The sequence below is a fragment of the Pinus tabuliformis genome, chromosome 4_2, assembly GCF_031772625.1.
Source record: "Pinus tabuliformis cultivar Carrire ecotype Pingquan chromosome 4_2, CPIR1, whole genome shotgun sequence".
NCBI lineage: Eukaryota > Viridiplantae > Streptophyta > Pinopsida > Pinales > Pinaceae > Pinus > Pinus tabuliformis.
This window is the reverse complement of record NC_142304.1, coordinates 479,092,944-479,165,032: the sequence shown is the minus strand read 5'-3', so window position 1 is coordinate 479,165,032 and position 72,089 is coordinate 479,092,944. Positions and strand designations below refer to the sequence as shown.

The 72,089-nt window shown below is 42.2% G+C and overlaps 1 protein-coding gene across 1 annotated transcript; it reads left to right on the top strand.

Annotated features, from left to right (window-relative positions):
• The first annotated feature begins 25,119 nt into the window (after positions 1–25,119).
• On the top strand, positions 25,120–54,671 carry LOC149170031 (uncharacterized). Its single transcript, XM_089425431.1, has 3 exons — positions 25,120–25,972; positions 26,078–26,361; positions 54,666–54,671. The coding sequence occupies exons 1-3, from the start codon at positions 25,120–25,122 to the stop codon at positions 54,669–54,671; spliced, it is 1,143 nt and encodes a 380-aa protein (XP_089281557.1).
• The last annotated feature ends 17,418 nt before the right edge of the window (positions 54,672–72,089 follow it).

Below are 72,089 nucleotides of genomic sequence, written 5' to 3'. Positions count from 1 at the left end.
ATCTCCCTTTAAGCGATCAAGCTTCTTCCAAGGGACCTTCTTTGATACCAATTGTTAGGAAAAATATTGAGGGGGGATGAATCAGTATTCTTAATTCACTTTAACTTCCAATTTCTCATTCAGAATTTTGTATGCTATTGTTATTCATGTAACCCTTGTGTGTACACGAATTTAGTGAATGCAAACCGTGTATGTTCAGATTAATTTTTTTTTTTGAACTTCCATCAAATGTTTAACTTAATCATTTCATTATTATTTAATTATCCATCCAGTATGTAATAAATAATAGATTAATCACAACACATCAACACATATGAACACCGAGAGTTTAGGTGGAAAACCATTGTTGTTGTCATATTTGTCTTATTTCTTATTATATAAAGAAATTATTCATTACATCTTGTACTGGCATAGACTCTTACCAGCACACAGGCACCTACTTGTAGGAGGCTACAACCTCCACTTGTTCTCCAACACCTACTAGAAGAGAGCTACAACCCCCTAATCTTGTTTACCGGCTCCTGCAGAAAGGGACCTCTTACCCCATCACTGAAGGCTACAACCCTCAACAACTTGTGGACTACGTTTTATAATGTTTCACACTGGATCCACCTATCAATCAATCATCTAAACATGTATGTCACCTTTCATCAAAATTCCAATAATAAGCCCAAACCAATATGCCAAGCTGAAATATTGAATCTCGAAATTTGAATCACTAAATCACTAAAACATCAAGCCACTGAATACTGAACCAAACCAATCATTGAACTGAATCTCAACCATTGCAATCAGATCAAATCAATGCAATATCAAATAATACTATCACACATCAACCGTTCAACCATTCACTAATTAATCACAATATTAGATACTAGACAATCATCACATAAACAATGTGCAATCACTGCAAACTATGATCAGTATTAACTTCAGGATATGTACATGACTACTCTGAAGTATACCTATGTATATACACACTTCCTGTGCATAACACGTGCATACAGATCTCAATTCACTAAATGTTGAAACTGAATAACTGCATCACCCACTAAGTTATTGATGTATCGAGTCACAGTAAAAACTAATCACAGATCAACAATTTGTAGCATCATCACTAACCAATATTCCAATCCCCAACCAAATCAACCCAATCAATACTGTCAGACACAGATCATCATGATCAAGACATCATTGAAACATTGGAACAACTGTGTAATCTTGTTTTTTTAATAATATAAAGTATCAATTTACAACAAACAAAAAAAGAATATTACATATGTGAATATTTATTCTTATTCATATAATTTATTTTAATAAAATATAATATAAATTTACATAATATTTATTTTTTATAAATTAATATATCAAATTTGTAAACTTAATATAATAAAGTAATATAGTAAAAGTAAAATAATGGTAAAGAGTTTATATTTTAAAATTTAATGGCTCTATTAATATGTATAAAACACTTTGAAAACATTACTAACCTAAACAAAACAATATTATAAAATCTTATTTGCATTAATAATTAAGAAAATGATTTTCTCACTCTTGAATTTTACATTTAATTTATAAAAATTTAATTTATAAATTTTTTTGCAGGTATAGTGTAGCCAACAAAATTGACTCAATTAGAAAAACATATAAAAAAGATAAAAATGTTTAGCCTTAAATTTTCTTTACATATTGATAGCATTCTTCATATATCAAGCAACACTACATAATCGTTATCACATTGAATGCAAACACATAAACCACATTGAATGCAAACACATAAACCATTGATTCAAAACGTGATTATGAGTGTAGATGCATGGTCCAAAAAATTAAATAACCATTGCTTATGATGCATTGCTAGTCGATCTATTTTGTTTTTGGGAAAAATGAAACAACACACACAAAATAAACCCAAAAAACCATTCCACAAATATACTCAAAACTAAACTGTAAATTATATTCCAAATATGCCCAAAAATCTGGGAGAAGAAGTTTAAAAGGAGAGTAAAAAACATGGTGAAAAAGTGAAATAATGTGGTAAAGAGTATATATCTTAAATTTTAATGACTCTATTAATATCTATAAAACTCATTAGAAACATTAATAGCTTAAACAAAATAATATTATAAAATTTTTATTTACATTAATAACTAAAAAACACAATTCTCTACTGCTGCGAGCTCGCGCTGGCTCGACCTAGCCGCCCCCATCCCCTGCGCTGCATCCTGCGGCCTCCCCGCCTGGCAGCCTCCTGCTGCTGGGCTCTCCCAACCTTGCTCCGACCCCTCTGGGTCGCCTCCTCTTCCATCTCTCGGCAACCCTCTTCAGTTCAGTGGATCGAGCGTTTGCGCTAAGGGTTGGCCCAGGCACCAGCTCTGCTGCGCCCTGCCATGCCGTCTTCTGGGGGCCCAGATCTCATGGACCCTCCCCTGCCAACTCCACCGGAGGCTACAGCTTTCAAAGCCATGATTGCCTCTGGCAGTAAGCGCCCGCCTTTAGCCAGTCAACAGAAGTTCGTTAAGAAGCTGGAAACCATTCCCTCGATAGCCCTTCCTGAAGAAGAAACATGTAAAGCAGCATTGAATCTAGCTGAGAGAGGTCTCATAGGCCAGTTCACGGGCCTCTGGACCTCTCCCAAGTCGGTGGAGGACTGGACTCAGAGGAACTGGAAGTCGTTAATCAAAGAAGGTAGGCAAAGGTTTTTTTGTCTTCGTCTTCGAAAGTTCAGAGGGTAGAAGCCTAATCTTCAGAAACAGACCTTATTTCATGGGCCCCCAAGGTCTATACCTCAACAAATGGTCGCCAAACTTTGACCCATCTCAGGATGTCCCATCTACTGTACCAGTGTGGGTGCAGCTCCCCCACCTCCCACTCCATTACTGGAATCAAAAGTCCCTCCAGATCATTGGCAATGGATTAGGAAAATACATAGATCAAGCTGCAAGAAAAGATCAATACTCATGTGCCCGCATCTATGTCGAAGTAGATCTGGAGGAGGGTCTGTCGTAAGCCATCAAACTTATAGTCGCAGGATGGACGCATGTCCAAGAGTTGGACTATGAACAACTCCCCTTTAAATGAAGACACTGCCATGGCTACGGACACTTCGCCAAACACTGCAAGAAAAAGGCGGAAGAACAACCAGACCAACAAAATGGTGAGCAATGGACTCTAATCCAAAAAACCACCAACCATAAAAAAGGCAACAGGAAAGGCACTCCGAAAGAGGCACCAAACAACTCCAACCCCATCCAAGAAAAGAACTTAAAGGGCAAAGAAAGCAGACAGAGCAACCCAGCTACAATAGTCTCTGAAGATTTGGAACAGACAGTTCCTCCCATCACTAACAAAGAAGACGGGGAAATGGCACATCTGGAAGCCTCCCAAGGAAGTCCTTCCAACCCCTCATACGTAGATGTCACAAGGAAAAAACCAGTGGACAGCTCTGGCTCTTCGGAGGATGAAACCTACGAGCAGCCCACAAGAAAAGTTGGCAGGAAATCTCGCAGAGAAGTAAGGGAAGAGGAGGCGGAAAGGCTTAAAACTCAAGGAAGCCAGCCCACAATAGAGATGTCTATTGGGAGAAATTCCAGGAACATGCCCCCTAAGGGAGGCTCCCACCCCACCCCTGGTAAATAATGCGCCTCGTCTCTTGGAACTGTAGAGGTCTGGGTAACCCCTCGAAAGTAGAAGCGGTCAAGGATCTTCTCAAAATAGAACCCTCAGACATCCTCATGCTCCAAGAGACCAAGATAGAGGGGAAAGCCCTTCTAGATATCAGCAAGAAGAAATGGAAGAAAAGCACAGGAAGAGCAGTCAGCTCAAGAGGCACATCCGGAGGGCTCGCAACTCTTTGGACAAAAGATCTCTTCCTGCTGAACAAATCCCACGAGACTCAGCACTGGATCTACACGGAACTAACGCACTGTACAAGTAAGTTGACCATCTCCCTCTTCAATCTTTATGTACCTGTCCTGTATTCTGAAAAGAGAGACTGCTGGAACTCCCTCTTTGAATTTTTAGAGCAGCGATCCCCAAATAACATCATCCTTGCTAGGGATCTAAACATTGTCTTAAAACCCAAAGAAAAAAGGGGAGGAATCAACAACAGAGATCCCATGCTCCCCCTGGTGGAAGACCTCATACAGCAGTGGGATCTTCTTGATTTCATACCGATCAAAGGGCACTATACATGGTCCAACAACAGAGTGGGAGAGGATCACATTTCTACCCGCCTGGACCGATTCCTAGTCCAAGGCGCTCTGATGATGAATAAGAAGATTATCACCACCAAAATCCTACCCAAACTGACCTTAGACCGTAAACCAGTTTAGCTCATTCTGGAAGATGAAGAAGACCTGGGCCCAATCCCCTTCCGATTCAACCCTCTCTGGATAGAAAGGGATGGATTCATAGATACAGTGAAAACAGCATGGGCCAAATCTGTCACAGGGTCCTCTAGTTATGTGTGGGAACAAAAGCTCAAAGCTACAAAGTTAGCCCTGAAGGAATGAATAAGGAAACCTGCCCCAAACCTTCCAGCCAAAGAAAAGAAATAGTGCAGTCATTAGAGGCATTGCAAGTCGAAATGGAAAGCAGAGATATCACCCCAACGCTGCTCGACAAAGAAGTAAAAATTCAATGCTCAGCTTTTCGATCTTTCAAAACGGAGGAAGAGCACTGGGGAATAAAATCCCGAAGTCAGTGGCTGAAGGATGGCGACCGGAACACCTTCTTCCACCGCCAATATCAAGCAAGACTCTCCAGGAATCACATCTCTGAAATTACAACAGTAGAGGGGCAGATTTGTAAAGGCTTCAGTCAGATAAAAGAGGTAGCTGAAAGTCATTTCAGAAGTTTGTACACCGCAGGTAATCAAGGCAACGAGGAAGAAACTGCTGATCTCCTCTCAAACATTCCTCTCTTGGTCAGCCCTGAAGACAATTCCGCTCTCACTCAATCCATCACTGAAGAAGAAATCATTAAAGTTATCTGGTCTATGGATTCGGACAAGGCCCCTGGGCCCAATGGATTTACCATACATTTTTATAAGACTTGCTGGGACATCATCAAAGTTGATCTATTAAAGATGATAAAAGGCTTCATGAAAAAAGCCAAGGTAGGAGGAGGAACTAATTCCACCTACCTCGCCCTTATTCCTAAAGAAACCAATCCTGAAACCTTCGCAAGATTCAGGCCTATATCGCTTTGTAACGCATCATACAAAATTCTGGCAAAGCTTCTAGCAAACAAGATTAAACCCCTGCTAAACAGGCTGATCTCAAGCAATCAAGGTGGCTTTGTAGAAGGAAGGCACATCCTGGATAATGTCATCCAAGTCCAGGAGACAATTCACTCAAGCAATCAGCGAAAAGAAAAAGGAATGCTAATAAAACTTGACATGGCCAATGCGTTTGACCGAGTCAATCGCTCCTTCCTTTACAAAGTCCTCCACTCCTTTGGCTTCTCCTCCCATTTTGTCAACCTCATCATTGCCTGCACTAACAATCCCTGGATCACCCCCCTTGTTAACGGTCGCCCTACCCCCTTTTTCCAAGCTCAGAGAGGCCTCAGGCAGGGATGCCCGCTCTCTCCCTTCCTATACATCCTGATGGCAGATTCCCTTAGTAGAAAGCTATCCTACGAAAAATCTTCAGGCTCCCTTCCAGGCCTCAAACCTTCCAATATCTCTCCAGCTCTGAACCACGCTCTATTTTCGGACGACTCTCTCCTTCTTGGAGGGGCCTCTGTTAGAATAGCCAAAGCCTTTGATTCTGTTCTAAAATGCTACTGCAGGGTTTCGGGAGCTTCAATCAACGAAAGGAAAAGTGAAGTCTACGGCTGGAATATTGGGCAGCAAGAGCTCACATGCATCTCTAACATCCTGGGCTTCAACGGCCATGCCCATTGGGAGATGATAAAATATCTCGGCCTCCCCATCACAATTGGGTTCAATAAGAGGTCGTTGTGGATTGAAATCATCGGCAAAATTAAATCAAAAATCGCATCCTGGGGAGGACACTGGCTCACAAAAGGAGGCAAGGTAATTCTGATTAAATCTGTGTTATCGGCTCTCCCAATTTATCAAGCAGCCTTCCTATTTGCCCCAAAAAAAGTGACGGATCAAATCTCCAGAATTCTCTGTGACTTCCTCTGGCAAGGGGGGAAGGGAAACCATCACAAAATTCATCTAGTCAAATGGGATCTGGTTAAACGATCAATTTCGGAGGGAGGTCTGCAAATCCGCGACCCAGCTCTAGTCAATTTGGCGATGGGAGGTAAAATTCTGTGGAAACTTTTTAAAGACCCCAAGCATCCTATCAGTGAAACGTTGAAGTCGAAATATGCCCATAATGTGCCACTCAGGAATCTACTGGCAAGCCAAACACCCAACAGCACTCAGGTCTGGAAACTTTGCAGCAGAAGTCTAAATCTTCTCAAAGGAAAGGCGTATAAGATACCAGGTAATGGCAAACATACAAACCTGTGGCTCGACCGAATAATGGACTGAGATCCGCTCACGGAAGTAGAAGAAATTGCAGAGATAAAAAATTGGCTAGAACGCGCAGGGATCAAAAGCGTGTATGACTTATCCAAATGGGACAGTCATGGAGATTGGCAAGGATGGGACTTTTTCGAAGTCCCTGACCGTTTACACCAGCAGAAGCACATCCTTGAAGAAATGCTGGAAGAAGCGACCCCAGTAAATAGAAAAACGAAAGACAGCTAGGGATGGGGGCATTCTGGAAGCTACACAACAGCAACAGCTTACAACGCCCTTCAACCTAATAGGAACAACAGCAAAACACCGGATTTCTGGAAGAAAGTATGGGAACCGCTCACCCTTCCTAAGGTAAATTTCTTCTTCTGGATGCTGGCCCACGATAAGCTTCTAACTAGAGACAATCTGATGAAAAATAACATAGCCGGGCCGCATAGATGTGAGCTGTACAGAAGCAGCTTAGAAATTGCCAAGCACCTCTTCATGGAATGTAAGTTTGCAAAAGAGGTGTGGGGACTCATTCTCCATGAGCTACAAATCATAGTTCCTCCTTTCAACTCAATAGCTGATCTATTCGATTCATGGAATCAATGTTACCCCAATAAAATTCCCACCAAATCCTTTTGGAGGAAAGTCTGGAACGCCATCCCCAAATTTGTGTGCTAGCAGATTTGGCTGACCGGAATGATCTGATATTTAATGAAAAGGTGCAAACTCCCTTCTCCACAGTGGTAAAGGCTAATATTTCCTCCTAGAAGTAGCCCAACAACAATACTTTACAAATGATCCATTGCTTCTCCCTGAAGAAGAGAGGTGGTTGGGCCCCCTCTACTCCCACCCACAGAAGCAGCTATCAGTCCCTCATGCAGTAAATCCAGTTTGGCGCAAAAGAGACTCCGAAGAAACCTTTCAATAATAGTGGAGAAATCAAAAAATTACAACGATATTCTTCGACAGAGCCTCCAAAGGAAATCTTGGGGCAGCAGCAGCCGAAGGGGTCATCTATGCCCCGGATGGAACAAGAAGGGACAGCTTTTGTTGGGGCATCGGGCAGAAAACCAACAATCAAGCAGAGATCCTAGGCCTCCTCAATTCGACCAAGCAGAGATCCTAGGCCTCCTCATCCTTGGTCGAATCTCAGTGCTGCAAACAGTTGAAAGAGAGCGCGGGACTATAAAAGAGTCTATATGGGAGCTGCGCGATAAGGAGGTTGTGCGCAGGATCGGTATGTCACAAGCATCATGGTCGTGCATAGGGAGCTGCACTGTTGCGTGGGTAGGCTGGGAGGTGACCATTGGTATCACTGTTCATGACAAGAGGTCCAATTTAAGGCAAAAAGGAGCGGGTGGTGGGCAATTAAAACACAAATTAAGAGCTAGATTTGTGATGATCTGTCGCCAAAAAGACATTAATGACTTAGAAGTGGGGGGAAGGGTTGAATTCAAATTCAAAATATGTTATAAAACCACCAGGGCTAACCATAGGGAAACACTTGGTTGTTTGATAATTGAGCAAGTACAGAGCACTGAGTGCCGCGTACTCTTACCACCCTCAACTGAAGACATGATGACGGCTGATGAGCCCCAAAAATGGATAATTATTTGGGCTCATTCAACCTCCTAATTCGACTTAATCCACCATTCTCATTAGTTTATTGCATGTTTTTTATTATATTTATGCTAATAGAGTGAATTGGGTTAGTCATTGTGCCAACAAGTCTAATGTGTGCTTTGTGTAGCCTTTTTGGTCAATTTGGAGACAAAATCAATGGTTGAAATGAGCACTTGGCAACCAAATTCGTGGAGAGTATTTTTAGGAAGGTGTTCCCTTCATTTATGGGCCCTTACCTCGAATTCTCCACCATCAGCTCGGAGTTCAAGGGCCACCAAATCAATCAGCACAAGGGCAGCCAAGCAAGTCAAGTAGGACTGCTGTTAACTACAAGTCTTGGGCAGCCGAGTCCCTAAAGTTTAGGAGGACTGTTGGGGTCCTCAATTTGTATAAATAAGAAGGCTTAGGGCCTCATTTGGGGGTTAGCTAGTGGTTAGTCATTTTGTAGCCAATGGTTAGTCATTTTGTAGGCAGAAGTTAGCTAGTTTGTATTTCGATTTTTAGACAATAGATTAGCTTTGCTTTCAGCTCATTTTCAAGTTCTCCTTGTGGACAGTTTTGATGTAACTCTTCTTTTCTTGCTCAATAAAGATGAATCCACCTTTGCACCAGCTCTAAATCTCTCTTAGGAGGCTATAGCTCTTGGGGTTGGGCCCATCTCAAGCGCTCAATACCTCCTTTGATTATCTTTATGTGTTTTTGCTTCATTCTTAGAATAAAATCTGCTATTTAGATATAAATCTTGTTTTGTTATTTAGTTTGTTTTTTGGTAACTTTTCATGCTCAGATTTAGTTGATATGTTGTAACAGAAAAAGCTTCAAGAAAAGGGCCAACAAACATCTGTGGTTTCACCTCTCCCTCAGTGGGATCAGGAGCTGTGACTAGGATGACTTTGTTGCCCACAAAAACACTGACTTTGCTTTGCCATGCAATCATTAGTGTTTGGTTTTCATTTGCAGAAGTTGGTTACATGTTCAGATCTTTGAATGCTTCATTGCATAGTTAATATACATGGTTTCCTTGCAAATAAAGCTGCTGTCCATTCTTGTTACTGTTAGCTAGATCATATTAGGGTAGCATAACTAGATCTTTGTTTTCTTGCATGTCTTTGTTGGTTCAGTTGGAAACACAAATTGCAGAGCACCTGTACCACTTCTCTGTCTACCCAGACTCCCTCAAACCCATCTTCTCCATCTCCTAACTTGGTTTCTTGCCTCACGTTGCCATACTGCCCTCATAACCCTACCTTTTGTGCAGCATTACTTCAGTCTTCTTGGAACAAGTCCAGCCATCTACACCTTCCCCTCAACTCTATCCATCAGTCCTTGGGTCATTTCAGGCCCCTACCCTACCTCCCTATCCATTCATGCACCTTACCTCACTCACCCATCCTCCAAAATCCAATTTTTAAACATCCTGTAGAAAAATTACAGAACATCCTGTAGAAATCCCAGAACATCCTGTAGAACCCCTACAGACTTCCTGTAGAAGCTCACGAATGAGGTTTCTTGATAGCCAAACTTTGTGAAACTCTCAGGAAGGGTGCTAGGGACCCCTTAGGACCTCTTCTAACCTTCCCAACCTCCTGCAAGCATTTTCTCCCACCGATCCACCTCTGCACAGTCAAAAGCCAGTTAAAAATCACATGCATGATAATTCTAATAACTTATTCAAAAATACAAAAAGATGTTTTCTTCAGATAGAGGTAGTCTAGACACATGTATTTTACCTTCATAGAAGTAATGGCATCTCTGTCACTAGTTTGCATGCTCTCCTTTGCGTCAATAGGGCTAGTTGGTAAAATTAGGGTTTGCTAGGGTTTGCATTTCCTTTCCACTTTCCAGTTTCTTTCCACAAGTAAATTAGCCCCTTTGAGTTAGCTTTCATTCATCAGTTAAAAAGCTTCTTCTAAGAGCTCATAGAAGTTGGCTTAAGCTCCTAGCGGACTTGTGCCAGCTGACCAAGTGACAGCTGCGGCAAGAGCTAGTACTTGTGTATACAGCACCGTCGCTTCCAAGTTTGTTACGAACTACCGGGTTGATAAAATTAAAGAAGGGAGTTCCAGGAGTTGTAGCATTATTGCTACAATACTGGAGCCCACCATCTTTTTGGCGCCGTTGCCGGGGAAGCGTCAGAGTATTGGTGATTGCCGCTTTTCTTCTATTTTCTACTACAACCTTCTGCTAAGTAGTTTATTTCATTTCCATTATGCAATTTCGTTTCTGCAAAAGTAGATTAGTATTTCCCGCTTTCGTAGATTAGCATTTCCCGCTTTCATAGATTAGCATTTCAATTCCACAATTTCATTTCTACAAGCATAGATTAGCATTTCAATTCCGCAAGCGTAGACTAGCATTTCATTCCTGCAATTTCATTTGAGCAAAATAGATTAGTCCTTTCCTGCTTTCATTTCAATTCCGCATTTTCATTTTAGCAAGATAGTTAGTTGCAGTTCAATCTATTTCAGTTTTGCAGGTAGAAGTAGAAAAAAACAAAAATCAACCAAAAAGATTTCGTTTCATGCCTTGTAGGAGTAGAGATAAGTTAGAAAAATGATTGCACAACCCCCCCACTGCTTCACACAGCCAACATTCTCTCTTCTTCGATGGCTGTGATTAAAGAACCCTTAGGTGGACAGCAAGACATATTTGAAGAACCTCAAGGGAAGAAGAAGAAGAAACCATTCCTCTGGAGCAAATGGCTACAAGCAGAAATGTTGGGAGCAGCACCTTGTCCAAAGACGAATTTGAAAATCAGATCGAAGATTTCAAGAGTGATATGAGGCAGTTTCTTGCCATGCAACTGGATACCTTGCGGATCCAAAAGAAGCAAGAAGAAGCCAGGAGGGCTTTGGCCATTTTTTGTCCTAGGTGCACTAGAAAGCATCCTAGGAACGAATGTCCATTGTACTCCATAGAAGTGTGTTTTGTATGTGAAGAATACCATCCTACATATCAGTGCCCCTCCTTACCCAGAATCAAAGCTGCATATCAGAGAGCCAAAGGAGCCACTGAATCACTCTATTATATGAACCAAAGGAGGCCACATGGACCTAGATCTTACCAGCAGGAACTGCAAGGGACATCCGAGACCTATTATGACCCCTATCAAGCCACTTTCATGCCTTCTTGGGGTCCCCCTGCTCATCCTTCCTGGTTCACACCTCCTCCTTGTTCCTTCACAGATCCATATTATGCCCAACCAGTTGCTCATTCGTTTCACTCTTATGCTCAGCCACAGCCTCAGTGGAATGCACCTCATCAGGGGTGGAGGCCCCAGTACAACACTCCTCCCACTTCTTTTCCTCCACCACCTGCTCAACCGCAACCATCGCCTCCTGCTCCACCAAGGCAACCCCAAATGCCTGCCCAACCACAACCCCATCCACATCCATCTCAAATATACACCCCCACTCAGCTACCCGTACCACCATTTCCAAAACCATACAATGAAGTAGCTCAACCCAAGTGCAAAGTTGAGGCACAACATGTCCAAATGACTCCTCTTGAGCTCAATAGCTCAGGAAAAGCATTGCAAAAAAGAGATCATCTTGAAAGCATTGAAGGATCACATCCAGCAAAAGAAGATTCAAGAGAGGAGATCAAAGAACCATGGATTGCACTTGATGAAGAGAAGAGATCAAAATCAGAGATCGAGGGAGTTCCCTCATGGTTACCATCAAATCTTCTATGTATTCAAGAGAAAGATCAGCAAAAAGAGGAAGATGAGAAAGTCGTGATAGAAGGTGACATGAAGAATGATCCAGATCAGCAAAAGGACCAAGGATATCAGAGCTATATTGAGATATGGTTTCAGACGGTCACTAAGTTGCAGCGGTACTCTCTTCCTCAGCTATGTTTGATCCCTTCAAAGTTAGATCATTTGGTCTCTAAAATCCGGATAGCTATCCAAGCATGCATTTCGAGCCTCCACATCATTTTGTCTCTAATCTCGATGTGCACATGGCTCCATTGGAAGTATTCTTATACTTGAGAACGATTTTGTTTTTCAAGTAGGGTAGGGTAGAAAAAAAAAAAAAAAGAGAATAAATGAAAATAAGAAGAGAATAAAAATCTAAGGTGAAAACCTCCTTGGAGGCGCCTTAGGTTGGCTCATTGATTGAAAACCTTCATGAGGTGGTCAATGGGTTGGGAAAAAAAGAGAAAAGAGAATAAGATCCCTGGGTGAAAACCTCCCTTGGAGGCGCCCAGGGCAGGCAATTAGGGTGAAAACCTCCATGAGGCGCCCTAGTTGTTTTCAAAAAAAAAAGAGAAAAAGAAAAAGAAAAATAAATCTAATTTCCATTGAATAATTTCATGTTGCAGCAATGACATTGCAGGTCAGGAGGATCACTCAAAACAAAGACAAAGGAGTTTTTGTGCCTTCTACAGGAAGTTCTATATTTCTACATGAAACATCCTATAGAACCTTCAAGCGAGCCAGATTCGATTTTGGGAGGGGATCTAAAGCTTGGAATCCATTGGTTATGCCTGCAAGCATCCATGTTCCCATTCCTCACCCATTTCCATCATCTTTTCCACCTCATTGTGCTTCTTCATTGTGCTTCTACAGGAAGTTCCTGTAGAAATTGTAGGAAGCTAGAAATGGATTTCAAAAAGGTGGTTTGGCGAACATGGTAGCTTCCTCAAGGGTTCATAAGTCCTCCTGCACTTTTCAACCTCCTCCTTCATCATCTCCATGCCTGCATCACAACCCAAGCTCAATTTTTCATACCATGCAACAAAACTGCAAAATGCCTTGAAGCAAAAATACCTAGAACAGAATTTGTTTCTTCCATAACTTGAAAACCATGCATCCATTTGAAAAACCATTTTACGGGGAATTGTACCGGGGTGATGGCAACATGCGTGAGCAGTTTCAGCCAATTCCAGTGCACGGTTTCCAAGAAATCGGCCTCCATCACCATCAGCCATTTTTGCATTTTCTCCATATCCATGCATCCGTTTTAAAACCTGTTTCATGGGGAGATGCAAATAGGTGGTAGTAACCTACCCAAGTAGTTTCAGCCAATTCCGATGCACGGTTTCCGAGAAATTGATCTCTGAAATATTCAGCCATTTTCCATTTTTATCGAAATCTATGCATCCATTGATCGCGATTTTGCTATGGGAGATGCATAATGATGATAGGAATGTGCTCAGCAAGTTTCAGATCAATCTGGTTTACCATTTGGGAGCAATGGCGAAAACAAGTTTCTGTCCGGTGAAAATTCAACAGCAACAGCTTGAGGGTGCAGATCTGAGCGTGGAAATGAACTCCTGCAGCATGCATCCGGCTAGAGGACACCTGCACAAGGAAAACAACCAAAAATTAGCAGCCAAGCCACATGCAACCACAAAAACCATTGCATGCAGCAAATGACACCTCACAGCAGCCATTGGACTTCAAGTACGTGACTAAAACCTGTTCCTCTATTGCATGAATCTAATTAAAGAAATGCATGAACGAATGGAATGGTGAAATTAAGCCACGAATATAGCAAGGTTAACTTGACATCCAGTTCTCTAGCGCTCAAGGAAAAATCACGCAGCATACGTGTATGGTCATTCATGAGAAATTTGAAAAACACAGTTAGTGGTAGATCTGTTGAACTCCAGTGCACAGGACGTCAAATAATTAACAGATAGAGGAGAACATACAGTTTATAACATCACTGTAGTTCAAATGAAGACAGCACACGTTTTTTCCACCTCACCACAAATCACGCAGTAATTAAAGGAATGCTCGGCTGAAGACTCACGTTAACTGTTGTTCATTTACACTTGCAAACCTCTTTGGCTGAATCCTCTGCCTCTGAATTCTGTTAAACTAACGTCCTTCGCCAAGTTTTTCGGCTTGTTCAAAATTCTCCCGCATACCAGTATCGTTCAGAGGCGCAAGGACACTCTACAGGCGTTTCTACAGGAAGCTGCGCTACAGGAGACCCAACATACAATGAAGCTTGGACTGTTCACATCGAGGGTGGCAATTCTCAGTGAGATTTTATTATCACTAGCACATATCAAGAGATTGTTGGGAGCAAGGATACTGTTGGCCAGTATGACAAGAACCGCTTTCACCTGTGCTGGTCTTTATCGTGTGGTTCATGGAATTGATGTTTTTTATCCCAAGTTCAACATTGTTTCTCCTGGAGCAGACATGCAGAGTTATTTCCCTTATACAGGGAAGCAGCATCGTCTTACTGCTTTACATGGTTCAATTGAAAAACTCTTGTTCAATCCCGAACAGATAGCTGAACACATGTGTATTTTGAATGACCATAAAAAGCCCATTATCTTTTCTATGGCAAGACTCAATAGAGTGAAAAACATGACAGTGCTGGTTGAATGTTTTGCAAAGAAAAAAACACTTGAGGGATATTGTCCTCCACATTCTGGGGAGGAAACCATATATAGAATTCCCATTCTGATCAGTGCACAAGCCAAAACAGAGCGTGAGGAAGCAAGATATTGAGGCAGAGAAGAAAACTAAGGGTAAGGAAGCTAAGGGAAAGAAAACCTAGGGTAAACCATCACAGTGAAACCATCACAAGGAAAGCAAGAGGAAAAGCAAGAAAGAAAAAGAAGGAAGAAACAGAGAGGAAAAGGAGAAATGGGCCAAATTGCTAAGCCTAAAATTGTGGGAGGAACAATGGCACAAACACCTCGAAAAAAAGATTGCAGAAGAGAGCAGAGAAGATTGAAAAAGGCCAAACAAGTAGGGACACACCCAAGGCAACCACAGCACAGGTCAAGGAGAAGGCACCCCCAGCCAAGCAAGCCAAATCAGAGAAAACTGGTTCTACAGGAAGTTAGCAGACTGTTTCTTCAGGAAGCCAGAAAACGGCCACTACAGGACTTTCTACAGGAACTTTGGGGAGAGGGCAGCAGAAGGAGAAATTGGCCGAGATTTTAGCTAGGGAGGCAGCACCTGTACTAGCCACCCTAATCACATCCATCCCCTCCATGAACACTCATTTTTTTCAGGGTTCGGACACAATTTAGTCATGGTTCAACCTTCTACAGGAAGCTACAGGACTTTCTACAGGAAGTTCTGTATTTTTACCAGAAACATCCTGTAGAAGCCTTTGGGCAGGCCAGAATCAATTATGGAGAGGGATTTGAAGCTTGAAGTCTATTGAGAGGCATGCAACCACTCTTTTCTTCCATCCTCCACTGGTTTCATCTCCTTTCACCACCATTTCCGCCATCAGATTGAATATACTTGCACAATCATACCAAAGCTGAGAATTCTCTAGGAAAAGGAGCAAGTAGTAGGAAGAAGCAAAGAGAAAAGCATGGTTTCATGACAGAGAAGAGACATCACTTCAGAAGCTTGGCATGACAGGGAGGCCACCAGGGCCATCAAAGATGAGGAGATAGATTGGTTGCTCAGAGGATGAGCAACACTTTCAGTAGGGGGGTGATGATGAGCCCCAAAAATGGATAATTATTTGGGCTCATTCAACCTCCTAATTTGACTTAATCCACCATTCTCATTAGTTTATTGCATGTTTTTTATTATATTTATGCTAATAGAGTGAATTGGGTTAGTCATTGTGCCAACAAGTCTAATGTGTGCTTTGTGTAGCCTTTTTGATCAATTTGGAGACAAAATCAATGGTTGAAATGAGCACTTGGCAGCCAAATTCGTGGACAGTATTTTTAGGAAGGTGTTCCCTTCATTTATGGGTTACCTCGAATTCTCCACCATCAGCTCGGAGTTCAAGGGCCACCAAATCAATCAGCACAAGGGCAGCCAAGCAAGTCAAGTAGGACTGCTGTTAACTACAAGTCTTGGGCAGCCGAGTCCCTAAAGTTTAGGAGGACTGTTGGGGTCCTCAATTTGTATAAATAAGAAGGCTTAGGGCCTCATTTGGGGGTTAGCTAGTGGTTAGTCATTTTGTAGCCAATGGTTAGTCATTTTGTAGGCAGAAGTTAGCTAGTTTGTATTTCGAGTTTTAGGCAATAGATTAGCTTTGCTTTCAGCTCATTTTCAAGTTCTCCTTGTGGACAGTTTTGATGTAACTCTTCTTTTCTTGCTCAATAAAGATGAATCCACCTTTGCACCAGCTCTAAATCTCTCTTAGGAGGCTATAGCTCTTGGGGTTGGGCCCATCTCAAGCGCCCAATACCTCCTTTGATTATCTTTATGTGCTTTTGCTTCATTCTTAGAATAAAATCTGCCATTTAGATCTAAATCTTGTAATTTGTTATTTAGTTTGTTTTTTGGTAACTTTCCATGCTCAGATTTAGTTGATAGGTTGTAACAGAAAAAGCTTCAAGAAAAGGGCCAACAAACATCTGTGGTTTCACCTCTCCCTCAGTGGGATCAGGAGCTGTGACTAGGATGACTTTGTTCCCCACAAAAACGCTGACTTTGCTTTGCCATGCAATCATTAGTGTTTGGTTTTCATTTGCAGAAGTTGGTTACATGTTCAGATCTTTGAATGCTTCATTGCATAGTTAATATACATGGTTTCCTTGCAAATAAAGCTGCTTTCCATTCTTGTTACTGTTAGCTAGATCATATTAGGGTAGCATATCTAGATCTTTGTTTTCTTGCATGTCTTTGTTGGTTCAGTTGGAAACACAAATTGCAGAGCACCTTTACCACTTCTCTGTCTACCCAGACTCCCTCAAACCCATCTTCTCCATCTCCTAACTTGGTTTCTTGCCTCACATTGCCATACTGCCCTCATAACCCTACCTTTTGTGCAGCATTACGTCAGTCTTCTTGGAACAAGTCCAGCCATCTACACCTTCCCCTCAACTCTATCCATCAGTCCTTGGGTCATTTTAGGCCCCTACCCTACCTCCCTATCCATTCATACACCTTACCTCACTCACCCATCCTCCAAAATCCAATTTTTAAACATCCTGTAGAAAAATTACAGAACATCCTGTAGAAATCCCAGAACATCCTGTAGAACCCCTGCAGACTTCCTGTAGAAGCTCACGAATGAGGTTTCTTGATAGCCAAACTTTGTGAAACTCTCAGGAAGGGTGCTAGGGACCCCTTAGGACCTCTTCTAACCTTCCCAACCTCCTGCAAACATTTTCTCCCACCGATCCACCTGTGCACAGTCAAAAGCCAGTTAAAAAGCACATGCATGATAATTCTAATAACTTATTCAAAAATACAAAAAGATGTTTTCTTCAGATAGAGGTAGTCTAGACACATGTATTTTACCTTCATAGAAGTAATGGCATATCTTTCACTAGTTTGCATGCTCTCCTTTACGTCAATAGGGCTAGCTGGTAAAATTAGGGTTTTCTAGGGTTTGCATTTCCTTTCCGCTTTCCAGTTTCTTTCTGCAAGTAAATTAGCCCCTTTGAGTTAGCTTTCATTCATCAGTTAAAAAGCTTCTTCTAAGAGCTCATAGAAGTTGGCTTAAGCTCCTAGCGGACTTGTGCCAGCTGACCAAGTGACAGCTGCGGCAAGAGCTAGTACTTGTGCATACAGCACCGTCGCTTCCAAGTTTGTTACGAACTACCGGGTTGATAAAATTAAAGAAGGGAGTTCCAGGAGTTGTAGCATTATTGCTACAATACTGGAGCCCACCAACGGCTGCGAGAACAAGAGTGTGATTCGCGGAAGTTACCTAAGAGCCCTGTATGGTCCAGGAGGAGCCTGGAGAGGCAGCAGCTGCACCAGAAGTTTCAAAGTCACCACGCACACCGTGACCACAGAAAGACAAGCAAACAATGGGGCTAGTAAGTGTATCACCACGAAACCCACGGTTTAGTAAATTGTCAATGGCATAGAAGGGAAAAGTCATCACCCTTGAAACAGAGGAGGAGGAGGAAGACTTGCAAGCTCTGATTGCCCAAATTGAGGCGCAAGATGATGAGGCAGAGAATGTCTTTGACGTGCCCTCTACGATAAATTTACCCCCCTACATCCCCCCGTGGAAGGGGAAAGCCAAGATACTGAAGGACCTGGAGGCCACGAAGAGTGCGCTCCAGACCCCGCTCCTTCGTGATGAAATAAGGTTTGAAGGTCCGCCGTTGGGATGGGTACCTAATATGAAGTTCAAAGGCTGGGACCTGGTAGACAACAAGAAGTTCCCACAGTTAGTTGCGGAGAAGTTACTGAAGCAGAAATGGTTACGCAGTGTGGAGAGGGTTGGGTTACTCCATTTGCAATGGATACCCCACTACCACCGCGCGCCCATCACCATTTTCGTCATTCGGCAGTTGTTGTGCCTGCTGCATGATGGGTATCTCTGGCTAGAGGAGTCGATTCCCATCACGGCCGATCTAATTCACCAGATTTCTCAACTACCCGTCAAAGGAGATGACCCCACAGCCATAGCAGGAAGAGCAGTGACTTGGCCCTCGCAGAAGCTATGAAGGCCAAATATAAGCTGGAGAAGAGAAAGTGAGGGTACGTAATAGTGAGCGTCAAGGACCAGGGGTGCGCGTAGCCACCCAGCTGCTGGCCGGCAAGCTAATGAGGAAATGTCACGCAGATGAAGTGCCAGCGTCTGTAATTGCGTTGGCAGAGTAATGCGCAGAGGGGGTCTAGTTCAACTGGGTGCAGTTTCTCTGCGACGAGTTTTTGACAAATTATAGGGAGGCCCAGGAGTAGGGTAAGACCTTCCACTATGCGTGGTTGCTCTTATCCATCTTGTTGGTTGCAGGGGAGCTGCCAGAGGATAGCCAGTTTCCCACTGTTGAGAGTGACCTACTCGAAGCCATGAGGTACACCTCGCTTTGGGCTACGAAAGACGCGACGAGGATTCGTGAGATAAAGGTGTTTTGGTTGTTCGTGAAGGCGAGCATACGAACATGGATCAACCGCAGGCTGCGCTTGTCCCTGACAGTCCATAACAGCTTATAAAGTGTCATAGAATTCAAGGCGGATATGCGTAACCTGTATATCCGAGAATGCAAGGATCCCGCACGAAAATGGGTGAAGCTCCCGTTCATCGCCACAGATGACGCGATCTTCGCAGTAATGGAGTCATGGCCTCCGGAGTGGCGCACCCCGAACTTGGCAGCAATGGAGAAGATTGTAGTGCAGCAACAAAATAAGGACACCAAGTTGCGCATCACGCAGCTCGCTGAAAGAAGGCGCCAGGAACAAGAAGTGGACACGCAGCTAAAAGTGGCTAAGGCAGCAGCGGCAGCTCAGACGGCAGAGACCACAATCACGCCAACTAGAGAGCCCGAGGAAGGCCAGGAAATGTGCACGGAGCAGGACATACAAGGGGAGGACCAGAGAGAGGAATGCACAGACCTTGCATCGGAATCGACTCAACTCAAGAGGTCATGCATCCATGAGAAGCCGGTCCCATGGAAAAATACAAAGGCAACAAAGACCTCCGTCGACCCAATCTTGCTCACCTAGGGAGACCTTGTTGACATTGGTGAAACAGTTCGCGATGTCACCAAGGATGCTTTTGAAGAATTAATGACAGAGTAGACAACTATGTTGGGGGTGCTCAGAGCGTAGTTGCAGGCATTACAGGTGCAACCCCCAGGAATGATGACACCACACCCTGTGGCAGGTACATCCAACGCTGAGCAGATGTTGCGCGCCTACACGACGAACACTTTTGTGTTACCAGAAGGCACAGTCTTAGTAGCAGCCGAGGGCGACAAGGCCACGGCAAGAAAAATGAAGGGCTAGGGGTTGAATTTGGCCGCCCTTCCCAGGGAAACCCTATACCAGCTATAGGGTGGGGTAGCTGCTGAGCTCCGTGCCTGGGAGGGTTGTGCCCTCTAGGTCTTGAGCAAGCAAAAGCTAAATATAGAACAGCTCAGCCTACAGCGTGATGACTTGGTTGCATAGACCCGGGGATTGGAACAAGCCATGGAGGAGGCCTGTAGCAGCATACCGGAGTTGGTCGTGTTGGCGGTACCCACAACAGCAGACAAGATTCACCAACTGGCGACTGGAGTCCGCAAGGCCCAGGAGGAGGCAGCGAAAGTTCAGTTGGAGCTGAACCTGTAGATCATCGAGCTGCGATTGAAGTCGCAGCCCTCCATGCCCCCAGAAGTCAGAGGGTAGCACACCCGCGCTATCCAAATAGGGTTGGAGAAAATTGGCCAGGCAACACAGGATTGCACCACACTATTGGAGCAAGCACTCACCATGCTTACGCACCTACAAGAAGACCTGAATCTGCAACACCTAGAGGCCAAGATGCGTGAGTTACAACGGGAGTACGACAGTGTCCAGGGTACCGTGCAGACGGTTGCCCTTACTCAATGACTCGCCCGACTACAACAGGCAAGGGCACTGAAGGACCAATTAGACGCTGCGCACCAAGACGAAGCCGTGCTCAAGGAACGCATCCAACCATGGATCGATGAAGTGTTCACCATTACAGCTACCATTGAAGGGAAGTTGGCACAGATGCAGGAACTTTCTACGATTGGACAGGAAGGTGACCCTGTTTCCGAAAGTTCAGAGATTCGGATGCAGCAGATACAGCAGACAGCCAAACAGTGTGTTGCGGATACCCAAGCTGTGCGCGACCTCCTGGATGAACTTCACGTAAATATCACTGCACCAATCGAGTGACTCGGGACGAGTCATGATGATTGTGTTGGGGGCCTGTTGGGTAGCGGATCCCCCCATAGCAAGTTTTTGGGGGTTAAAGCCTGAGTTCTGGTCAATGTAATGTAAAGACCCCACAAAATGCGGGCGCGAAGCGCGAGAGTCTAGGGTTGTCCGCCCTAAAATAAGATAATTTAATGTAAAGTGTGTTGGCCTACCCATGGTCCGTGGACCATGGGATTGTATAAATAGAGCGAGGCTCTAAGTATAAAGGGAGTCTGAAGTCTTATGGTTTTCTTGAATGATGAACTAGCTCTGAGTCTGTAAGTCTGAATCTTGGATTGTAGTAGTAGGAAGAGGCTCTGCAGTTGTGTGTGCAGAGGCCTGATAGAGTCTGTAGTTGTGTGCGCAGACCCCTGCAGCTGAGTGCGTAGGCGGATTTGGGTTTGTATTTGAACAGAGGATTAATAAAAGATAAGTTGATTATGAAATATTGTGTGTTTATGCTTCTGTTATGTTTATGCATCTCTTTACGGTTTTATGATTGCGCGCACTTGTTATGAATGTTGAATGATTAATGAGAATATTGGGTACACACAATTAAGTTAAGATCTATAATAATAGCACAGTAAGGATAAAGGATCTAGACAGCACCTCTTTGCACTCTCTACAGAGCTGCGCGGAAGCAGTCGCACAAGCTGCGAAGGACAGACGACTGCGCGGAGCAATGTAGGCGCGCGGGTTCAGTTCGCGAACTTCCTATACTTCATCAAGACATCCCTAGGGTGCGGAAACCTGGTTCCAGCACCCTCCCATACTACCTTGGGTGAGACCTCAGTCCGCGCACCGCGGACTGTTGCCGAAAGGGCCGGTAGTTTCAGGATTTGTTTGGCTAAATCACTTCTGAACCTGGGTCAGGCCCCAACAAGCCAACAAGTAGTCACTACAAACCCTGATCAATATTAACTTCAGAATATATATGTGACTATTCTTAAGTATATCCGCATATATACATGCTTAATGTGTAACACCTGCATACAGGTCTCAATTCACTGAATGTTGAAATTGAACCATTGCATCACCCACTGAGTTACTGACATACTGAGTCACAGTAGTAACTAATCACATATCAACGCTCAGTAGCCTCATCACTAACCAATATTCCAATCCACGACTAAATAAACCCAATCAATACTGCTATACACAGATCATCATGATCAAGACATCATTGACAAACAACAATAAATAAAACAAACATCAAGCAACAATTCAAATCCTGATCAAATTCTACTTAGAATGTATACACGACTGTCTTTAACCAGATCTGCGTATATACGCACTTATCATGCATAAAACCTGTATATATCTTTCAACATACTAAATACCAAACCCCAAATCAAACAGCAATCTAAAAAAAACTATTTCATAATAGATATGTGACCTCTACCTGGAATACCCATGTATCCGCGCGACTACATACCACCAAAACTGTGTGCAAATCCTTAAATTATTGAAACAAGACTTCATTGCAAATCACCTGTCAAACCTAGATCTCTATGCACATACTATCAAAGGCTACAAATCTCAGCAGATATATATTCATGATTATACCATCACCATAGTTATAGATCTAACAAACATAAATAGAATAATCAAGTATATCCATTAGTTTTCAATACACTTTCAAATCTATCAAATCTGAGTCTTCTCCTTATTCCCTGGTGCACACCTGTTTCGGATAAGATCACACATGAATAATCTATTTCATTGCACACTTAAAACCTTTATCTTGATCTCCTTATATAGCTTTTTCCTTCACCAATACCACAGGTAAATCCTTTGGTAAATTTCATGGTATTCGTTGATGGGATCAGATAGACGTTTCTTCCACAATTATTATGGGAAATTACCATGGTAATGACCCCTGGTATCCAGTTATGCATGGGTCGGATTATGTGCGCGACTTTTGTTCATAGAACCTACGCATGTATGCAAGTCTTCTTCATATGGGTCATCGTATGCCATCAATCTTCACAGGATTTCTATGCATTTTATAACTAAACTGCCATTTTCTTTCCATATGCCTTTGTAACACTTTACCAAACACTGCCAGATATATGTGTTAGTTCCATAACCATCATATTATAAGAAAGTTGACAACAAGGACATATTTGTCAAAAAGGTTTCCATTAAGGACAACACGTTAGCCGAAAGAGGCACCAAACAACTCCAACCCCACCCAAGAAAAGAACTTAAAGGGTAAAGAAAGCAGACAGAGCAACCCAGCTACAATAGTCTCTGAAGATTTGGATCAGACAGTTCCTCCCATCACTAACAAAGAAGACGGGGAAACGGCACATCTGGAAGCCTCCCAAGGAAGCCCTTCCAACCCCTCATACGCAGATGTCACAAGGAAAAAACCAGTGGACAGCTCTGGCTCTTCGGAGGATGAAACCTACGAGCAGCCCACAAGAAAAGTTGGCAGGAAATCTCGCAGAGAAGTAAGGGAAGAGGAGGCGGAAAGGCTTAAAACTCAAGGAAGCCAGCCCACAATAGAGATGTCTATTGGGAGAAACTCCAGGAACAGGCCCCCTAAGGGAGGCTCCCACCCCACCCCTGGTAAATAATCCCATACATGACTGAATTTTATAATGATTACGAAAGTAGAAGCGGTCAAGGATCTTCTCAAAATAGAACCCTCAGAAATCCTCATGCTCCAAGAGACCAAGATAGAGGGGAAAGCCCTTCTAGATATCAGCAAGAAGAAATGGAATAAAAGCACAGGAAGAAAAGTCAGCTCAAGAGGCACATCTGCAACGCAACTCTTTGGACAAAAGATCTCTTCCTGCTGAACAAATCCCACGAGACTCAGCACTGGATCTACACGGAACTAACGCACTGTACAAGTAATTTGACCATCTCCCTCTTCAATCTTTATGTACCTGTCCTGTATTCTGAAAAGAGAGACTGCTGGAACATCAATCAATTTTTAGAGCAGCGATCCCCAAATAACATCATCCTTGCTAGGGATCTAAACATTGTCTTAAAACCCAAAGAAAAAAGGGGAGGAATCAACAACAGAGATCCCATGCTCCCCCTGGTGGAAGACCTCATACAGCAGTGGGATCTTCTTGATTTCATACCGATCAAAGGGCACTATGCATGGTCAACATAGAGGCAACAAGGACCGTCCTCCAAGAAACCATGATGAATAACAATGAACCATTAGAATCCACCCAAACTGACCCACCTGAACCAGTGTCAACTCTTCATCATCAATTCTGATCACAATCCCCTTCCGATTCAACCCTCTCTGGATAGAAAGGGATGGATTCATAGATACAGTGAAAACAGCATGGGCCAAATCTGTCACAGGGTCCTCTAGTTATGTGTGGGAACAAAAGCTCAAAGCTACAAAGTTAGCCCTGAAGGAAAATAATGAATGATGGAAACCTATGAGAAGCTACCCCAAAGAAATGTGTGCATTCATTTATCACCACAGGAAACCATACTTGATATCACCCCAACGTTGCTCGCAAAGAAGTAAAAATTCAATGCTCAGCTTTTCGATCTTTCAAAACGGAGGAAGAGCACTGGGGAATAAAATCCCGAAGTCAGTGGCTGAAGGATGGCGACCGAACACCTTCTTCCACCGCCAATATCAGAGCAAGACTCTCCAGGAATCACATCTCTAAATTACAACTGAGGGGCAGATTTGTAAAGGCTTCAGTCAGATAAAAGAGGTAGCTGAAGTCATTTGAAGTTTGTTCCCGCAAGTAATCAATTCCGAAAGAAACTGCTGATCTCCTCTCAAACATTCCTCTCTTGGTCAGCCCTGGAAGACAATTCCGCTCTCACTCAATCCATCACTGAAGAAGACAATTTTAAAGTTACTTATGGATTCACAAGTGTGGGCCCAATATTTACCATACATTTTTATAAGACTTGTGGGACATCATCAAAGTTGATCTATTAGATGATAAAAGGATTCATGAAAAAAGCCAAGGTAGGAGGAGGAACTAATTCCACCTACCTCGCCCTTATTCCTAAAGAAACCAACCCCGAAACCTTCGCAAGATTCAGGCCTATATCGCTTTGTAACGCATCCTACAAAATTCTGGCAAAGCTTCTAGCAAACAGGATTAAGCCCCTGCTAAACAGGCTGATCTCAAGCAATCAAGGTGGCTTCGTAGAAGGCAGGCACATCCTGGATAATGTCATCCAAGTCCAGGAGACAATTCACTCAAGCAATCAGCGAAAAGAAAAAGGAATGCTAATAAAACTTGACATGGCCAATGCGTTTGACCGAGTCAATCGCTCCTTCCTTTACAAAGTCCTCCACTCCTTTGGCTTCTCCTCCCATTTTGTCAACCTCATCATTGCCTGCACTGACAACCCCTGGATCTCCCCCCTTGTTAACGGTCCTACCCCCTTTTTCCAAGCTCAGAGAGGCCTCAGGCAGGGATGCCCGCTCTCTCCCTTCCTGTACATCCTGATGGCAGATTCCCTTAGTAGAAAGCTATCCTTCGAAAAATCTTCAGGCTCCCTTCCAGGCCTCAAACCTTCCAATAGCTCTCCAGCTCTGAACCACGCTCTATTTGCGGACGACTCTCTCCTCCTTGGAGGGGCCTCTGTTAGAATAGCCAAAGCCTTTGATTCTGTTCTAAAATGCTACTGCAGGGTTTCGGGAGCTTCAATCAACGAAAGGAAAAGTGAAGTCTACGGCTGGAATATTGGGCAGCAAGAGCTCACATGCATCTCTAACATCCTGGGCTTCAACGGCCATGCCCATTGGGAGATGATAAAATATCTCGGCCTCCCCATCACAATTGGGTTCAATAAGAGGTCGTTGTGGATTGAAATCATCGGCAAAATTAAATCAAAAATCGCATCCTGGGGAGGACACTGGCTCACAAAAGGAGGCAAGGTAATTCTGATTAAATCTCTGCTATCGGCTCTCCCAATTTATCAAGCAGCCTTCCTATTTGCCCCAAAAAAAGTGACGGATCAAATCTCCAGAATTCTCCGTGACTTCCTCTGGCAAGGGGGGAAGGGAAACCAACACAAAATTCACTTAGTCAAATGGGACCTAGTTAAACGATCAATTCCGGAGGGAGGTCTGCAAATCTGCGACCCAGCTCTAGTCAATCTGGCGATGGGAGGTAAAATTCTGTGGAACCTTTTTAAAGACCCCAAGCATCCTGTCAGTGAAACGCTGAAGTCGAAATATGCCCACAATGTGCCACTCAGGAATCTGCAGGCAAGCCAAACACCCAACAGCACTCAGGTCTGGAAACTTTGCAGCAGAAGTCTAAATCTTCTCAAAGGAAAGGCGTATAAGATACCAGGTAATGGCAAACATACAAACTTGTGGCTCGACCGAATAATGGACTGAGATCCGCTCACGGAAGTAGAAGAAATTGCAGAGATAAAAAATTGGCTGGAACGCGCAGGGATCAACAGCGTGTATGACTTATCCAAATGGGACAGTCATGGAGATTGGCAAGGATGGGACTTTTTCGGAGTCCCTGACCGTTTACACCAGCAGAAGCACATCCTTGAAGAAATGCTGGAAGAAGCGGCCCCAGTAAATAGAAAAACGAAAGACAGCTGGGGATGGGGGCATTCTGGAAGCTACACAACAGCAACAGCTTACAACGCCCTTCAGCCTAATAGGAACAACAGCAAAACACCGGATTTCTGGAAGAAAGTATGGGAACCGCTCGCCCTTCCTAAGGTAAATTTCTTCTTCTGGACGCTGGCCCACGATAAGCTTCTAACTGGAGACAATCTGATGAAAAAAAACATAGCCGGGCCGCATAGATGTGAGCTGTGCAGAAGCAGCTTAGAAACTGCCAAGCACCTCTTCATGGAATGTAAGTTTGCAAAAGAAGTGTGGGGACTCATTCTCCATGAGCTACAAATCATAGTTCCTCCTTTCAACTCAATAGCTGATCTATTCGATTCATGGAATCAATGTTACCCCAATAAAATTCCCACCAAATCCTTTTGGAGGAAAGTCTGGAACGCCATCCCCAAATTTGTGTGCTGGCAGATTTGGCTGACCGGAATGATCTGATATTTAATGAAAAGGTGCAAACTCCCTTCTCCACAGTGGTAAAGGCTAATATTTCCTCCTAGAAGTAGCCCAACAACAATACTTTACAGATGATCCATTGCTTCTCCCTGAAGAAGAGAGGTGGTTGGGCCCCCTCTACTCCCACCCACAGAAGCAGCTATCAGCCCCTCATGCAGTAAATCCAGTTTGGCGCAAAAGAGACTCCGAAGAAACCTTTCAATAATAGTGGAGAAATCAAAAAATTACAACGATATTCTTCGACAGAGCCTCCAAAGGAAATCTTGGGGCAGCAGCAGCCGAAGGGGTCATCTATGCCCCGGATGGAACAAGAAGGGACAGCTTTTGTTGGGGCATCGGGCAGAAAACCAACAATCAAGCAGAGATCCTAGGCCTCCTCAAAGCTTGTCAAATTGCCAGGGACAGAGGAGACAAAGAATTCCAAGCTTTTGGAGACTCTGAGATCATAATAAAAAAAATAAATACGGAAAAAATGTTCACCAATGCAAGCCTCAACAAAACTCTAAATAGACTAAAGAGAGTCCTGCTCGATTTCGACTCCTACAAATTTCTCTACATTCTCAGAAGTTTGAACAATGAATCAGATCAGATGGCGAACAAAGGGTGCACTCTTGGGAAAGGACAACTTCTCATAAATGACGAAAGCTCATTCCACTCCTGTAATCCATGAGGAAGCGGCATTTTGTAACAGCACAAAATACAGCACTAGAAACAGAAACAGAAGTAATGTACTATTGGCTGCCATGGCGTAAGTCCAAACTTTTCACCAAATAAATAAAATCATACCCGTTTGAGTTAAAAAAAAAAAAAAAAAAAACTAATTTTCTCACTCTTGAATTTTATATTAAATTTATAATTTAAGTATAAAAGCATATAAAAATGTTTAAACTTAAATTTTGTTCATGTATTAGTAACATTCTTCATATATCGGTAATATCACAGAGTTACCACTTTGAATGCAAACATAGTAATCATTGATTCAAAACCTAATTATGAGTCTAGATTCATGGTCCAAAAAAATAGATAGTCATTACTTATGATGCATTGTTGAAGTTGATCTATTAGGTAAAGTGAAATAATACACACACAAACTAAACCCAAAAAAATATTCTACAAATATGCCCAAAATTGAACCCTAAATCCTATTCTAAATATGTCCAAATATCTAAGAGAAGAAGTTTAAAATGAGAGTAAAAACATGGTGAATAAAAAAATGGTTGATTGCTACTGTTTGTGCAATCATTTCCTCTCGATGACCTGTAAATTCTATCAATTTTGTGTATACTTTTTGAGTTTGACTACTACGTTTATTAAATCATTGTTATGAAACCAGGATAGAAAAGATAGATCAACGCCTTAGAATTCAGCCTCTTCGAGGGGGGAACCTCCTTTACATTACATAAATGAACAATTCTTTGATGATTCAAATGACAAAACCTCCTTTCTATATATAGGAGTCTAAGGAGTCACAATATAATCCAGCCGACTTAATAATAATAATATAAAGCCACAAAAATAACAATAGAGGGATTCTATGGGGCACAGTAATAACAATATGGGGGCAATAGGGGCACAACAATATTAATAAGGGGTATAACTACAATAGTAATGGGGTAATCACTAGTATTATAGGGACCCAGCATGCCCCTCTCCTTCAAAATAGTGTTGTCCTCAACGCTTGAGTAGTTCTGGATACTTCTGTATAAAATTCTCATCCTCCCATGTGGAATCTTCAGCAGATAAGTTCTTCCACTTGATAAGATACTCTGAAATTGATCGATTTCGTAGCTATCGAGTTCTTGTTTCTATGACTGCTTCCGGTTCCAATATAATTTTTCCTTCCTCGTCAAATTCTGGCAATATTGTTTGAACTGGGAGCTTGTCGCCTATAACCTTCTTTAAACATGAAACATGGAAAACTAGGTGCAATCGAGAAGCTGCAGGAAGCTCCAATTTGTATGCCATAGTACCAATCTTTTGCAACACCTTGTACGGACCATAATACTTTGGTGATAATTTATTATCCTTCTTAGCTTGCTTGAGGGACATTTGCTTATATGGTTGTAGCCGTAGGAATACCCAATCACATACATCAAAACTTCTTTCACTACGATGTTGATCTGCCTGTTGTTTCATTCTATTCTGTGCCAACACGAGGTTATCCTTTAAGAGTTGGAGGACTTGTTGTTGATGTTCGATGTGATGTTCCACTACCTGAACCTTAGAATTTTCTCGATAACAAAATGGCGACTCCCTTTAGAACTCGGGAAAAGTGTCTATTTAGAACTGCTCTATCCCACTAAGGTGTGACAGCGACCTTAGAAACAAACAGAGAAAACTACTTTTGTATTCTTCTTTATGAACTATAAACAAAGAGGAATAGGATGAACCAACCTGTGTCTTGCGCTAGTCCTTTGATCCAATCTCTCTCCTCTTTGACAGCTTCCAGCTACCTGCTCCCTTACTTGCCTAGCTTCACCAAGTACCTGTAAGATCACAGAAGAAGGAAACTATACAAAGACATGGGTTTATATTCATAAATAACTTAGGATCAGATTTAAGTTAACCCTACAAATGTAACAAGCATCAATGAAACACAAGCATGGAGAAGAAACTCAAATAGTTTTATTGATATACAAGAAGATCCAGGAGGAGTTACAACCGATGATTCCTGACCCAGCATCAACCTCCCAGCAAAGAAGTCCCTTCTTCAACCCCAACAAAGCATAGAACACCCAATTCTCTGATATGTATCTCAAAACCAACAGCAATTCCTTACAATGTGCAAAATTCCAGCCTCTGGATCTCTGGGATGAGGGATCCATATATAGATGTATGCAAGGAGGATGAGTCAGCTCATGATTTGATTAGTGGCTTCTCTCTGTCAGTTCTTGCTTCCACTTGGAGACTGAAAGCCTCTTACTCATCCTTGGTCGAATTCAGTGAGGCAAGTGTCATTGGAGAATATTCTGGAAGCTTCCATTGTCTCTCCACCTCGCGGAATGATACTGCCATTTGTCATTTCCCGCTCAACGCACCCTGGTAGTGCATTTAGGTGCGTTGCAACGCACCTAGCTAGTGGACTTAGGTGGTATGCAACGCACTTGGCTAGTGGAGCAACTGAAATGATCCTGATTTGACTTATTCTGAGCAGTTTCTGGTGGAGAATTTCTGGGAGAAGCTGTAATTTGTTGACCTTGTTCCTTTAGGGGTTGGAACAACACTTTTAGGGACTTAGGAGCCCTTGGTTTATGGACATTTCATGCTTAGAGCTGTAAGGCACAAAAATGTCTATAACAGTTGCCCCCTAAAGTATGAGGCCGTTTATCGGGTGAAATGCTTTATTAGGAGGATCCGAAGTTCTTTCAATGCTGGGAGGAGACCTGTAATAAGATACAATACAATACATTATCTTCATACTGTTTTCATGATCTAGCTGAGGTGGGCATTCCCATGCTCAGCTTTATAAATTCATTTTCATGTACATAAGACAGACAATCGTCTGATGGTAGACTGATGATTCTGATAGAGCCATCATCCTTTTGGTAGGATGATTATCTGTGCTGCAATGTTGTACATTTCAATGTCTTTATTTTCCTGAATATATATCGCAGCCCGGATGGATGAAACTAGATCCGGGGTCTTCAATCTCGTCCGATCTTCGCTCGAAGTACAAGTCGATCCATGTGAGAAATGTTTTGAAGTCGAACATGGAAAGACATCGCTTGATTACCAATCAATGATGTAAACTGTTAACAAGCGCGAGAGGAATCACCGATAATGATAATGACCCTCAAGGTACTGCAGTACAATTCACGTGGTGTGAATAAAGGACTTAGCGTCGAACACCACGCAAAATCTTTCGGTCGAAGGTCATTGATGTAAACCTGTCGCCGGAAGTGAGAAACTTGCCATTGAGGCATGCAAGCTTCAAAGTACTGTATGGGGTGTTCCTAGATCAACTTCTTGGATAATGAGCTGATGTCGACAAGAAGTGATCCGTCGTAGGAGGGCCTTAATGAATCCCACATCAATGACACGGAACGGAGCAAATGATTTTGGTGGAGGTGAAAACGATCTGATGATATATGGTTCAGGGAGGTGGTCATGAAAGAATGGAGTATAATGTATGGTAGTGGGCGGGACACAGGTGGCCTTTCTGGATGACTTCTCTTGAACATGTCGGCGACACTTATGTGATGGATTGGTAGCATTAACCCCAAATGTGGATGGTATGGCGAGACCATGGCGATGTGACCGGTGAATGAAACAACCCAACCCGACTCGGGCACGGAGTGGAAGTGTCATGTTCAAGAGCGACTTGCTACCAATAAAGATTCTTTGAGTTTTCTTCCCAATTTTCCCCAGTCATTGCTGACCAGTACCTCTTTATTTTTGTCAAGCTTGAGGAGGATAACATATGCTTGTTCTATAATTTGCCCTTTGGGCAAACCCATCGCTATGTTTTAACGAGCCTAGCGATAGTGAAACTCGTTCTCGTCTAAAGACAAGTTTGTAGCTATTAATCTTTTTAACGAGTCTAACGATAAAGATAACTTGGTCCTTTTCATTTTTAGAGAGTCTGAAAAGGTACGTAAAAGTAACTCCAAAATTCCTTTTTCGTCACCTAATCCCTTAAGACCGAAAAAGTATAAAACAATACAGAAGGGATGAATTTTCGATTAGCTTTAACGAGCCGAACAAAACAAGCGCTCGATCTTTTTGTGCAATAATCCCTCAGGTCCAAAAAGATTAAAATTTAGAGGAGGGATAGCACTTCCTGTCGCTTTAACGAGCTGGAAGGCCAAAACTCGGCAATCTTTTCATATTTTACGAGTCAGAAAAGAGCTTAAAGAAGACTCGTCTTTTAAGGAACGAGTGATAAAAAGGGTAGCAGCTGATTCCAGGTAAGGTTTGGAATTTTCCAATCACAGCAGTGTCACAAGGATGGCTAGTGAAATCACTCTTCGCAGCTGTTCCTCAAAATGGGTAAACAATCAAATGGAGGTGAATGATTGGCCAATGGAAAAGTGGAGGTGACGGTGCAAACACGACCAAGGCTTTAATGGCTGAAATGCTACATTCACGGTGGTTATTTACCAGGGAATAGTTCATTTTTTAACGAGCTTAAACGCGGGTGGAAACATTTGCTCGGTCCGGGTTTATTTTTTAACGAGCTTGAACCTCGCGGTAACACTGCTCAAGGCGGGTTTATTTTTTAACGAGCTTGAACCCTGCGGTAACACTGCTCATGGCGGGTTTATTTTTTAACGAGCTTGAACCCTACAGTAACACTGCTCGTGATAAGTTTGCATGCCCCCAGCATAATAACGCAAATCGAGGTGCATGCCCCCCAAGCTTCATTGCATTCAACTTGGTGGTTGGAATGAAGGTTTACCTTTGAGATTTGGAAAGGGGATTTGTTTCATTTTTTAATGAGGTTGACACAGATAAGAACCATCCTCGGAATCCAAATCCATTAGATATAGAAGATTTCATATTCCACTGTGGCCACTTCCGCCAGATTACTCGGAGGCGGTAGGGAAAAAGTACCCATTAAGGCAGGGTCTTTTAGGAGACCTACTCCGATATTTTGGAGCGAATGATTGCTTCCATGGATCATTGGAATGCTTCCCGTAACTTGTGAACTATTGGGGAGAAATGTTTGTTGGTCGACGATTGTAATTCCTCCTTGGAAGGGAAATGCAATCTTCCTGAAGTAGGTCGACACAACTGCAGCCATGGCATATATCCAGGGTCTTCTGTCGTGGCGGAAAAAGTCATTTGGGCTGACACAACTGACCTCCCTAGGAGTATAAACTCGCTAGCGACAAACAAGACAAAATGGAGTGATCTTTCTCTAAATCTACCTTTTACAACATGAAAAGTACAAGTGTTTAGGCTTACCTTATTCCAAAACGCTATTGTTGTAGTCCGTTCTTGCCAATCCGGATGAGCTCTTCCTTCAAGTCAATTCCTGCAACCACAAACAATCAAACAATTACCGAGCACTTGTATTTCATATAATAAAACATAGATTCAACATGCAGACCAAGGAACACATGAAATAACTCATTAACATAAGCTATTGAGAAAAATAAACCAGTTTGTATTAATAACGAAACAAAGAAACTCTTACAACCTGGCCTTGGTGTTGTGCAAGTTCCTCCCAGGGTCCATCAAGTGTCTTCCTCTACTTTGACAAAGCTCACCCACTTCCAAGTAGAATCATGTAAAGACAATCTCTCCTCACAAAGGTTCTAATGGAAGACCTAAATCCTGCAGCATTTACCCAAAGAAAATGTATAGCTCCAACCTCCTCTCCTTCTGGCTCAATGCCTTTATTTATAGTGCTGTAAAGAGGTTATTCAGGTCCACTATCAATGGGATCATCCCCCTCTATGGGTGGGATAGCTCCCTTATTGATGGGATAAGTCCCCTCTTAATAGAGATACATGAACCAACTGGAGGCGCATCCATTTCATCAAACCGACCTCTAGAATGTTCTAGAAGTAACCACAAGTAACTTTCTCAAGATAAAACTTGCGCATTTTGCCTTTTACAGGAGGACGCACCTGTCCTTTAACATACAGAGCGTCCATGGACGCAGCTTTTGTGAACATGACCTGCGTCCCCGCCGGTAAGGCTAGAGAGAACCTGCGACCCCAGAGATAAACATAGTTTTTACAAGACTTTCTCTCTTCTTTGAGTTTGAGATGGATAACAGAGGCATAGATTTGCCTAAGAGGGTAGCATGACTGTTGATTTTGAGCCATACTAACTGTAAGTAGTCAAGGTGACATTTTTTAGTGTAACAGATTGCCCCCTAAAGTGCGAAGCCTGGAATAGATTGGTGTTTTATAATTCTAGGAAGGGTGAAGCGCTTTATCATTTCAAGGATTGACTTGTGGATGACCTGGTTAGAACCTGCAATTTTCAACACAAAATACATGTATAAGATTATATCATCACTGAGGTAGGCATTCCCATACTCAGATTCAAAACTTTAACTAATGGACTAACTATTCTGATACAGGAATGATCTTGCAGTACATCATTTTATAGACTTTTGTAGACACAGTATGGACGCAGCCATCTGTTTATGATTAGTCTACATAGATAATGAATACAAAACTCCTTGCAGCCTGGATGGTAGAAACTAGATCCAGGGTCTTCACTCCTACTTCCCGAATTGGTACGATTCTAAGCATGTGATTAAATGATTTGATGTCGAACATGTTAGAAACCACTTGATTACCAGTCGATGATGTGAACTGTTAACAAGCGTGAGAGAGACCACCAGTAATGTCAATGGTTCTCAAAGTACCAAGCACAACCCGTGAAATGTGAATATATGTTCTGATGTCGAACACTCCACGGAATCCTTTGATCGAAAGTCAATGATGTAAACTGTCGTCAAAGGCGAGAAACCTACCATTGATGCATGCAGACTTCAAGGTACTGTCGATTCCTAAGTCATCTTTCTAGATAATGTGTCGATGTCGATAGAAAGCGACTCGTTGCAGGCAAGCCCGCAACACGAAATCATTGTTCAAGTTGAAGAAATGTTGCTGTAAGGACTGACTCAGGGATGGTCGAATGGATGACAAGTATTTTGCAGATGAAAGTTTTGCTTGCAGACCTCTTGAACACATAACGACACGACAAATGGTTTGGTGACGAATAACTCAAAGTTAACCCCTGAACCCGGTTAAAGATTTTCAAAGTGATTTGGTCAACTGTGAGGTAAAATATTTCCCAACCCAGGTGAAATGCAAAAGTGTCGTGTCCAAGAGTGGTGATAAAGTTTCACTTGAGACAAAAGGTGACAAATAGGTTCATTCTTCTCTCTTTTCCCCCACCATTTCTGGCAAGTACCTCTTTATTTTTAACAAGCTTGAGGAGGATAACATATGCTTGGTTATAAGCTCATCCTTCGGACGAGTCCAACCTAGTTTAAATTCGAACCCTAGGAAGGAGTGGTTCGTTCCTGTTTGTAATTGAACAGGTCCTTTACTGTAAAAGTTTAACGAGTCCAGTATAGGAGAAACTCGGCGTTTTTCAATTTTAGAGAGTCTGAAAAACTTAAGGAAACTCCACGTTGAACTTTTTCGTAAGTTTGTGTCCCTCAAGCCCGAAAAAGTATAAAATAATACATGGGGGAACCGCTTGATCTTGCGACCAAGGAGTACTTTCATAATAGTGTCGTCGACCTGAAAAGTAAAAAGCGATCAAAGACACGTCGTTTTAGTTCCTTATCGAGTTTGAAACGACAAAAACCCGGCAATCTTTTCCTGATTTTACGGTCAGAAAAGAGCTAAAAGGGGACCGTCTTTTAATTCCGTTTTAACGAGTGTAAAAGAAACACTCGGCGATCTTTTCATGTTTTAGGAGTCAGAAAAGGGCTTAAAAGATGACTCTGATATTTTATTAGTGAAAATTACAATTTCCCTCGAAATCCCTTTGTCCTGCACAAAAGCGACACATTACTCATACCTGCTTAAAATAGGCAAAAATTCATCGAAAAACATCTTTTCATGGTAAAAAATGAACTCATTCACCCAAAAAACCTATAAAAAGACCTTTTACCATGTCATTTTTACCGTTTGACTTTGGAGGTTGAAAAAGGAGCTTTTGACAAGAAACTTCCCGTGGTCGCTGCGGAAAATCTGACCGTTGGAATCGAACGCCGCTTCACCGAGGTATTTTACACATCCCACTCTTCATTTTTATCCGTTTAGTTTTTTGTTTTTGGTCTCTGTTTCATTTTTTTGGGGGGGTTTTGGGTTCAAAATGCGCCCCTCGGCGGACGCAGGTGCCCTTCGGGTGACCTGCGTCCCCCGACTTTTCCTCACACGGGAAAAAGGGCAGGGGACGCAGTCCGCCTTCAGGAAAGCTGCGTCCGGACGCCCTGTGCTACAAAGCCGGGGTGCGTCCTCCGCAAAGGGCGCATTTCAAAACCCCAACTCTCTCAAAAAACCACCAATTTTGCTCAAATTAATTTCTAATTGACTCTTTTGATGTGCAGGACCTTAAACATGTTAGACTGGAGAGAGAGAGAGCACGTAGAGGACGATGAAGCTGCGATTAACCACCAACCCTCTCTGGATGCCTTAAGAACATGTGGATTGTACAAATATTGGACCATACCGGGCATGAGGGGCCAGGTAAGATTTTTGGAATGGCTGGTTGAGCGATGGAACGTTCAGGATCAATGTTTTTACATTGGAGGGCACCAGCTCGAGATAGAGCCCTCGGATGTATACTTTCTCACTGGCTTGCCAAACAGAGGTGAGCAACTCAACCTTGCGGGGACCAGGCCGGGTGGCCAATCCCTTGATGATCTCCGCGAGGAGTGGTGCAGACCAGGGACTCGCCATAAAAAGGGCGTGGAGATAAAGCACATCGCTCTGGCGGAACTTAGAGTTATTGCATTTACGGTCACCAGGATTTGTGGCGCGGCCGCCTTGGACATTGCCTCCGGATCCCAAATGCGGATGGCAGTTGACTGTTACCAAGGCACCATCTTCAACTGGTGCGAAGCTGTGTCGGCTCATATGAAGAGCCAACTAACCAAGGCAAAGAACGGACGACTAAAGACTTTTGGATATGGGCCTATAGTCGTGAGCTTTGCCTTGGAGAGAGTTCCTATGCTGATCCCTCAGCAACTCACTGTTGATGACTTGGGTCCTCGGGAGCCAAAGCTTGTTCGATGGGTTGCGGTGATGGCCCAGCATCCTGACGAGGGTGCTGCAGTGGTTCGATTCTCGGACAGTTACTTCGACTGGCTAGAGGGCCAGCTTTTTGTGATACAAGACTTTCCATATGCCGGAATGGATTTCAGAGGTGATCCGGACATGGTTCTTCCACAGGGAGAACAATGGGACGACAGAGGTACTTTCATTTTCACAAGTTTTCTAATTATGTATTTTTTTATTTTTCATATATATCGTCTCAAAGTAACAGTAAAATTTTAAAAATGCAAATGTAGGACCACAGCGTCCAGCCAATCTCCGGCCTTACGACAGACGACATCCAGCTGCACCGGCACCGGCCCCACAGGACGCGGCTGCGGACGTACTAGCTGAGTTGGAGCATGACCTAGATCGTCTCACGGTAGACATACCTGAGACTTCTATGGACGACATTCCTATCAGGCTTCAACGTTTTGTAGTCGCGGTCCCTGGACCGTTTAGGAGATTTCTGCGCAAGGTAGCCCGCGCAGTGGTGTCGTACAGAGAGCATCACCAGTGATTGACTAGTCACTTTTTGTAGTCACATGTGACATTTTTGACTTTTTGTACTATCATTTTGCCGATCATAAGGTGTGTTAAACCTATGATCGAAGACGATGTATATATTTTTGGACACACTTCTATCTATATCTATATATCACTATTACCGGCTTATCTTGTTTAACATGTATGATGAAATGTCTTTAAATTTACTTGCATGATTATTATAAATGTCTGTCCAACACTCGAGAAGCAATTGCATCTGCTAATGTATTCAGGGACCTTGGAATATGTTGATATTCAATGTAATCAAACTCACGTTCCAAGAGACGGACTCTCAAAAACAACCTTAACAACACAGGATTTCTAATGGCATAAACTCTATTAAGCTGTAATACAACAAGTTCAGAATCTAACCTCACAATCAAACGTCGAATTCCAAATGAAATAGATTCGGATAATAATTCAACCACTGCACTGTATTCTGCAATGTTATTCGTTGTTTGACCGAGGCTTACCCCATGCATAGAAACTAACTCGTCAGAGGGTGAATAGATAACCCAAGCTGCGGAAGAGATATTCCGTGTACTACGACAAGCACCATCAGCGAATCCAATGTATGTTTGGAGAGGCGTCGACATCTACAATATCAAGAGTAAAACCAAGATAAGCCAGGATAATGACGAAAACCACACTCGCTAAACTAAGCACACTGACTAAATTAACACACTTGCTAGCTAGAAAGGAAATCTAACCTATCTAAAAATTTCTCCATCCATCATTTTAAGCATAATACCTCTTTAGGTAAAGTCCATTTCTAGGTTTGCCCAAAGAGTCCCCATTAAAATCAACTAACTCATAAGCCCCTTTTGCTAGCTTTCGCTTTACAATGTAGGGCCCATGCCACATGGGAACGAATTTTCCAGCACCTAGCTTATCGTTCGCTTGATCATATAATAGTACTAGGTCTCCTTCTGAAAAACTTCGAGGAGTTACATTTTTATCGTACTGGGCTTTCATTCGTTTTGCGTGAGTCTCGATGGCTAAAGTAGCGTCACGTCGAGTCTCATCTAATTTAGCCAAGTATAACAACCGTTTCTCCTCTTCGGAAGTAGCTGGAAGTAATTCGACAGCCATTTGAAGTGATGGGATTTCGCATTCAATAGGTAACACAGCTTCTAAGCCATAAACTAGCTGGAAAGGGGTGAAACCTGTTGAATTTTTCACTGAAGTTCGATATGCCCATAGCGCCGAAAATAACATGTTATGCCAATTCGTTCGATGGATACCAATGATCCGTCGAATCATGATGACTAGAACTTTGTTGATTGACTCAACCAAACCGTTGGCTTGCGGATAATAAGGTGTAGAGCTATCGTGGCGCAAACCAAGCTGGCTTGTAAGCTCAGTCATCATGACATTTCGAAAGTGGCTCCCATGGTCAGTAATGATTGCTTGTGGGACACCAAACCTAGTTATGATATGATTGAATACGAAAAGTGCAGCTGTCTTGCCGCTTGCATCGAATGTAGGCATCGCCTCGGCCCACTTAGTAAAATAATCAACCGCAAGGATGATATACGCATGCCCCCCGGCCGAGTGAGGGTTACAAGTAATAAAGTCAATGCCCCATTTTGCGAATGGACCAGTGGCAATTATAGGGTGGAGAGGAGCAGGTGGAGCGCGCATCTTGCGATCAAACACTTGACAGTTGTGGCATTTTCTGACGGCAAGGATACAATCTTTAAACATAGACGGCCAGAAATAGCCAGCGCGCAACACCTTCTGAGCTGTGGCATACCCAGACATATGACCGCCACATGCTCCAGAGTGACAATCATTCAAAACTCTCTCAGCCTCATCGTGAGTTAAACAACGTCGAAAAACTAAGTCTGCCCCCAGGCGATAAAGTGTATCTCCAATAATTCTGTATTGCTGGGATCGAAACCGAATTTTTCGACGGTCTTCCTTGGAAGCTTCAGGCCGAAAGGTTTGGGTTTGGAGATAGATGATTATATCCCCAAACCACGGATCTACAGTGCTAATAAGAAACAAAGATTCGTCCGCAATGGACTCCTCTGCCACAGTCTCTGTGTCAGCACTCGGGAAATCACACATCAATTCCGCGAAGACTAAAGATTTCTTAGACTTGGACTTCTCAAACTCCAAGTCGAACTCTTGCAGGATGACGATCCATTTAGAGTACTTGCCCCCTAGCAGTTGTTTTGTCAAGATATAAATCATAGGGTTGCAATCCGAAATAACAGTAGTTTTGCGGAGAAGAATGTAGTGACGAAAACGCTGGACAGCTTGAACGGCTGCCAGGGCCAATTTCTCCACATGTGAATATTTTAACTCAGTTGGATTTAAGGTTCTGCTAAGGTAATATATCACATGCTCTGCCTTGAATTCATCTTCTTGAACTAACACCATTCCAATGGTGGAATGCGAAGCTGCGAGGTATAAGAAGTAGTCCTGGTTGTAGTTGGGAGGATGCAATAACGGTGCATGGGTCAATGCGTGTTTTAATGCATCAAAAGATTGTTGGGCAATCTCATCCCAAAAGAATTGTACGTTTTGTTTCAACAACCGTGTAAAACCTTTAGTGACCTCGGCGTAGTTAGGGATGAATCGGCGTAAAAAGTTCGCTTTCCCTTGCAAACTTTGGAGTTGGCGCAAACTCGAAGGAGGAGGCAATTGGATGATAGCCTCGACTTTCGAGGGATCGACGCGAATGCCGGTTTTGGAAACAACAAATCCCAGCAATCGACCTGTTTCTATACAGAAAACACACTTGTGGGGATTCAACCGAATTCGATAATGCCTACACCTCATAAAGATTGCTCGTAAATGGACAAGGTGATCAGCTCGGTGTAAAGAATGAGCAGGCAAATCATCGAGATAGGGTTGCACAATGTGCTTGATGTCATGAAACGCATAAGACATGGCCCGTTGGAAAGTAGCGCCGGCGTTCTTAAGCCCAAAAGGTAATTTGCAATAAGCAAATGTTCCCCATGGACAAATGAAGGCCGTTTTTGGTTGATCGGCAGGTAGAATATTGATTTGATTATAACCTGAGAAACCATCCATGAAGGAAAACATCTCACTTCCGGCACAATCATCAATTATTTGATCGATATAAGGCGTAGGATAGTTGTCTTTTGGACAAGCTCGATTGATATCCCTATAATCGATACAGATTCTTATTGTTCCTTGTTTTTTATTGACGGGAACAATATTCGATACCCAATCCGTTAACGGGATCGGATAAATGAAACCTGCTTTTAACAGCTTTTCGACTTCTGCTTTAATTGCAGCTGCTTTTCGAGGGTGAATCTGACGCAACCGTTGCCGAATGGGTTTAGCATCCGGGTAGGTTTTGATTTCATGAACAACAATGGCAGGATCGATTCCTGGCATTTCTTCGTAGGACCAGGCAAACACGTCGCGGAATTCTTGGAATAGGGCCTTGTAAGTTTCAATTTCTTCTTCAGTACAAGCGGCACCTATATGAATGTTCTCCTTAATTCCGGGCTTCACTGATATATCAATGGGGACAGTACGAGAAATATTCCCTAAATTCAGCTCGGAATCAGAATGTTTCGTTGGATCCTGAGCGTCTTTGACATAATCAGCGGTAAAGATAGATGAAAAATCATTTTCAAATGCATCGCCCTTAGGTAAAAACGAAGATCTGTGATGGAGATCTTCCCATGGTAGATCATCTACACTTAGGATTTCGCGAAGTCGTTCGTCAGATGAGACTTCTTCGGGAAACGTTATCCGTTCTAAAGGTGAGGTGAAAAGTGACTCTTCACTGACCACATTCATTTGATCGGGTTCGGTTGAATGAAAATCAGTAAAAGACATAAGAGCTTCATAAGCAATTTCATATGGACTCAACGGCATAACATCACCGAGTGAATCTAACTCAGAGTCAGAGGGAACATACCAAGGATCATCATAAATAATGTTTTCTGACGTGATCATATGAATCGTTGCAAATGAAGGATCTACATTGAGTGGAGGGAGAGGAAAAGTTCCCAGTAAACCGGAATCCTTAACTAAACCTACACCAATGTCCTTATAAGGGATTGTCGTTTTACCAACATGTTGGATAGTTTCGGAAGAGGATGGGTCGGATGAAAAGTATGTCAGCTGATCAATAGTCACGATCTTACCGTTATGTGGAAATTTAATGACTCTGAAGACCGATGAAACGACCGCTGTCATAGCATATGACCAACTTCGACCCAAAAGAAGGTTGTAATCTAGAGGGGCATCAACCACTTCCACATCCAGATTAACGGTTTTGCCTTCAACCCCTATAGGCAATTCTTGTAGAATACCAAACGGACGGAACCCACGGCCATCAAAGGCCTTAAGGATGGTGGGGGATTGGTTCAACGAAGGAGAACCAAGCGATCTCCAACATTGAATCGACATAATACACGTAGAAGCTCCCTCATCAATCACAGTCCGATGAATAGGTCTGTTTTTGACTATCACTGGGATTTGGAAAGCCATTTGATGGGGGAGACGTGGTGTACTATTTTCTAGATCAAAGATCATTAGGTTCGGGTCCTGAACATCGACAGCTCCGATAGCCGACAAAAGCAATTTCCGTTGCGCTGGACATGATTGCAGCACTTCGAGTGCCGACATTGCTGAAGGTGAAACAGCTAAGTCTTCGACAATGTTGTAATTCTGGGCTGCTCTCGCATGTGGGTTGAAAGCAGACCTTCGAAGTACACCCTTGGCGGGCGGCTTAATCACTAAGTCTGGGTTAGGTTTTTCGATCTGTAGTGGATCGGAACCAGGAGTTGAGGTTGATGGGTTAGAGTGAGAAGATTCTGCTTCTTTACCATCAACAGGAGCCTTACTACCATAATCTTGCGATCGAGTCGCAATCCTGACATGAGACATCATCAAAATGGGTTCTTCACTGGAATTCGAAGAAGAACCTATCATCTTATTTTCCTGCTCGGGAAATGGATTCTTTAACACAGCAGGAGTGGGAGAACCTTTAACTATTTTCACTACCTCGGCCTGATGAGGGTAGTCTCTCGTAAAATGATCTTCTTCACAAATGAGACAAGGATAACGAGGTTTGCGCTTTTCGTCATTGGTTTCCGATTTTTCTGTTTTCTCCTTTGGAGCCTTGTCTGCTTTGGTCTTCTTCTTTCCTTTCTTCTTTCCACCGTTTTTTGGTTTGGCCGTAGATGACTCTACGGCGTGAATGTCGGCGGTGAGTTCAGGAGAAGACTCTCCTGTCGGAGAATCAGGCAAAGTGATAATTGGAGTAGTTGAAGCCTTGGAAGACTTCTTCTTGCTCTTCGTAGTCACGATACCAATCATACCATCAGCGGCATGAGATCCCGAAGGAGCAGCAGCGATTTGGTTTGATTTGGGAAGATCCGGTATTTTCTCGTGTAACGTACCCGACTGAGTATAAACTAAGTCAAGGTACTGTGCTTGAGCAATGACTTGCTCCTCAGTAACTACTCCTGCCTTAGCTACATCTTCAGTAATTCGTGGTAATAATGATTTTACAAACCATTCAGCTAAGATTTGGTCCGGGATAAAAACTTTCACTAATCTTCTTCGACGTCTCCACTCATGGATGTGATCAGAAATGTACGTGGATGTCGATTGTTTTAGCGAAGTTAATAATTCTGTACCATTATCGTATCTGACTGGTAACTGAAAATGAGTTAAGAATGAAGTAGCTAACTGGCTAAAGTTGTAAAAAGAAGCCCGTGGCAACTCAATGTACCACTTGGCTGCGAGACCAATGAGTGTACGCTGGAAAAGACGTAAGCGGATGGAATCATCTGAGATGGAGTTTGATGCACACCAGAGGTGGTAAGTCATCACGTGATTGGATGGATCCTCTCCAGACTTACCTTCGAACTTGGGTATATCGCTGGGCAACTTATTTGGCATTGGCGGCCAGAACTGTTGATATTGAATTGGATCGTTTGTTAGGCGCGTCAAGTCGGGTAAATCTAAAGTTGCAATAAAGGGTAACTGCCGGTTAGGATCTCTAAAATTCTGAGTCACAATACCAGCCCCAGGAGGAGGATATCCAGGATAACTAGGAACAGGAATCGCATTGGGGATATTATATCCTCCTGGAAAACCAGGATTAACCGGACCGTACTGGGGTTGCTGAGGTTGCTGAGGTTGTCTTCTTTGAGTTTGAGATGGATAACAGAGGCATAGACTTGCCTAAGAGGGTAGCATGACTGTTGATTTTGAGCCATACTAACTGTAAGTAGTCAAGGTGACATTTTTTAGTGTAACATCTTCCCAGTAGGATGTTGTAATCGAGGTTTCCATCGATTACTTCAACATCAATTTCTACCGTTTTACCCCCCAGTTCAACCTGCAAGTTACTTAAAATCTCGTATGGAGTGTATGATCGTCCATCAAATGATTTTAACATTGTTGATGATCGCGACAAGGGTGGTGACCCTAAATTTTTCCAGCAACTCATCGACATAATACATGTGGATGCCCCCTCATCAATAATTGTTCGATGAACAGTTTTGTTGAGGGCTTTCACTTGAATAAGGAAAGCTAGTTGAGCTGGTAACTGAGGGTCATATCCTTTATGATCAAAGGCCACAAGATTGGAATCCATTGGGTCAATCCCACCTATTGCTGATAATGAAGCTTGCTCTTGGGAGAGGCAATTTTGCGGTACCTCAAGTGTCGACATAGCGAACGGCGATTGGGCCAGGTCCTCTATTATATTATAATTTTGTGCTATTTTTGCACGAGGATTAAATGTTGATTTGTGTACTACTCCTTTTGGCGACTTTATCATTGGTTCAAGAATGATCGGTGGCACAACTTCGGTCAAAGTTGTTGTCGAACTACTAGGTTGTTCATTAGCCTTGTTATTCGACGGCTGTGGATTCCCGTAATCTTTATTCCTTGTCAAAGCATCATTTTTCTGCTTTGAGATAGACAACATAATCACTTGGGATCGGGAAGCATTTTGATTAGCTACCAGTTTGGTTCCCGGGTTTGGAAACGGATCAGTCAATACCGCTGAGGTTTTTGAACTCTTAAAGAGTTTCTTAACTTCAGCTATATGTGGACAATCTCTCGTCCAATGATCCTCATCGCATATATGACACCCCGCAGGGGGTTTCCTTTGCCCATAAGGGTTTGCAGAAGGTTTTCCAGGAGATGACTCATCCTGCTTCTTTTTCCTCCCTTTCTTTTTCTTCTTGCCCCCTGGTTGCTTCAGTTGTTTGCCCTTGTCGGTCAACACGACATTTACTTCCGAGGCAAGAAGTTTCTCATTTGCATTTTGACTAGAAATTTTACGGGCCTTTTTAGATGTAGCCTTTGTCGATTTCGTGTCTGTTGCGCCAATCACGCCATCGCCGACATGAGAGTCATTGTTTGATTTAGGAGGAGGAGGAACTGAGAATTCCGGTCTAGGGGCGTCAGGTATTTTATCGTAGAGTGTGCCGGAATGAGTGTAAATCAAGTCCAAATATTGCGCACGAGCTATAACTTGCTCTTCTGTGACGACTCCCCCTTTTGCCACATCTTTCGTGATGGAAGGTAGTAATGACTTGATAAACCATTCAGCTAAGAGCTGATCGGGAACATACGTTTTTACCATTCTACGATGACGTCGCCACTCATGTATATGATCAGATATGTGAGTGGTCGTCGTCTGTTTGAAGTTGGTATGGAGTTCTGTTCCCGTTTCGTACCTTATTGGTAATTGAAAATGGGTTAAAAAGGTTGTGGCTAGGGTACTGAAGTTGTCAAACGAAGCTCTAGGTAATTCAATATACCATTTTGCTGCCGGACCAGTTAACGTCCTCTAGAAAAGGCGAAGCCTAATCGAATCATCGTTTAGGGTGTTTGATGAACACCACAGATGAAATGTCATCACATGATTCGACGGGTCTTCACCCGGATTTCCATTAAATTTAGGAATATCTGACGGAAGTTTATGCGGAATCGCTGGCCACCAAGGGGCATAAGCAATTGGATCATTCGTCAGCCGGTTTAGATCTGGTAATTCTAGAGTTGCTACAAAGGGCAACTGTTGATTCAGGTTAGGCGAAGCATACCCAGGATAAGATGGAATCGCCTGAGCAGTGGGTCTTTGCATACCAGCATAATATATTTGATGCTGGCAACTTTGACAAGGTTGATGGGCATAACCATTATAGTATGGTTGTTTTTGACCGTTTTGAATGTACGGATGTCCACTGTTCGCAAAGATTTGCTGCTCAGAACCTTGGTATACTTGTTGGAATTGTGGTTGTTGGTATTGCACCAGCCATGGTTGTGAGGCCATGTGCTGTTGCCCGATACTAACCGTTTGACCAAGGTGAGGGGTAATTGTACCCGTCTGGACCTATGTCACCCCACTAGTTGGTGATTGTGGTTGAGTCGCAGGGTCAAGCGGCTGTTGCATTACAACCTGAGAAACCTGAGGTTGGCATACAACAGGCAGCGCTTGAACTTGCGACACCGTCACAATAGCTGGCGTAGTCGGGATGTTCGACATAGGTACGCATTGTTGCATCGAATACACGACTCTTGGTTGTTGAGGTAGTATAGGTACCCAACCACTTGATGTAATTCCAGTATAACCTGAATGTTGTTGTGAACTCCCGTATGGATATCCTCCCGGAGGGGGTAATGAAAGGGTATACTGCCCCCCATATGGTGGTAATCCAGAACTCAAGGGAATTGTTTGCCCTTGGGGGCCGGACTGCCCAAATTGACCTCCAAATGGATCAATTTGTTGAGACCCAACATAAGAGTTTCTGGATTTTATTCCGGATGAACAAACAGGAACAGACCAGACTGTCGAAATAGCCCCTGAGTGGGCTCCTTCTAGCTGTTGAGAGCTAGTCGGGACAGATAGTATGCCGGCGAACATTGTCGGAGTGATAGCAGGGAGTTCTGCCGTTGCTGTGTCAGATGACACAGTCCTAGATGTTGACGGTTGTTCAGACATTTGTAGTCTATCCAAAAGATTACCTAGCGATTCTACAGGAACTTCTGCTGGTGGTAGACTAACTTCTGATGTCGAAGGATATAGAGTGATCCCGACTCCAAAGTGCGTTGGAGTACTTGTTTGAGGATCTTCTACAATTTCTTCTATTGCAATCAGACCAGGTGGAAGGGGAAGACCGTCAGGTCCGTAAAATATTTCTGGTGCCGAAGAAGCAGCGACAGATGTTTGAAGAGTAAGACCCTCCGAACCGGTTGTAGTTGGAACTGGTTCGGTAACACAAGTGTTTATTCTCAAACTAGGATCAGTACCACTGTCCTTTTTTGGCTGTTGAACTTCTTCTGTAGAGGCAGGGATTCCAGAAATGTTTGGAGTAACCGGAGTCTCTGATGTTGTTGGAACACTTGTTCTAACTTTGATAGGAGATTTGGAACCGGTTAAACGAGTTCGCTTTGTCCGTACTGGTTTCAATTCCGGAGACAAAGACGGTTGACTCGTAAGCCTCCGCGAACGACGGGGTTTCAATTGACTTTCTTCCACGATTGCGGATTACTCGATCAACTAAAATAAAGGGAAGGTATGTTTCCGAATTAAATGAATTTTAGATGCTTTTGACACAACTTGTTTTTTCAGTTTTTAAGAGTCGAGAAAAAACAAAAGATGACTCTAGTCTCCTTCGATTTTTAATGAGCCTGAAGTGACAAGTGCTCAGATGGACCTTTTCCATTAAAGAGTCTGAAAAGGAACAAAAGGGACTGCTCTGGAGGTCTAGGTAGAGGGAGTACCAAACCAATCGCAAAACTGCAGAATACTTTTTACGGTACGGCAGTCAATCTTCCTGAATGCTGTGTTCGGTGCATTGCAATCAGTAGGGTGGCCGACACGGCTTCCTATGGATAAAGGATTTAAGCCTATAGTGGTCTCCCAATATATACTCGACGGTACGTGGGAGCACAAGTCCGTACTGGCACTTATCGTCTCAAAGTGGAGGAATCACCCAACTATCAATGAGGACAACAATTACCAGGCTTTACGACGCCGGAATACGTCTCTAGCCTAGACCTCTAAATGTTGTGCGTTAAGTTCCAAAGCGTTGTTAGGTTCATTGAATTTATTTTAAGTTGATCTTTCTTATGAAGTTTGCCTTTTGGGATCACCACGAGATGTAGATGTAATTCCTAAAATGCAATCTAAAGATGATAAACAAACTTTTATCTCTTTTCAGCAATGAAAATCCTAACTACTAGGGGAAAAGAAAGACACAATCTTTTCACAAAGAGAAAAGAGCACACTGTAAATGCACTTTCCTAAATCAAGCCAAACAGACTGTCAATATGCAAATGCACATGCATGTATTTGTTTTTCACTTTCTTAATATTGATGCCTAAAAAGAAAGTTGATGTACAAATCTGAATTTGCTTTCAAGTGACAAACATGAACAAGCTTCTTTCCGAAATCAAAAGGTAGAGATGATTACGACACTTTATGATTTTGAAATAAATACTCGTTTCAACACTAGAAAGTCACAAATTCAAACCAAAGGCGAAAGTAAAAGCATAATCGACCATCAACAGCAAATAAACTTTATCCTATGATCAAAATCGACACTTGCGACAGATCTAAATCAAAGGACGACAGTACGACTATTATACTTTTGCAATGGAAAACTGTAAACGACTCAACAAACACATAAAAACATCTACAGTTCTTTTGTACAAATGAGGCGGAATATTAGTAAGGAAAAGGGGTTTGAAACAGTCATATACTGATCACAGGCTGCAAAAATCAGAGACAAAACTGAAAAAATGAAGCAAAGAACCTCAGCTGCACAGGGCTAGGCTGATCAGCGCACCTGTTACACAGAGAAACTGCATTGCAGCGCAGGTAGCCCTCTCGGGAAGTGCGTTGAAATGCAGAACCTCTTCACAGAGCCTGCGCTGGGGCAGAAACGAGAATTCTATCCGGGTTCTGGGTCACGGTTTGCAGTTTAATCTTTGGTTTTTGGCCGAGTAAAAGCAATCAGTAATGCACAATCAGAGGTAGATCTAAGGGGGGTCTAAGAGCTATCACAAGGGCAATCAGTTAGTCTATGAATCAGCTGTTCAAATCATAAACAGATCCAGTGAATGGATTAAAGCAGCAGATGTCTACTTTGCATTTGTTAATGGCAAATGCAGTTCGATTGCTACTTATAAGTTTATGAAATAAACAACAAGAGAAACACAAACAAACTAATTAGACACGATCCCCAGCGGAGTCGCCATTTTGTTATCGGGAAAAGTGTCTATTTAGAACTGCTCTATCCCACTAAGGTGTGACAGCTACCTTAGAAACAAACAGAGAAAACTACTTTTGTATTCTTCTTTATGAACTATAAACAAAGAGGAATAGGATGAACCAACCTGTGTCTTGCGCTAGTCCTTTGATCCAATCTCTCTCCTCTTTGACAGCTTCCAGCTACCTGCTCCCTTACTTACCCAGCTTCACCAAGTACCTGTAAGATCACAGAAGAAGGAAACTATACAAAGACATGGGTTTATATTCATAAATAACTTAGGATCAGATTTAAGTTAACCCTACAAATGTAACAAGCATCAATGAAACACAAGCATGGAGAAGAAACTCAAATAGTTTTATTGATATACAAGAAGATCCAGGAGGAGTTACAACCGATGATTCCTGACCCAGCATCAACCTCCCAGCAAAGAAGTCCCTTCTTCAACCCCAACAAAGCATAGATCACCCAATTCTCTGATATGTATCTCAAAACCAACAGCAATTCCTTACAATGTGCAAAATTCCAACCTCTGGATCTCTGGGATGAGGGATCCATATATAGATGTATGCAAGGAGGATGAGTCAGCTCATGATTTGATTAGTGGCTTCTCTCTGTCAGTTCTTGCTTCCACTTGGAGACTGAAAGCCTCTTACTCATCCTTGGTCGAATTCAGTGAGGCAAGTGTCATTGGAGAAGATTCTGGAAGCTTCCATTGTCTCTCCACATCGCGGAATGATACTGCCATTTGTCATTTCCCGCTCAACGCACCCTAGTAGTGCATTTAGGTGCGTTACAACGCACCTAGCTAGTGGACTTAGGTGATATGCAACGCACTTGGCTAGTGGAGCAGCTGAAATGATCCTGATTTGACTTATTTTGAGCAGTTTCTGGTGGAGAACTTCTGGGAGAAGCTGTAATTTGTTGACCTTGTTCCTTTAGGGGTTGGAACAACACTTTTAGGGACTTAGGAGCCCTTGGTTTATGGACATTTCATGCTTAGAGCTGTAAGGCACAAAAATTTCTATAACACCAACATTGGCTTGGAATGGATAAAGGTTGTAATAGACCCGGTGTCTTAATTGTTTCAACTTTATTTTGTTGGAAAACCAAACATTCAGCCACAAACTTTTGAATATCTGATTTAAGGCCATCCCAAAAAAATTCCTTCTTAACCCTGTGGTAAGTTTTTAAAAATCCTGAGTGCCCTCCTAAGGGAGAAGTGTGCAATTCCATAAGAATCTTTTGTTTTAGCTGGGAATTCTTACAGAGGTATAAGCGATCTTTGTTCCATAACGAATCATTTTGCCAGCTAAATGTATCAGACGTATTGGAATCTTGTTGTAACTTTCGAATAAGTGCCCACACTTCTTCGTCATTCTTCCATTCCTCCCTTGCTTCGTTTATCCAATCTGGTTGGATAATAGAAATTGCGCACAACAATGCTTCCACATCCTCATCCTTTCCTGAGAGTGCATCTGCTACCACATTTTGCTTCCCTTTTTTGTAGATGATTTCAAAGTCATAACCCAACATCTTTGTGACCCACTTTTGTTGCTCTTCAGAGGATAATCTTTGTTCTAAAAATTATTTAAGGCTATCATGATCCATTTTTACCTTGAAGTGTCTTCCCATTAGATAGGGTCGCCATTTCTTAAGTGCATGGAGTATTGCCAACATTTCCTTCTCATAAATAGCTTTGCTTAAAAACTTTCCCTTGATTGGACGACTTTCAAAAGCAATGGGTCTTTCTTCTTGCATTAGAACAGCACCAATTCCATTTCCTGAAGCATCACATTCCACAATAAAGGTTTTTGTGAAGTCCGGTGTAGCTAAGACCGGTGCTTGGCACATTGCCTCTTTAAGATGTTCAAAGGCCTTTGTTGCTTCCGGAGTCCATGAAAATGCATCTTTCTTCAATAATGTTGTTAGAGGTGCTGCTATTCTCCCATAATTATTAACAAACTTGCGATAATACCCTGTCAACCCGAGAAATCCTCGCAGATGCTTTATGGATGTGGGGATTTTCCATTCCTTAATGGCTTTAATTTTGCTAGGGTCTACCTTAACTCCTTCATAAGATACAATATGACCCAGATATTCCACCTCCTGGACTCCAAAGAAACATTTGGATCTTTTTGCATATAATTGTTTCTCCTCCAATAGTTGTAGCACCCTGTCAATATGTTCAACATGATTCTTCCAAGACTTGTTGTAGATTAGTCTATCATCAAAAAATAATAACACAAATTTTCTAAGGAATGGTTTGAAAATTGAATTCATCAAACCTTGAAATGTTGAAGGTGCATTGGTAAGGCCAAAAGGCATGACCAAAAATTCATAATGACCCTCATGAGTTCTAAATGCTGTTTTCGGAATGTCTTCAGTCTTCATTCTGATTTGATGATATCCTGAACGAAGATCCAACTTGGTGAAGTAAATTGATCCATGCAATTCATCCAGTAATTCATCAATGACGGGAATGGGGAACTTATCTTTAATAGTGAGCTTGTTGAGCTCCCTATAATCCTGACACATGCGCCATGATCCATCCTTCTTGTGCACCAATACTACTGAAGCAGAGAAAGAACTTTGACTCGGTTGAATTATACCAGCCTCTAGCATTTCTACAACCATACGTTCAATTTCACTCTTTTGGACATAGGGATATCTGTACGGCCTGATGTTTGGAGGAACACTTCCTGGAATCAGATGAATAGCATGATCATGATCACACCTAGGTGGGAGACCTTTGGGAGTCCCAAATACCTTGGAATGATTGTCCTGGACTTTTTGGAGATCTGGAGAAATAGATTATTCCGATGTGGAAACATCCAGTGAACATAATTGTGCAATTACACCTCTTTTCTCCTTTTTTAGAAGCTTTGTCATACCATTAGAGCTGATTATCTTTCCTGGTTTCCCTGCAATACCCCTTAATTCAACTTCCTTTCCTTCCGTAGAAAATTTGATGAAAAGTTCTTGAAAATTAAAAGCTATTGTACCCAAAGATTGTATCCATTGGACTCCTAGTACAACATCAGCAACTCCCATTGGAATGGAAAGCATTGGGCTAGTCAATACATATTCTCCCATGGATAGCTTGATATTATGGCACTTTCCAGAGCAATTTATTGCTCCTCCATTTGTAATCATCACTTGACACTCTGGTGCTGGATATAGGAAGCAATTCAATTCTTTTGCTACCTTACAATGAATAAAATTGTGGGTGCTTCCAGAATCAATCAACACTATTACCTTTTTCTTCTTGATTTGTCCTTGTATCTTAATGGTTTGAGGAGTGGTAATTCCTACTAATGCATTACAAGATATGGTCGGATTTATTTGTTCTTCATCTAGGCTTTGTTCCTGGAGTATATCCTCTTCTTTTGACCTTTCTTGCTCCTTTTCTTCTTCCTCTTCACAATCTATGTAGAATAATTTCTTCTCAGCACACTTATGACCTTTAGTGTACTTGCTATCACAACTGTAACAAAGCCCTTTTGCTCTTTTTTCTTCCAATTGTTGTGGTGTCAACCTTATCGGTTGTGGAAGACTAGGGGCAACAACACTTCCGTCTTTATAGTTGTGAGTGGTATGCTTCCTGGTTGCCATAATTTTGCTTTCCATTTTTCTTGCTAACCTGAATGCCTTCTCTAATGAATCAGGTTCCCACAGGCAAACATCATGTTGGATATTATCCTTTAAAGACCCTATGAACACATCAATCCTATGCTCCTCTGGAATATCTTTTACCCTTATGTTCAATTTTTGGAACTCCTCAATGTGCTCTATTATTGAACCCTTTTGTTTGAGACTTATCAGTTGGCTAAAAAAAGTGTTGCTTTTTGTATCCTCATAATGTGCTATCAATTCTTTCGTAAAAATTGCCCAAGTGATAAATGTTTATGAGAGCAAAGCCATTGGTACCATACAAACTGATTTGGTTCCAAATATAAAGTTGCCATACGTACCTTTTGTGTGTTTTGCACATTATTGAGATCGAAGAATTGCTCCATCTGTAATATCCATGTGGCGGGATCCTTGCTATCAAACTTCCTCATATCGATTTTTGGAACATGGTGAGTCTTCGATCCAACATTAGAGTCTATGGAATCATGATTAACATTTCTTTTGTTCTCATCATGAGTTTCCTTTAGTACCCTTTCACCCTTAGTGACCATTTCTTGTAGCAACTTATTCATATTTATCTTCAATTCTTCCATCTTATCATCCATGCCATCAATTTTAGCATCCATGCCATTCACCTTAGCTTCCATGCCATCCATCTTAGCTTCTACGCCTTTCTTTAAACCATCCATCTTAGCTTCTACATCTTTCCTTAAACCATCCATCTTAGATTCTGTTGCTTTTTGTGCAAGTGACACTCGTTGCACTTGTTCTTGTAATTTTGATATATTATATAGCATTTCTTCTTCTTCTTCATGAGTCATGCTAGAGCTTTCAGGTTCCTTACTAGGTGTTTGCATTTTCTTTCCTCGGGGCATCAGTTACTGATAATAATGCTCTATTATGCCCTTTGAATTCCTTCAAAATAAATTTTCAAACCAAGCTTAAGCAAAAATTTAAGAAAATCTACACACCTTTTTTCACTTTGTAGGAGCTCGATATTGCCTCTGCGATCATCTAATTCTGAATTTGTGACCTGCAGTAGCCCTCTATGTCCTCTTTCCAATGCCACAAGTCTGACCCAAATTGGATTCTCCGAGGAAGAGTTATGTGAAATCTCCCACAGTGACTTGATTATAGACTAGTTCAGTAGAGCGAACTTGTACGACGTGCCACGAGTCACTGTTTTGACCTTTGGATCTGAAAAATGCATACAAGAAACTACAGTCCGTCCTCTTCTTGTACCTTCTTATGAAATTTCAATCTGATCCCTAGAGAGAAAGTTATGACGATTTTCCCTAGGTCACCTGTTTTGAATGTAATTCAGGAGTCTGCAAAAAGACCAAATTCCTCAGATCATATCTCCGCAAATATCGCGCGAAAAGCTATGAAATTCGGACCCAAGGTTTATCGCGATTTCTTCTCAAATGGGTTTTTTTTGCGACTTCTGAAACACCACAAGAAAAACGTTATAGTGAAAATGCCACGATGACCTGTTTGGAGCAGCGAAACCCTAAAACCTGGCTCTGATACCAAATGTTATGAAACAAGCTCAAGAAAAGATAGAAAAGATAGATCAACGCCTTAGAATTTAGCCTCTTCGAGGGGACAACCTCCTTTACATTACATAAATGAACAATTCTTTGATGATTCAAATGACAAAACCTCATTTCTATATATAGGAGTCTAAGGAGTCACAATATAATCCAGCTGACCTAACAATAATAATATAAAGCCACAAAAATAGCAATAGATGGATTCTATGGGGCACAGTAATAACAATATGGGGGCAATAGGGGCACAACAATATTAATAAGGGGTATAACTACAATAGTAATGGGGTAATCACTAGTATTATAGGGACCCAACAATCATCCTAGGTCCATCTTAACTCCGATTGCTACTGAACTTTTGTCTATGCAATCATTTCCTCTCGATGACCTCCAAACTCTATCAATTTTGCGTATACTTTTTGAGTTTGACTACTACATTTATTAAATCAACCTAGATCCATCTTAACTCCGAATATATATTCAAGTGTCAAGAGGGATCAAATCTCTCGAGGTGCAAACTTTTCAAGTTTTGTACTCAAAAAAGAGGTTTTCACCTTGAGAGATTTGATCCCTCTCGATGCTTGATAGATTCGAAGTTAAAAAAGATCTAGGATGATTATACATAAACTAGTCTAGATCCATCTTAACTCTTGATCTATCAATCACCCGAAAGAGATCAAATCTCTAGAGGTGCAAACCTCTTTTTTTAGTGTAGGAAATGCTTGCACCTTGAGAGATTTGATCCATGTCGACGCTTGATAGATCAGAGTTAAGGTGTATCTAGGCTGGTTTATAATATCTATACATTGTAACCTTTATATATTATATATTTTTATTTATCTTTCTCATGATTATAAAATTAAAGAAAAAATCCTTTCATACTAAGTGCCTCCTATCTTTATTTTCAATCTATCATTTTTTAATTATAAATTACAATATGTGAATATTTTATTTTTACTCATATATTGTATTTTAATACAAATATATTATAAATTTACATAATATTTTTTAAAAATTAATATATCAAAATTTATAAACTTAATATAATATAGTAATGCAGTAAAAGTAAAATAATGCGGTAAAAAGTCTATAATCTAAATTTTAATGGCTCTATTAATATCTATAAAACTCTTTGAAAACACTAAATATATATATAAAATCTTATTTATATTAATAATTTAGAAAATGATTTTCTCACTCTTGAATTTTATATTTAAATTTATAAATTTTTATTTATAATTTTTTTGCAGATGTGAGGAAATTAATTGTTTAATAAAAAAACTAATCACCTAGACATTAATTATCAACTCGAGGAGCGTCTTTTTATTTCAGGAAATCAACAAAACATATGCAAGTAGCAACCAACAACTAATATTGGTTCTATATGATTGTGTTATACACTATCAAGCCCATTCAACAAGAAATAAAATGTAAAACTTTAATAACAATGCTAAATTCAAAAAGCACAAAGTAAATGGCAGGAAAAAGAATTATGCTAATCACACGACTAGAAATATAGAAATTGCAAGAAACAACAAATTTGGAAAATGCAACAAACAACAAATTACTTGAAAAAGAGAAATTTACTTTAAGGAACAACAATTAATTAAAAAGAAAAAACACACAACTAAACTACTTTACATGTTCAAGGCATCACCTCATCCAAGGTAGTGGACCCAACTGTCCAAGAGTCAGTTATGCCTTGAAAAATAATTCAGGTCCGATTAAAAATAACAGATGCAAAACTCAATGGATAACTTCCTTCATTAAAAGATATGAGAGAAATCAACATGTAGGGAAATGACCAGAGGAGCTCTAATGGGGATTAGGGTTTGGGAGCTTCAGCGATGGCAGCTTGCCCAATGACTTGGTTTGGCAATGTAACCGCGTGCTTTACTCCTTCTTGCATGACTTCCTCCCGCAAACCAGCCACCCTCCTCCGTTGTTGCCCATCCGGTCTGTTTACGATGACCTGCACTGTACAACTCACTGACCCGACATCTGTTAGCTGAGGGTTATCTCGGGACGGTTGTCATTTTGTTGTCGATTAGCATGGAGGGAGACATAGTTGATTACTCCGAGGATCCTTTTGAACTAGACCCCAACTAGTCTGTTTTCACTCTGGAGCTGTCGATCTCCTCCTCGAACATCTCTCTGGATATTCCCTCAACCCTAGCTAATGAACCTGGGGTTTACTCAATGTCGAACTACCCTACCTTCACTTATTCGAATCAACAGCCTTTGTTATCGTCTGGTTTGTCTTCTTCTGTGTTGCCATCTTCTGGCTTCCTTGATGCAGTTTACTACCCTCCTAACCTTGACCTTCCCCCGTTATCCCTAGCCTTCCTGCAATTTATTTCTTCTTGCTTAAACCCTCCCACCCCCTCGTACCCTTTGAACCCCCCTCCGCCTTTCCCCCCAGATTCTTCACTCATCCCTCCACCTTAGGCATCTCAGTTCCGCCCTACCCAACCATTATACCCTGCTATCACTTTTCCCCCGCCACATATACCCGACCCTCCCACCTCTGGTTGTTTCATGAAATCATCCCCCCCCTCACCCGAGTCAGACCGGGTTACCCCACACGAAGGTTGAAGCGATCCCTTCCCACACTTCGCAGAGTAGACCACCCCCTAATCGTCTGGGGTGTCCATCCAAGAGATTCAAAGGGGTGAAGGTGGGCACAAAGAAGATATCTCTCACATTTGGAGATGACATACAAATGGGGGAAGTCATAGACACCTCTGACCATGTCCTAGTTGGTTGTGTTAGGGGTTGGGCATATTCGGCTGCGTGATTGAAATAATGGGTACTGGAGATTTGGGGGCAGGTTCTCACAGAACTGTCATCGGTTGTTACCCTTTCTCGTGGATGATTCGCCCTTCGATTTCAATGGCTTGAGTTTATACCTTGGGTTATATCCAAACAATGGCACATCGAAATGGCTCTGGTACTTCTCAAATGATGGAGTCCCCTCTTTGATCCTGAGAGAGAAAACCTTGGGGTTGGACCCATCTGGGTTAGACTACCTGGTCTTCCCCTTCATTTATGGTCGGAAGACATATTCAAGTGGATTGGGAACGCCCTTGGCAGATATACGGATTATGACAAATCATACACGTTAACAGGGAATATGTCCATGGCCTGCATTCTTGTTCATCTTGACACCAGGGAGGGTCTGGAGGAGAACATGCAGCTGCATTGGAGGGATACCTGTAGGGTACAGATTCTGGACTATGAGGGGGTGCCTTATCAATGCAGGAGATGTCACAAGATTGGACATATTTATAAATATTGCCCCTTACTTGCATCTAGCTCTTCTTTGGTTGCTTGGTCTAAACAGGCGGTTGTTAATCCGGATTCTGATCAGCATGGGAAGGCACCTACTCATTTTGAGGAGCATCTACAGATGGACACTCTGGCAGCTCGTGGCACTCGCAAGGTGGAGACTCGTCCCCCATCCCCATGTATCACCAAATCTCATGCGCTATGGCGGCAGCTGCCTCTGTTGTAGGTACCCTCTCTAACCCTCCTTCTCTCCATTTATTGCCATCTACATATATTCCTTGCTCTTCATTTTGTAATGTTGGTCTTGTGAATTGTCCTTCTATTATTTTTACATTGGCCCCATCTACTCACATATTCTCCCCCACTCCTCCTACCGTCTCTGGGATACTATAACCACTCTCCCCTGAGGAACCATCCACTGATTCTAGTAAGGGACACGGCTACAATCTTTGGTCATTGTCTCGCATAACTCTGGGGATGGTAGTGGAATTGGTATTTCACCCTTACCTCTGCTCTCCAATTCTTCCCGTGGCAGAAAATCCAACATGTCTAAAGCCATTATCCAGGCTGGACTGGATGTGGCACAAGGTAGACAACATCCCATTCACAAGGTCCTTAAAGCATTGACCTCCCTCCCCCCCAGGTTCTCCATGAACTAGATCTCCTACAACTATCAAGGTTTAGCTGACCCTGCTAAAAAATTAGCCTTCGGATGATGGAATTGGAATCAGTTAACATTATATTTTTACAAGAGACACTTACTTTTGGCTTACATATGATTCCCACACTTGAGCCTATTTCTCTTGGTTGGCAATTCATTGCATTGGATGTACGAGGGTCATCTGGTGGTTTGATTTTGGGATATGATCCCAGATATAAAAGTTTACTAAATTCCTTTGGGGGGGGGGGGGGGGGGGTTCATAGGAGCTGATATTTACCCAGCAGAGATTGGAAGGGAGCTGAGGATTATTAATGTCTATGGGCCTTGTATCAATAGGATCAATTTCTGGTAGCAGTTACTTGATTATGACTATTTTCAAGCAGAGAACGTCATTATAGGGGGAGACCTCAACTTCTCACTTGGTCATGCTGAATCCTGGGGTATGAATTCACAGATTGAATCTCTATCGGATGGGATCCTGACCCTACTAGAGGATCATCATCTGATTGATATACCCATGCCCTGCTTAAAACCCACCTGACGAAATTGGAGGATCGGGGATGCAACATTAGCCAGAAGATTGGATCATTTTCTGATTAAGGAGACCTTATTGGAACAATTGCCCCTATATTGTCAATGGGTGGGATCAGGGGGGTTATCGGATCATATGCCCATCTATCTTAAGATTGTTGGCGGCGATCGCAAACCCAAGGCACCATTTAAGTTTAATTATACCTGGCTTAAAGATGAAAGTTACATACATATGATCACTAAGAATTGGAAAACCTGTGTTATTCATCCTGGTCAATTTGCCTCCACTGTATTTGCATACAAAATGAAATCCATGAAACATAAATCAATTGACTAGGCAAAGAACAAGAGGATAAAAGATTAATAGACCTTGAGGGATTTGGAACAGGAAATTGATCATTTGGGTGGTAAGGAGGGTCGTGGGTTTATTTCTGCTAATGCCAAAGAAAGATTTGTCAGACTTGAGATTGAGCGGAATAGGATCTTGAAAGACAGGTAGGAAACTTGGCGACTCTGCAGCAAGGCTATCTGGTTAAAGGAGGGGGATGAGAATACCAAGCTTTATCACCATGTAGCAAATTGGCATCAAGCCATCAATACCATATGGAAACTTGCAGATGATGAGGGTACGTAAGAAAAGACCTTCCATCAATTGGCCAACCTTGGCATTACACACTTTGGAAGATTATTCAAAGCTCCTCCGGAGGTTAACCTTGCTGAGATCATCAGGGTAGCAAGACATTTCCCCAGATATGTGGACCATGACACAGGAGAAGGACTACTCAATCCAGTAACCATGGGGGAATTAGAGGCCACTATTAAGTGGTTTAAGAGGGATAAGAGCCCTGGACCAGATGGACGGTCGATTGAATTTTGCATAGCTTTCTTTTACATTATTGGACAGGAGCTCCTCCAGATCATTGAATAGTGTTGGACTAGTGGGCAGATATATGATGCTTTCAACTCCACATTCATATCTCTTATCCCCAAGGCTGATACCTCTCAAACCTTCGATGATTATAGAGCCATCTCCCTTTGTAATTGTATATACAAGATAATAGCCAATATTACTGCAAATCACCTCAAACCCATATTATCTGAACATATATCATCGAAACAATTTTCTTTCCTTGATCATCGTCAAATACACGAAGCAGTGGGTATAGCACAAGTAGCCCTACACTCCATCAAATCCAAGAACCTTAAGGGCATGATTCTCAAGATTGATTTCGCAAAAGCCTTTGATCGAACTAGCTATATTCGATTCGAATGCTATTGACTCATCTTGGATTTCCTCTATCTTTCATCCAATGGGTTATGTTCTGCATATCCAATGTATCATATAGTATTATGATCAATGGATCGGCATCCTCCTTCTTCCATGCGGAAAGAGGTCTGAGACAAGGATGCCCCCTTTCCCCTCTACTTTTTCTATTAATCATGGAAGGTCTGAGTAGGCTCATCTCGGCGGACTAATTACAGGGCAAACAGAGGGGTATCAAGATCATAAACAATTTCATTCTCACACATATGCTATTTGTGGATGACATCCTCATATTTCTGAATAGAACATTGGGGGATTCCAATGTTTTTGCTACCACCTTTCGATTATTCTACTTTCCTACTGGCATGCAATGCAACAACCATAAATCCACTCTATTTTCCTTTGGTTGTAACCCAAATGAGATTCATTATGCACTTCAGCACTTCCCATTTAACAATCCACAAATAGAGGAGGGACTCAAATATATGGGCTATAGGTTAAAACCATCTAATTACCGGATTGTTGACTGGGTATGGTTAGTTGCAAAAATTGAAATAAGATTAAATATTTGGAAACATATATGGTTGTCCAAGGCGAGTGGACTGATTCTCATCAAATCAGTCCTAGAAGCCACCCCAGTTTATTGGATGTCATTGGCCTGGATCTCGAAGGGTATTATCAGAAGAATTCGACAACTATGATGCAGTTTTCTCTGGAGGGGAAAACAAGCGGGTCACATATTTGTCTGGGTCAGTTGGGAAAAAATAACACTTCCAAAGAAATGGGGGGGATGGGGATTAGAGAAACTAGAATCCTTTGCTTATGCACTGGCAGCAAAGATGGGTTGGAATGTGTTATCATCCAAGAATCTTTGGACATAAGTTATCTATCAGAAATACATATATCCTCTACATCTACATGACTGGATCAGGCTCCCTTCATGGGATAGGACCAACATATCAACGGTCTGGAGGGTGACTCTTAATACGTTGGACCTCGTTAGGGATGGACTGACTTGGAAATTTCGAAATGGGAGCTCTGTTCGGATAAGTATGGACCCCTAGATAGGCTGTGGGATTGCGCATATACTACCTCAAGGGATGATACAACGCCTATCAGATACTGGATATACCAACTTGGCACATATTGCAGACCATAAGCATATCGATATGTTCAGATAGGCATGGAAAAATTCTAACACTCTGGGCATTCCCCCATGCTGGCAGGACAATTGGTTGAACTATATATTAGCATTGAAGGAATCACATGTCCGGGTAACCGAGTGGGAGGATGAACTAAACTAGTCACACTCACCAAATGTGAAATACTCCCCCAAATATGGATACCTTCATATTAATGTTGATCACAGACAACTCACTCTAGATTGGTGGTGGGTTGTATTATGGAAGCTAAAGGCAGCTCCTCGAGCAAAATTGTTCATGTGGTGCATACTTCGGAATAAGGTTCCCACAACCGACAATATTCAAAAGCACACCTTTCATGGCCCATCATGGTGCGTTTTGTGCAAAGTGGATATGGAAACATGTGACCATCTATTCCTAAAATGCACCACTACCATCTCCATATGGACCTGTTATCACCGCAAGAAACTCACCTAGGTTGTATATCAGTGATGCTCGGGAACATTACAAACTCAACAAAAAGTTGGATAAATGGTGGATGAATGATAGAAATGCTACATATTCAAGCCAGATAACCACTCCTACTATGCTTAACCCCAGACTTGGGTGAACACCCCCAGACTACAAGGCTTTTAACCACCAATTACTCATAGTTTGAGGAATAAGTGATAATGGAGAAGACTGATCACACCAGCAAATACACAGGACCCTGTGATGGCCAGCTGCAACCAGTTAAAGGTCTATAAATTTGTTATCTAACACACAGATAGAATGACAGCTCTCTATGCATTAAAACAATAGAAACCTGCAAGAAAGTTCCAAATAAACAGCTAAATTCTAACACGGAGGTGGGATGACAGCCCCTCTACTGCTAAAAAATCAACAACACATGGAATAATGCATGATAAGCACAACCTGGAACATAGAAGAAGTCAAAAATGAGCAATTGACAGCAAAAGAAGCTTGTATTAGTTGGAAATGAAGACCAGAAGCTGCAGGTCTCATAGCAGTTACAATCTCTAGAAGTTGAAGCTTACAACAGAGTAACACTCATCTAACATTCATCAACCTGATTACATCATTTTTCTGAGTATATATAGAGTTTGTTTACAAAAAATCTTTGCTATGCTATGCGTGAAGGTGTCTTAATGGACCACCAACCGCATTTACAGTTAAATATGGGCCTCTGATACATTCTAACTGTTTTAATTAACAGATTTGACATTCTCTAGTACTTTGGTGTACTCTTTGAACAAGTGGAATGTTTCCTGCATAAATATCCATAACTGCTGCTAGAATTCAACTGCTCGAGGCAGTACCTTCTCGTCCTTGATCGTGCTGTTCTTGAATGCAGGTAGCTGAGGATTTGAATGCACTGAAAACCGGATCATCTCTTGCTTCGTCGTGTGCCCAAGATTGGCCAAAAACACAGCAATATACATCAAAAATGGACGAAAGGCCGAGGAGGAACACTGGCTATTAGATGATTCAGATGGACGGCCGAGAACTAGCCACACAGGGCATCGAAAGACATATGTAGATGAAAGAGTTTTGGCCACTGGATCAAGCGAATTAATGGTGGAGATTTGATTTGCAAAAGCTATTGGGAGGCATGTGAACAGATGAATGATGGCTGTTGGATCGCGGCGGGAATGATCCAACGGCTGACAGGAGATGGAGTTGATAACTGGTTAACAGGCGAGGGGCCGGGTACGGTGATGGAAGTGGTTTTCCCGCACCGCCTTTGGGCAAAGGGCGGTTACCGTACAGGCGGGAGCGATGGAATGAAAATGTGACGTGTGGCAGATACGATGGCGGGGAAACCACTTTCCCCGGGAGTTAACAGGTGTGCAGTTCTGCGGAGCAGGGAAAGCGATGACCATTGGATCATATGGCGGGATGATCGGACAGCTAGAATAAATGCACGGGTTTATTGCTGATATGACGAATGATGCGACAGGTCAGGTGCGAGTCCGGTTATGAATTATATTATGCGTGATGTTACAAGGGTTAAAACTATAATGCCGAGGTAAAACAAATAATAAGCTTATATATGGGTTTTAATATAAATAAAACAAAAACACCCAAAAGCCGTGAGCAATGGGTTGATGCAGGACCTTTGTAATGTTTAAAACAAAAACACCCGGGAACTACGAAAACGGGGGTTTTATATCAAAGAGGGTGTAAAACAGGGATAAAAGAGGAAATGGAGGAACAAGGAGTTAAAGGAGCATCATAAAAAATGAAAGAAGAAAGATCCAAAAGCCAACTGCTGCAACCCCTTTGCAACCCAAATCAGCCTTACTTGACCTGATTTAATCCATTAAAACTTATAAACTATAGCAGAGATAACACTGGCTCCTTCTGGGGATGAGATCCTTCCTATGAGGTCTCAAGAACCTGCAGACCAATGCCTTACCAGCTGAAAACAAACTAGCCAAAATTCCTAGTGTTCCATTGGGCATGGAGTCTACTTTTCCTGCACAAAACTAATAAAAACGAAATATTTACAACTTTTAAGGCCAAAGACCTTAAACAACATAAATTTTCAAAAATCGCCCATTAACTGGGCCATCAAAAACTGTCTCTCCTCCCATACTTTTCAGCATGAAGGTGTTGTTCCCTTGAACCTGTGAAATGATGAAAGGCCCTGTCCAGAAAGCATCAAATTTTCCATGATTGCCTTTCTTCTCCTTTAGTGCATCCCATTTCAAAACCAAGTCACCAATCTGAAAATTATTTGTTTTTGCCTTCTTGTCAAAGGCTTCCTTGATCTTCCTCTGATGTGCTGCAGCTTTTTCAACCAGTTGTTCTCTAATCTGATGTAACTCTGTCAAATCAGTGATTCTTCCTGCCATGTCTTCTTCCTCATCCTGCTCTTCTTGAAGGAATTTTGCCACAAGGAGAGTTAACTGAATTGGGAATACAGCGTCAGCGCCATATACCAGCTTGAAAGGAGAATTACCTATGGATTTCTTGATGGTCACTCTGTCAGCCCACAATGCATATTTGAGCTTTGAATCCCAATTCTTTTTATTGTCCTCTAACGGCTTTTTATTTATCCTAATCAAACTTTTATTAGAGGATTTTTCCAGACCATTTCCTTGAGGGTAATATGAGGTGGAATGAACAAGTTTAATTCCCATTGAATCACACATTTCCACCAATTCTCTTGCCCTGAAGGCTGCTGCATTCTCTGTTATTAATCTATGTGGACAATGTTATAGACATTTTTGTGCCTTACAGCTCTAAGCATGAAATGTCCATAAACCAAGGGCTCCTAAGTCCCTAAAAGTGTTGTTCTAACCCCTAAAGGAACAAGGTCAACAAATTACAGCTTCTCCCAGAAGTTCTCCACCAGAAACTGCTCAGAATAAGTCAAAACAGGATCATTTCAGCTGCTCCACTAGCTAAGTGCGTTGCATAGCACCTAAATCCACTGGCTAGGTGCGTTGCAACGCACCTAAATGCACTATCAAGGTGCGTTGAGCGGGAAATGACAAATGGCAGTGTCATTCCGCGAGGTGGAGAGACAATGGAAGCTTCCAGAATCTTCTCCTATGACACTTGCCTCACTGAATTTGACCAAGGATGAGTAAGAGGCTTTCAGTCTCCAAGTGGAAGCAAGAACTGACAGAGAGAAACCACTAATCAAATCACAAGCTGACTCATCCTCCTTGCATACATCTATATATGGATCCCTCATCCCAGAGATCCAGAGGCTGGAATTTTGCACATTGTAAGGAATTGTTGTTGGTTTTGAGACACATATCAGAGAATTGGGTGATCTATGCTTTGTTGGAGGTGAAGAGGGGCTTCTTTGCTGGGAGGTTGATGCTGGGTCAGGAATCATCGGTTATAACTCCTCCTGGATCTTCTTGTATATCAATAAAAACTATTTGAGTTTCTCCTCTATGCTTTTGTATCATTGATGCTTGTTACATTTGTATGGTTAACTTAAATCTGATCCTAAGTTATTTATGAATATAAATCCATGTCTTTGTATAGTTTTCTTCTTCTGTGATCTTACAGGTACTTGGTGAAGCTGGGCAAGTAAGAGAGCAGGTAGCTGGAAGCTGTCAAAGAGGAGAGAGATTGGATCAAAGGACTAGCGCAAGACACAGGTTGGTTCTTCCTATTCCTCTTTGTTTATAGTTCATAAAGGAGATACAAAAGTAGTTTTCTATGTTTGTTTCTAAGGCAGCTGTCACACCTTAGTGGGATAGAGCAGTTCTAAATAAACACTTTTCCCGGTAACAAAATGGTGACTCCACTGGGGAGAATGTCTAATTAGTTTGTTTGTGTATCTCTTGTTGTTTGTTTCATAAACTTATAAGTAGCAATCGAACTGCATTTTCCATAACAAATGCAAAGTAGACATCTGCCGCTTCAATCCATTCACTGGATCTGTTTATGATTTGAACAGCTGATTCATAGACTATCTGATTGCCCTTGTGATAGCTCTTAGACCCTCCTTAGATCTACCCCTGATTGTGCATTACTGATTGCTTTTACTCGGCCAAAAACCAAAGACTAAACTGCAAACTGTGACCCAGAACCCGGATAGAATTCTCGTTTCTGGCCCAGCGCAGGCACTGTGAAGAGATCCTGCATTTCAACGCACTTCCCGAAAGGGCAACCTGCGCTGCAATGCAGTTTCTCTGTGTTACAGGTGCGCTGATCAGCCTAGCCCTGTGCAGCTGAGGTTCTTGTGTTTCATTCTTTCCAGTTTTGTCTCTGAATTTTGCAGCCTGTGATCAGTATATGACTGTTTCAAACCCCTTTTCCTTACTGATATTCTGCCTCATTTGTACAAAAGAACTGTAGATGTTTTTGTGTGTTTGTTGAGTCGTTTACAGTTTTCCATTGCAAAAGTATAATAGTCGTACTGTCGTCCTTTGATTTAGATCTGTCGCAAGTGTCGATTTCGATCATAGGAGAAAGTTTATTTGCTGTTGATGGTCGATTATGCTTTTACTATTGCCTTTGGTTTGAATTTGTGACTTTCTAGTGTCAAAACGAGTATTTATTTCAAAATCATAAAGTGTCGTAATCATCTCTACCTTTTGATTTCGAAAAGAAGCTTGTTTGTGTTTGTCGCTTGAAAGCAAATTCAGATTTGTACATCAACTTTCTTTTTAGCATCAATACTAAGAAAGTGAAAAACAAATACATGCATGTGCATTTGCATATAGACAGTTTGTTTGGCTTGATTTAGGAAAGTGCATTTACAGTGTGCTCTTTGCTCTTTGTGAAAAGATTGTGTCTTTCTTTTCCCCTAGTAGCTAGGATTTTCATTGCAGAAAAGAGATAAAAGTTTGTTTATCATCTTTAGATTGCATTTTAGGAATTACATCTACATCTCGTGGTGAACCCAAAAGGCAAACTTCATAAGCAAGATCAACTTAAAATAAATTCAATGAATCTAACAACGCTTTGGAACTTAACGCACAACATTTAGAGGTCTAGGCTAGAGACGTATTCCGGCGTCGTAAAGCCTGGTAACTGTTGTCCTCACTGATGGTTGGGTGATTCCTCCACTTTGAGACGATAAGTGCCAGTACGGACTTGTGCTCCCACGTACCATCGAGTATATTTTGGGAGACCCCTATAGGCTTAAATCCTTTATCCATAGGAAGCCGTGTCGGCTGCCCTACTGATCGCAATGCACTGAACACAGCATTCGGGAAGATTGACTGCCGTACCGTAAAAAGTATTCTGTAGTTTTTCGATTGGTTTGGTACTCCCTCTACCTAGACTTCTAGAGCAGTCCCTTTCGTTTACTCCTTAACGGAAAAGGTCCATCTGAGCACTTGTCACTTCAGGCTCATTAAAAATCGAAGGAGACTAGAGTCATCTTTTGTTTTTTCTCGACTCTTAAAAATTGAAAAAACAAGTTGTGTCAAAGCGTCTAAAATTTATTTTAAACGGAATAATCATCACCTTTCCCTCATTGATCTTCGAAGTTAGTCTCCCTTCGTCACAAGTTCTTGTAGAATCGCTAGGAAATCTTTTGGATATGGTATACCAACTGTCCCGACAAGTTATCAACAACAAGCCGGAGTCCAATCGGGGACTGTTTCAACATCATGGTCAGTTCCTATTTCTTCATCCGGATTATCATCTGGTATTTCTTATGTTGAAACTCAACAAGTTGATCCAATGTGTCTTCAAAGGCCAATCTACCCTTTAAGTACTGGATTTCCACCATATGGAGGGCAGTATGCCTTTTCATTGTTCCCTCCCGGAGAACAACCATATGGGAGTTTACAACAAAGTTCAGGTCAAACTGGAATTACGTCCAGCGGTTGGGTACCAATACTGCCTCAGCAAACAAGGGTTGTATATTCAATGCAACCAGTCCACCCTGTGTCGAATATTCCCACTATACCTGCTATGGTGACTGCATCGCAAGTACAAGCGTTACCTGTTGTATGTCAACCCCAAGTTTCTCAGGTTGCAATACAACAGCCTCTTGTCTCATCGACTCAATCACAACCTCAGGTTAGTGCCTCCTTATCTGGAGCAACTCAGGCTCAGACAAGTACTATGAATCCTCATCTTGGTCAATCATCCAGTATTGGACGACAGCAAATGGTCCAACAACCAGGGCTGGTTCAATCTCAACAACCGCCATTCCAGCAATCATATCAAGGACCTGAGCAACAAGTCTTTGTAAGTAATGGGCAACCGCATTTCCAAAGCGGTGATCAACAACCATATTATAATGGTTATGCCCATCAACCTTGTCAAAGATGCCAACATCAAATACATTATGTTGGTATGCAAAGACCCATTGCTCAGGTGATTCCATCTTATCCTGGTTATGCTTCGCCTAACCTGAATCAACAGTTGCCCTTTGTAGCAACTCTAGAATTACCAGATCTAAACCGGCTGACGAATGATCCAATTGCTTATGCCCCTTGGTGGCCAGCGATTCCGCATAAACTTCTGTCAGATATTCCTAAATTTAATGGAAATCCGGGTGAAGATCCGTCGAATCATGTGATGACATTTCATCTGTGGTGTTCATCAAACACCCTAAACGATGATTCGATTAGGCTTTGCCTTTTTCAGAGGATGTTAACTGGTCCGGCAGCAAAATGGTATATCGAATTGCCTAGAGCTTCATTCGACAACTTTAGTACCCTAGCCACAACCTTTTTAACTCATTTTCAGTTACCGATAAGGTACGAAACAGGAACCGAACTTCTTACCAACTTCAAACAAACGACGACCACTCACATATCTGATCATATACATGAATGGCGACGTCGTCGTAGAATGGTGAAAACGTATGTTCCCGGTCAGCTTTTAGCTGAATGGTTTATTAAGTCATTACTGCCTTCCATCACGGAAGATGTGGCAAAAGGGGGAGTCGTCACAGAAGAGCAAGTTATCGCTCGTGCGCAATATTTGGACTTGATTTACACTCAGTCTGGCACGCTCTACGATAAAATACCTAACGCCCCTAGACCGGAATTCTCAGTTCCTCCTCCTCCTAAATCAAACAATGACTCTCATGCAGACGATGGCGTGATTGGCGCAATAGACACGAAATCGACAAAGGCTACATCTAAAAAGGCCTGTAAGATTTCTAGTCATAATGCAAATGAGGAACTTCTTGCCTCGGAAGTAAATGCTGTGTCGGCCGACAAGGGCAAACAACTGAAGCAACCAAGGTGCAAGAAGAAAAAGAAAGGGAGAAAAAGGAAGCAGGATGAGTCATCTCCTGGAAAAGCTTCTGAAAACCCTTCTGGGCAAAGGAAACCCCATGCGGGGTGTCATATATGCGATGAAGATCATCGGACGAGAGATTGTCCACATAAAGTTGAAGTTAAGAAACTCTTTAAGAGTTCAAAAACCTCAGCAGTATTGACTGATCTGTTTCCAAACCCGGGAACCAAACTGGTTGCTAATCAAAATGCTTCCCGATCCCAAGTGCTTATGTTGTCTATCTCAAAGCAACAAAATAATGCTTTAACAAGGAATAAAGATTACGGGAATCCACAACTGTCGAATAACAAGGCTAATGAACAGCTTAGTAGTTCGAAAACAACTTTGACCGAAGTTGTGCCACCCATCATTCCTGAACCAATGATAAAGTCACCAAAGGGAGTAGTACACAAATCGACATTTAATCCTTGTGCAAAAGTAGCACAGAATTATAATATAATAGAGGACCTGGCCCAATCGCCGTCTGCTATGTCGACACTTGAGGCACCGAAAAATTGCCCCTCCCAAAAGCAAGCTTTATTATCAGCAATAGGTGGGATTGGCCCAATGGATTCCAATCGTGTGGCCTTTGATCATAAAGGATATGACCCTCAGTTACCAGCTCAACTAGCTTTCCTTATTCAAGTGAAAGCCCTCAACAAAATTGTTCATCGAACAATTGTTGATGAGGGGGCATCCACATGTATTATGTCAATGAGTTGCTGGAAAAATTTAGGCTCACCACCCTTGTCGCGATCATCAACAATGTTAAAAGCATTTGATGGACGATCATACACTCAATACGGGATTTTAAGTAACTTTCAAGTTGAACTGGGGGGTAAAACAGTAGAAATTGATGTTGAAGTAATCGACGGAAACCTCGATTACAACATCCTACTGGGAAGGCCCTGGATATATGCCATGGCCGCAGTTGTGTCGACCTACTTCAGGAAAATTGCATTTCCCTTCCAAGGAGAAATTACAATCGTCGACCAACAAACATTTCTCCCCAACAGTCCACAAGTCACGAGAAGCATTCCAATGATCCATGGAAGTAATCATCCGCTCCAAAATATCGGAGTAGGTCTAATAAAAGACCCTGCCTTAATGGGTACTTTTTCCCTACCGCCTCCGAGAAATCTGGAGGAAATGGCCACAGTGGAATATGAAATCTTCTATATCTAATGGATTTAGAAGATTCCTAAACATTTTGTCAGCATGGATCATCGCCATTTTAGAAATATTGTAGCAATCAATTTTCTTGGCTTGGGGGGCAAACCCAAATCAATGCTCATCGAGTGTTTGGATAGATAGGTCTAAGGAATATGGTACCTCTTTAGATCCTTGGTCGCATGAACGTTCTACAGACGAAGGAATCATTCAATCAATGATGATAGGAGAGGCACCATGCGAAGATTACCACCATCGCTCCCATCTTCCAGATTACCACGAAGATTATTCCAGCAACCTTAATCATCCATCAGTTTTTTGATTTTCTATCAAATACTATAAATACGGTAGATTCCGAGGACGGTTCTTATCTCGTGTCGACCTCGTTAAAAAATGAAACAAGGAATCATGAGGATAGTTCTTTTACTGTGTCAACCTCATTAAAAAATGAAACAAATACCCTTTCCAAATCTCAAAGTTAAACCTTCATTCCAAACACCGAGTTGAATGCAATGAAGCTTGGGGGGCATGCACCTCGATTTGCGTTATTATGTCGGGGGCATGCAAACTTATCACGAGCAGTTTTACTGTAGGGTTCAAGCTCGTTAAAAAATAAACCCGCCTCGAGCAATGTTACCGCAAGGTTCAAGCTCGTTAAAAAATAAACCCGCATCGAGCAGTGTTACCGTAAGGTTCAAGCTTGTTAAAAAATAAACCCGCATCGAGCAAATGTTTCCACCCGCGTTTAAGCTCGTTAAAAAATGAACTATTCCCCGGTAAATAACCACCGTGAATGAAGTACTTCAGCCATTAAAGCCTTGGTCGTGTTTGCACCGTCACCTCCACTTTTTCATTGGCCGATCATTCACCTCCATTTGATTGTTTACCCATTTTGAGGAACAGCTGCGAAGAGTGATTTCACTAGCCATCCTTGTGACACTGCCATGATTGGAAAATTCCAAACCTTACCTGGAATCAGCTGCTACCCATTTTATCACTCGTTCCTCAAAAGAAGAGTCTTCTTTAAGCTCTTTTCAACTGACTCGTAAAATATGAAAAGATTGCAGAGTCCTTGGCCTTCCAGCTCGTTAAAGGGACAGGAAGTGCTATCCCTCCTCTAGATTTTAATATTTTTGGACCTAAGGGATTATTGCACAAAAAGATCGAGCGCTTGTTTTGTTCGGCTCGTTAAAGCTATCGAAAATTCATCCCTTCTGTATTGTTTTATACTTTTTCGGACTTAAGGGATTAGATGACGAAAAAGGAATTTTGGAGTTACCTCTACGTACCTTTTCAGACTCTCTAAAAATGAAAAGGACCGAGTTATCTTTGTCATTAAACTCGTTAAAAAGGTTAATAGCGACAAACTTGTCTTTAGACGAGAACGAGTTTCACTATCGCTAGGCTCGTTAAAACATAGCGATGGGTTTTCCTGAAGGGCAAATTATAGAACAAGCATATGTTATCCTCCTCAAGCTTGACAAAAATAAAGAGGTACTGGTCAGCAATGACTGGGGAAAAATTGGGAAGAAAACTCAAAGAATATTTATTGGTAGCAAGTCGCTCTTGAACATGACACTTCCACTCCGTGCCCGAGTCGGGTTGGGTTGTTTCATTCACCGATCACATCGCCATGGTCACGCCATACCATCCACATTTGGGGTTAATGCTACCAATCCATCACAAAGTGTCGCCGACATGTTCAAGAGAAGTCATCCAGAAAAGCCACCTGTGTTCCACCCACTACCATACATTATACTCCATTCTTTCATGACCGCCACCCTGAACCATATATCATCAGATCATTTTCACCTCCATCAAAATCATTTGCTCCGTTCCGTGTCATTGATGTGGGATTCATTAAGGCCCTCCTATGACGGATGACTTCTTGTCGACATCAGCTCATTATCCAAGAAGTTGGTCTAGGAACACCCCATTCAGTACTTTGAAGCTTGCATGCCTCAATGGCAAGTTTCTCACTTCCGGCGACAGGTTTACATCAATGACCTTCGACCGAAAGATTTTGCGTGGTGTTCGATGCCAAGTCCTTTATTCACACCACGTGAATTGTACTGCAGTACCTTGAGGATCATTATCATTATCGGTGATTCCTCTCGCGCTTGTTAACAGTTTACATCATTGACTGGTAATCAAGTGATGTCCTTCCATGTTCGACTTCAAAACATTTCTCACATGGATCGACTTGTACTTCGAGTGAAGATCGGACGAGATTGAAGACCCCGGATCTAGTTTCATCCATCCGGGTTGCGATATATATTCAGGGAAATAAAGACATTAAAATGTACAGCATTGCAGCACAGATAATCATCCTACCAAAAGGATGATGGCTCTATCAGAATCATCAGTCTACCATCAGACAATTGTCTGTCCTATGTACATGAAAATGAATTTATAAAGCTGAGCATGGGAATGCCCGCCTCAGCTAGATCATGAAAACAGTATGAAGATAATGTATTGTATTGTATCTTATTACAGGTCACCTCCCAGCATTGAAAGAACTTCGGATCCTCATAATAAAGCATTTCACCCGATTAACGGCCTCATACTTTAGGGGGCAACTGTTATAGACATTTTTGTGCCTTACATCTCTAAGCATGAAATGTCCATAAACCAAGGGCTCCTAAGTCCCTAAAAGTGTTGTTCTAACCCCTAAAGGAACAAGGTCAACAAATTACAGCTTCTCCCAGAATTTCTCCACCAGAAACTGCTCAGAATAAGTCAAAACAGGATCATTTCAGCTGCTCCACTAGCTAAGTGCGTTTCATAGCACCTAAATCCACTGGCTAGGTGCGTTGCAATGCACCTAAATGCACTATCAGGGTGCGTTGAGCGGGAAATGACAAATGGCAGTGTCATTCCGCGAGGTGGAGAGACAATGGAA

What these genes read in the sequence shown, in the direction of transcription:
- LOC149170031 (XM_089425431.1), top strand. Translation starts at nt 25,120, where the DNA reads ATGGCAGATTCCCTTAGTAGAAAGCTATCCTTCGAAAAATCTTCAGGC. An exon ending in AAAGGCGTATAAGATACCAG is followed by an intron (nt 25,973 to 26,077) that starts GTAATGGCAAAC and finishes TGGAACGCGCAG; the next exon opens with GGATCAACAGCGTGTATGAC.